This window comes from Cucumis sativus, chromosome 3 (assembly GCF_000004075.3).
Source record: "Cucumis sativus cultivar 9930 chromosome 3, Cucumber_9930_V3, whole genome shotgun sequence".
Classification (NCBI taxonomy): domain Eukaryota; kingdom Viridiplantae; phylum Streptophyta; class Magnoliopsida; order Cucurbitales; family Cucurbitaceae; genus Cucumis; species Cucumis sativus.
In genome coordinates this window covers 14837292-14900530 of record NC_026657.2, presented here as the reverse complement: position 1 = coordinate 14900530, position 63239 = coordinate 14837292, and the positions used below count along the sequence as shown (strand labels likewise).

Below are 63239 nucleotides of genomic sequence, written 5' to 3'. Positions count from 1 at the left end.
TTAAAATGTCAATTGATCTCTATCATTTTAAGTTTATTTAATTTTAATCTATGTATATTTTGAAGTTAAGAAATTTTAAATTTTCTCCCAACGTTGATATCTTTGTTTAGCGTTAATTTTCTAAAAAGATTTTATTAATTACTTACCAGCGACTTTACTTTAAAATTTGAAAATATATTCATATATTATATTTTTTTGTAAAAAAGATATAATTATTATTATTTAGTTCAAAGTTATATGAAATTAAAAGTTTAAAGTTTAAGAATGTATTGAATATAAGGTTAAGAATAAAAGAGACACAAATATAAAATATTACTACTAACATAGCAATTTATCCTTTTTTGTTTTAAAAGATAAATGTATTGTATTAATAGGTTGTAGTCATATATATATCACAAAGATTATATTCATGTTCTCTTCTCTGGCTAGTCAATATGTGAAATTTTGTCCACATTCTTCACTATTCACCCATATCGATCAAATAGTCATCTATTTGTTTATTTTTCCTTTTCTTCTTATTACATCAAGAATTTGTTCCCACTTATCTAAGCTTTGATCTAGGTTATGATGTAGTCGAGATTTCTGTTGGACGAGTACACCACACACTCAATAAACCTCAACAACATATCGGATTATTATGAGATAATCTACTATAACTCAATTATATAAAGCCTGCTGTTATTAGATTATTATCATTGCAGCTAGATCAAGGGAGTGACTAGCTTTAAAACTATTTGTTACAAAGACAAACGACATCTATTTAAAAAGTCCTTAAAAAATCATGTTTAAAAAGTTCTATCATTCAAAATCCTAACATTATTTCATGTGAGTAACTTTGATTTCAATTTATGGTAAAATTATATGAATCTATGCAACTTCACAACTTAAGTATGGCTCCAAAATTTTATGTCTCGAGAATAATTTTTCTAGAAGTTTGGATTTCAACCATTATCACATTTATGGCAACAAGAATTTAATTAACTTAACCAATACAAATGTGTACACGTTGAAGATCTTCAAATCTTCTATTACCATTTGTACTAACGAAAAAAACCATCCCATGCATGCATTTAAAGTAAAGAAGAAAAAAAAACTTGTAGATGAAACCCTTGATTGATTCATACTTATGAATGTAATTAACCCAACTTATAAGATTAAGATTGAATTAACTTAACCGATATAAACGTGAGTTATAATCGTTTATAGATTATAATAGTTTGTGATTGAAGTACATATTATTTAATCTTAAATATATATTATAATAATATTTACTTAGAAATGCATACTATTTTGGTCTACGTAAAAAATGGTAAACATTGTAACAAAGAGAGAAATAGATAACGTGATTATGAAAGAATATGGTAAACACATTAAAAAAAAGATTTGAAATTATGATATTGTAGTTAACTATAGATTACAATTATTAAAAACATTTAAAAAAAAAAGAAAAGAAAAAAACTTAACCTAAAACGAACTCTAATAACCAACTTCACACGTACTCTTAAATTAGGGCAAGACAAACGCCTAAGGAAAGAGAGGTTGTCTGTGAATCGACGTCAGTTTTGCCAATAGGAATGAAGTTGATTCTCAGATACGCTGAGAAGAAAATGGAGAAAGATTTTAGTATCACTATTTCACTACCTGTTGGCATTCTTGGTATTAGTCGAAAGACTTCTATTCTCCGAGAGGACATCATTGATCTTTGTAACATGAATGATGTCAAAACATTTACATTGGTGGCCTCTATGACGTAAGTCAATTTCATTTCTTTAGATCTAAATTTATGTATCTCGTTTATAAGTTTATAATATTTTGTAGGTACTTGTATTCATCTGTTCTTGGTTTGAAGGAAAATATACAGTACGTCTTTGTAGATCCGTTCCTCACCTCTGTCGGACACTCGCAAGAATCTCGAGTTCGAAACTTATGCAGTAGATTGATGGTCTCAAAGATTAACGAAATAGTTTTTGCTCCTTTTAATACTAGGTAAATCAAGTTATTTAATTACTTGCATTGCAAAAAACTAGTACTAATATTTTGTATAATTAGGGGTCATTGGACTCTGCTGGCCATAAATGCGTATGATGATACAGTATTCTACCTCGACTCACTAAGGATAACATCGAAGTCAACTATAAGATACGTCACCGACACGTAAGTTAATCTAGTATTTCATTTAGTGTTGATTCTTATATGCATGTACACAATATTTAAACTATTTGTTCAATCTTATCTTGTCAAAACAGAGTAATAGCGTTGTTTCAGTCACAAAATAACATTAAAAAAAGTAGAAAACAAACTTTATGGCGAACAGTAAAGGCAAGTATCAACTTTTAAAGTCATTATATTTTTGTAAACTACTAGCAATTAGGATTACTTTGCTATTCAAATTTGTTGCTTTTATATAGTGTCCACTACAAGTTGGGAGTACTGAGTGTGGTTACTACGTGATGAGGTATATGAGAGAAATTGTGACTAGGGAAAGCATTGTCATATCCGATGCGGTATGTTATATATCAAACTATTGGTTTTGTGAGTTAATTGGTTTATTTGTATAGTCAGTTAATTCATTTAATTTATTTTACATGTTTATAGATTGATACACGAAGATCATACTCACAAGTAGAACTAGACGAGGTGCGAGTTGAGTTAGCTGACTTTTTGGGTTATTACATATGATTATGACCAATATTTTGTGATTCTAAAGTAGGAAATTTTTTGTTGTGTCGCTTCTTTATGATCTGAAACATTAAGTATAGAAACTTTAGCCGATAATTCTTTTGAATTGTTCATATGGAGGAAGGGGGGAGGGGGGTTATTCGTATATACTTTTGATTATTGTTATAGCTAGCATGTTTTGTGACTTTCTAAGTTGATTTGGATTCATGACAATGTAATGCCATATGAAATCTAATGTGAAGCCTATTTCATTATGTATATGTAAAGTCTTGGAATTGAATATATATGGTGAATAGTTTTATTTATATATGTTTGAGATTTGAAACTATATTTGATGAATATCAAATATCTATGAAACTGTTGCTGGACAATTACTGGACAATTACAGGACAATCAGAATATATTTCTTTTCATTACAACATAATTCAATTACAATTTCTTTTTTTAAAAAAAAATTAAAAAATGCTTGACGGTTTTAAAATGTCATAAACAATTGCAAGCTTGACGGTTTTAAACTGTCATGAACAATTGCATTTTTGACGGTTGACAAATGTCAAGAACAATAACATTCTTGACAGTTTTAAAATGTCATGAATATTAAAACTCTTGACGGGTTTAAAATGTCATAAACCAGTTCATTCTTGACGGCTTTAAAATGTCATAAACAATACCAGTCTTGACGGTTCTAAAACGTCATGAACATAAATATATTTGACGTTTATAAAACGTCAACGTTCACTATTCTTGACGTTTAATCAACCGTCAAGAACTTTGTCTTTCTTGACGCTAGCTTCAACGACGTTTTTAAAACCGTCAAGAGAGCCGTCTCTTGACAGTTTAAAAACGTTAAGAGAGCCTGTTTTTGTAATAGTGGCGTACTCTTAAATTAGGGCAAGGCAAACGCCAAACAATAGCTTCTAGAACCCTTCAACATAAGATAGGCATAATATTGAAAGACCTTCCGTGGAAAGCTCTTAGCTTCTTCCCAGATGTTTTTGACCACATGATCTAGATTTCATTAGAGAAAAGAAGCCTCCAAAACCTTAATTCAAGGGTTTAATAATATGTATTGTTTTATATACACACACATTATAATATATATATATGATAAGTTAAAAAGAAAAAGAAAAAGGTAAAAAAGAAAAAAAGAGAGAAAAAGAATTACTTAAATAATTCCCACCCACCCAATACTTGTTAATTACTTACCTTACTTAACTTAGCCATCGACTCATGCTTTAATTTCCATTCTATATTGAAAACTATATAGTACATGGTGCTAGTCCTTATTGCACTGCTAACCATGTACACACATGTTTTAAACATTATTTTTCTTTTTTAGTCAACTCAATAGAGAGTTTTCTTTTTCATATAATAATAATAACCTACCACTATTTCGTCCATTTTTCCTTTTCACCTTTCTCATGGTATAACTTGAGATGTGACGATACACAATAATATAATGAAAATATTAAAATAAGAAAGGTTAACTAACTTAAGTTGGATTAATATTTAAAGAATTTAATATATGTATTTGGTGGTTGAAAATGAAATATATGTAATATTAAATTAAATTTTGATATTTTATTTCAGACAAAATGATAATAGTAATAATAATGTAGGGGATATTTATATTTCAATCGGTAGTAAACTGCATTAATAAAGAAAATAATAAATCTAGTAATAAAAATAATACTAATTTTATTATTTAGTTTTGGTTTTCTTCTAATTCAAAATTAGAGGCTCTTTTTTCTCATCTATGTATTCTTCTTTTTCATCATCTTCTTCTATTTTTTTCACTCATTTTCATTTTTCTTTCTTGATTTCATGCCTTGAACTTGATAGTATGAGATTCCATCTCAAAACCAATTGACAATGAGAAAGGTAACTCATTTTCAAGATAGTGGTCTCTACAACACGACGCTCCAAGATTTGGAATTAACAATGAACAACAATTCTTATATAGTTAGTATAGTTTTCTGATTCATACACTGATCTTGATGCATAAACTAGTGGCGGATATACTTGAACTTTGGTTGAAAAGGGAGTTGATAAGCATAGTTACCACTAAACTACCTATAAATATTAAACATTAATTGATTTTGTTTATACATATTATATAAAGACAATAAAGTTGAGGGGAGGCTCGTCCCTCTTAGGCTTATACTAAATCTGTCGGTGGCATAAAGTCGATTGTTTTGAGACTAAGATTAAAGAGTATGGTGAGAAGGAAAACAACTAATTAAAAAAATTATCTCCTCAACCAATCATCCAACGAACCTAACACCCTCCTTACCAAAGGGTTCTGAATGTTCTTACGCTCATTGCAGAACATATTATTAATTGATGGTGCTAGTCTTAAAAAATTTCAAATGTGTGTTTGATACCAAAATTCAAATTTAGAAAAATATACATAGGAATATTCACGTGACAACAACAGTAAATTTATAATTTTAAAAGAGATCAGAACATATGCAAACACAGAAAAAAAATAATTATGATTTCAAAGTTAAGAAAAGGAAGAACCATTGAATGAGAAAGAATTATATAAGATTAAATTATAGATAAAGTTCAAGTTATCTCATATGGAATTATAACAATGTATTTATAAAGAGAGTGACATAAGTTTATTTTATTTCCTCGGAGAATTAAGATGATGAGATGTGTTGGGATTGATGCCCTAAATCTTGTGGTTTTGTAGTTTGTAATTTTATATATTATACAAACATTTAATTTATCTAATAAAATAAAGTGTGTTATTTTATTTGACATTTAGTTGCACTAACCCACAAAACCAATAAATTAACATCTAAGGTTATCTTATGTAACCTAAACATGTATGTGGAGACATACAAGTGGATCATGATTAAATGATAAGCTAAATGGTATGTAGTAGATGGATAAGGTTGGATACCTTATTCTGGTGACACTACGAATAAGACTTGCTTTGTAGTTGTTACAATTGTTCTAAAGTACTATAAATGATTTGATCATAATCATTCATGTCGAGACATTAGAGCGGGGATATTCTATACGAATAGTTTGTATAAGATCAGACCATGAAATGAATAGTCTCTCTTATTAACACTGTTACTAGTTGAGACTACATTTCACCAAGATTACCATAGGTGACTTGACTTGAATCCTGAGTGAGTAGTGAACTTCTGCCTATGAAGGCAGTCCTTTGGTTTGCATGGGTAAGAGTGGTCTATATCGCCGACTCAATAGGCCTACCATTTTGGGGATTCGTTTGATTAGGGAGCTGAGAACACAACTACACAAGAAAGAATTCACTTCTTCTCTATAGATAGAGTAAGTAGAGAAATTGCTCTCTTAAGGGCTGATTCCAAGGCTTGAACAATGTGGCGCCACACCCTCTCTTGGCCTGAGAGGAGTTTAGTTATAGTGGGACTATAGCTATTGTTCATTAGAGGGATTGGTGGTACTTAAAAAGTTAGATGTAATTACAGGGGCAAAACGGTAATTTTTTGGCCTAGCTGTACTTATGAGCAATTTGTGAAGGGTCATTGATCTGTTTATTGGTTATATCTAATGGACACAAAAATATATCTACAGTAAGAATAGTGCAACTATTGGTTTTTAGTGGAATGACTGATAGTTAATGAATAATGATTAATTTAATTAATTAATCTCACATCATTGAAGCTTTAATCTGTAGGTTCATAAAGTCCCCTTGTTAGCTCAATAAAGATAAATGAGAATCAATTTTTTTTTTTTGTTTAATTTGAATTGTTCAAATTGATTAAAGGGAATAAATTGTATATGATACAATTAATATACTGTATTTGATACATTATAATATAAAGGTTGTATGAGAGAAGTTAATATTTGAATATGATTCAAATAATAATAATACGAATAAGATTCATAAATAAACTATAAATTAAAAATTAATATGAATTCGATACAACTATAGATCATATGAGAAAATCTAAACAATTGGTTATATTATATTAATTTGAATTTATATTATATTTATATTTATATTAATTTAAATAAAATAATAATTCTAAAAAATTCACTGTGTTTTTTTTTTATCTTGAGTTATTCTATGGGAGAGGGAGGAAGTTATTTTGATAACTTTCCTCTCCATCTCGGTGATATACAATTTCTCTAATTCTCTCTGCAAATATTTTTGTTTTTAAAACAAAACAAAAACATAGAAGCCCCACAAACTCTCTGTGTTTTTTTTTTTTTTTTTTATCTTGAGGATAATAAGAAATATTATGTGGTGTTCTACTTGTAGTGTTCCTTGAGAGGTTTTACAAATGTTGGTTTTCTTTTCTTCTTATCCACCATAGAAGCGTGTTTAGGTATTTTCTATGTGTTTCAAGTTGAATTTTTTTCATGCTTCCGCTATGAAAATTCCATTCATTCAAGATGAACATTTCCTTATCTTCCAAGGTAGAATTTGATCTAAAATTGAACCAAATAGTTAGTTGACCCATCATTTATTTGATCACTTCTATCTTAGATTTATCTTTCCTAATCTTTTCCCAACATGCACTATCAAGGTTTCCTAAGGTAAGGTTTAAATCAAATCGGGTAGGCCAACAAAAAATGTATATTAAAATGCAATTGTTTTGGCATTAATATATATATATATATATATATGATATGGTCTACCAAGCTTAATTCAACATATTATGGCTTAATTTATAATTTGTTTGTTTTTTCGAACTCTCTAACTTGATCAACAATATGAAATTTCCAAGAGGGACACTATAAAATACAAATTAATAAAAATTAGGGAACATCTAGAATCTTTTTTAACCATTATTGATTCATGGAATCATATGGACTCATCCCTCATTATATTATATTTATTAAAATTTTAAACCTACTACATACACTATGCTTTTGGCCAAAGGTAACATCACAATCACAAAACCTTGTGTTAGTCAAATTGGGTGGCCAATATATAGGTCCTACATATAATGTAAAACCTCCATTAACCAAATTAATATGAGCAATTCGCTTTTTATATAATCCCTTAGAATATATGGGAGGAAAGTTTAGTTGAGTAATAGTTTCAATTCTACATTCCAACTCTAAATTGTGTTCTTAAATAATTTATATAACTGCTAATTAGAATTGAGGTTTTAAATTTACATCATTATAAAAATTACAATAATTGTATACGTTTTAGGAATGAGTCTTTAGCATTTCATGTTAAATTTATACAATTATTGTAGAGGCTGAGGATTCAATTTTTACACCAAAAAAAAAAACTTATATTTTACTGATAACTTTTTATAACTTTTTTTCTAATGAAGTAACATGAATCATTTGGTTTTTATCTAACTCGAAACTATTTAAATATAGTTTAGTTGGTTCCAATATGTCAAAGTGAATCCTTAGGAGTCGTTAATTTGTTTCACGAGCATTCTACATTTTCATGGAATTGATTTTTTTTAATATCGTGTTTGTTTTGCGATATTATAAGATTTCATGACATCTAGAGATTCTCGTAAATCCTAAGGGCATGCTAGAATTTTGGAGGTCTTTCTAAAATATGGGTTTTTATATTCTTGAGTTAAGGGCAACAACTTTTTACTTTTTTGTCCTTACTTCAATAGAGATTTTAAATTTATAAAAAAACCAAATTATATTACAACGGTTATAAATTAATAAACAATCGTAACGGCAACTATTAGAAATATTATGTAAAATTTAAGATATTTCCGAGTAGGAATCTTATGAAACAAACACAATTATTAAATACTCTGAGATATATGCAAAAATATTCCTGTAAAACAAGCATAATAGTATAAAGATTTCAGGCATCTCGATAATTTTGAGCACAAAATTTTTTGGATTTCTATATTCCCTAAAAACAAACGACTTCTTAAAGTATGATGATATTTGCAATTATGCTCTCAAAAGCCTATGAAACGATCATTGTTTTTTCGTAAATTTCATATTTATCCTAGTTGGTTTTGAATTTCTCGAGACGAATATTGATTTAATTTCGCACATGTTCTTCATATTATTATTTCTCATTTTTCATATTCTCTCTTCGTCTTGTTCGCAATCTCTTCATCTTCTATTTTTTCTTCTTATTTTTTCAATACATAATCGTGTACCAAAATTTAAATGATCATCATCTACCCTAGATAGACAGAGATATATCACTATCACTACTAGATAGATCTAAACGGTAGTCGTTTAGATAAAGAATCGTTTACCAAGATATAAACGATCATGTACCAATATTTAAACGATCTTTAAGACTATTTTTGTTATTTCACTTTGTGGGCTTGTGAGCTTTTTCCTTTTTCAAAATTGATGCATTTTGTTCTATTTTTTGAAGAAAAAAAAAGCTCCTTAAATTATTATAATTATTTAATAACAAAGTTTGTAAACGCAAAAAAACGTCCCCCTCAACGGGAGCATTGAGAAGAAAAAAAAATCTAAAATAATTTATTGATAAAGGTTAGATTATTATTATTATAAATTTAGAATTGTTACTATTGAAATGACTATATAAGTTGTTTAAAATGATGTGAAATTTATATAAAGTGACAATATTTTATATATTCTAAAGCTTATTCTATATATGTTATGCAGCCCTCTTGTTGAGGTCTTAGTACCTCTTTTTAGAACAATGTAAACTTTTGAATTTGATGCAAATATTCTCATTCTAGTATATATTCAAACATTGTAAGTGAAGGAAGAAAAAAACCCATAGACTTATGTTGATTCTTTTACGCGAATAGTACAAGTCAAATATGCTAAAAACCATAACATATCAACTACCGTAAATATTGTTTTTTGATTTTTATGTTAGAATATCAATTCTTCGTTCAATATGTTAGTTTGCATTATAAGAAATTCAAAATAACTTAATTACAAAGTTCTTCGTTAGATTATCATAATCGATAATTAATAGATTCAAAATTATCTATTAATATTTATCATATAACTTATTTATTTGAATTCAATACGGTCTATTACAAATAAAAAAAAAGAAAAACTTGGGTGTATTTAAAAACATTTATAAAAAAAACAATTAATCTATGATTTTTAAGTATTATTTATTTATCATTATTTTCTTAAAAACATTGGTATATATTTTAGTTTGTTTTAAATAGAAATAGGGATAGAAGAAAAATATCATAATCTATTAATATATGTCAGTATCTACTAGTGATAATTTATTATATTTATATATACTTTAGTTTACTTTATTATATTTGAAAACAATCGTGTTGTCTTTATTCTAACACGGTGAAATTTACAATTTACAAGTATTTGAAGGGTATTTATACCAACATCCAACCATTTCCTTAGTTAGACTAAGAGTTTTGGATAATTATGCCTCATTTTTCAAAATAGAAAAAATGTTTTCTTCCTTTAATTGATAATTGAAACTAATTCACCTCCAGTTTTGTAGACGTTGAAACATAATATTCATCAACTCATGCATCTTGGAGCGATTTTATGTAACTTTGGTGATTTATAAGTTTTAATCAACATAAGGGATCACTGATCGTGAAAAAATTATTTTCAAGACATTAGTTTTTTTTTCAAAATTCAACGAACTTATTTGAATTTGATCGTCATATATTAATTACCACTTAGCTAAGTTGTGACATAAACAAAACTGACACATAATCAAATAATAACAACAATAACGTAACTTAAACACTATTATATGGTACAATTAATATTGAATCAACCACTCATAGAAGCTAATTTTACGTGTTCAAACAAACCACCTCATAACAGCCTTTGTCTGCCTCACATTCCCTCAAGAAATTCAAACTTATATTTTATAAGACAAGTTTTATTTTTATTGGATCAAAATTGCTTTTAGCATCAAATTGAAAAATGACGAAATAAAAATGGAGACAAAAGTGCTTTTCAATACAAGTTGAAATAAAAGCATCAAAAAATAATTTTTTTATAAATTATAAAAATTATATAAAATACGATAGCAATTACAATTATACCCGCAAACTTTCAATTTTAAGAATTTAATTCTCAAACTGATACAATGTAGAGCGGTAGAAACGAAATTTTTAAATGATAAAAATCAAACACTCAAATTCATACATACAATTGTTACAATTTGTGCCATCACTTTTTTATAATTAAATTTACGAAGAAGTCTCTTTTTTTCTCCTTCCTTTTCAACATATTGATTTGGTCCACAATTGAAACAAAAGCATGTATTTTGACCTTTGTAAAAAGGAAAAGAGGAAACATGTGGCCCTAAATGAATGGGGTTACCAATAAATGTATGGACCAATTAGCAATGCATGCTTTAATGCAAATTCATTTGGCATTTACTATAAGTGATGGGGCAACCAACAATGTTTACACCCACAAGAGTCTTTTTCAATATATTGTTCACAAGGAATAAACTTAGCTTACCCTTAGGGGTGTTTTTTTCTAAAAAAAAAAAAGAAAATTGAAATTTTTTAATTTTAGTTTCTATTTTTTGTTCATTTATTTTTAATAAATCTTAACTTTAGTCCATACTAAGGATTGATTTTTAATCTTATTTATTGTCTATTATTTTTATTATAAAACTTAGAAATATGTTCATTGTTGCAGAGAATTATTACGATTGTTTAACTAATTTTTAATAAATTACAACTTCAAGAAATTGCAAAATTGAGAGACTAAAATTTAATTTAACAAGCTTTAAAGTATAATGATCTAAATGAAAAAATATTCTCTATTTTAATTGTGTTTTATTTCATAGATGAATGAATAACATTTTTTTAAAAGACTAATAAATTTGTTTTTATCAGAATCAAAACAGATATCAGTATTACAAGAGAAAACGAAAGCCAAAGTCAAAGTAAACCACTTAGGATAAGAAAGTGAAAAGAATAGGACTTCCATGATTCTTTGTTTATCGAATAATGCCTTTTTCTCAATGATATGAGCCAAAACATTGGAGAAATAATGAGGGTGAGAGATATAAATGATCATCCCTTATCAACTTCTTTCTTTGGTTTCCTCATAAAAAATAACAGTAGAAAACAGACCTGAGAGATCCTCTCAACTTCACCATTCAATAGCTTCACAACTTCCCAAACCAAACATAATTAATAAACAATCAAGTTTGAGATGTTAGAATTGGTTAATATTATCAACAATAGTAAGAAGTACTTGTTAAAATTTATACTTGTACTCGTATGCTTGTATTATTTTAATAAAAATATAAATAAATTTTGAAATGCTAGACAAAAAGTTAAATTAAAATTGTATTATGTTTTTGTCGAAATAAAATGTCTAAATCATAAAAGTAATTATGTAAAATTCACCAAAAATAATTAGTTGATACGTCACTTTCCAATTTAGTTTCATATGTAAACACAAAATTTTATAAATAAAAAAATTATTTGACTACATTATGAGTCGTCCCATTCTAGTATAGTCCAATTAAATTCACACATGACAAACATTTTTTTAAAATTGAATCATTATTTCCTAGGATGTAAAAAGTAGGATCGAGCTAGGTGTAGCTTAGTAAATTCGTAGATGCCTTGTCAATATTGAATATTATTGCACAATAAATTACACGCATCTATTCTAATTATAAAGAGAAAATACACATAAAAAATCATTTTTCTTAAAGAAAAGTTTGTCATTTGACATGAGACACTTAAGCAGGTGCACGGAGATACGTGCAGCCCAACGATACATTTTTTTTTTCAATAAAAAGAATATGTTTAGTTTTTTCTTTAGTTATTTATCAATTAATTAAATGTTATTTTCACTATATACTTTGTATCCCATTTCATTTCAAACTATATACTTTAAATGGTGTAGTTTTAGTTATTGTACTATTTCAATTTTAAATTTATTTCATCATAAATTTAATTGATATTAAGTAAATGATAATGTAGGTCATTCACTTCATAAGTTGGTATTAAATAACTTAATTATTGAAAGAATCTTTATATTTATCGAGAAACTCTATCTTTTCATTTTTATTTACACAGAGGAAATTAATTTCACAACTTTGCACTCTAAACACAAACTTTTTAACGTTAGACACTTTATAATTCAGATTAGTGTTCTAAACAGCTTCTATGTTAATAAACTTTTGCAATTTGTAAAGAAACTACCAATGTTACTAATTTAAAGATTTATCAAAAGTATATGGACCAAAGTTGAACATTTAGGAGCATTTGAACCAAATACTTGAAGAGTAGTAATTTAGAACTATAAAGTTAATAACTCCGGGTCTTGTTTTGATACAATAAATTTGTGATCTAAATACTAAAAACATTAAGTTATATACTTTATATATAACTTCTTATTCTGGGAACGAGCAAACAACTCTCTCAAAAATACAATATGAACCAAAATATAAGTAGAAGAAATGATATGTATGTATGAGATGAAAATTGTATTTTGATGGTGGATGATTTTAATTATTTGGTGCAATATGTTTATGCAAAGGGATGTATATCCTTTGTCACACTTGTCTTCTCTCACAAGCATCTAAGATCTCTCTATATTTATTCTATAAATTATAACTTTTGAGGTTTGTCATTATAATTTAATTATAATTTGACAGAAATTACAATAATTACAATTTTAAGTTGAAAAATGAGCAAAACTTATTGATTATTATAGGAATCTTTTACCATAAATATTTATTCTTTTCCTCACTTTGGAAAAATGAAACAAAAAATTTAACATAGATTTTTCAAAAATGAAGAAAAATATATATATTAGGTTGTGAAAACGAGGTCCAATGAAAATATGGTTTTGGAGAAATAAAATATCATAATAATAAAATAAAATATATAAATAATATAAGTAAATTAATGAGAAAATTTTAAAATAATAAATTTACAAAATATTTACCAACCTAGAGCAAATTCTATAACTAATAGAATCTAAAATTTTGATCTATCTTGTAAATATTTTAATTTATTTTGTTATTTTTAAAAATGCCCCTAAAAAGGAAATTGGTAGAGAGGGAAGAAAATTAAAACTATTTATCAAATATAGAAAAAAAAACTTTTTATGGATTTTGTTATAATTTGTAAATAGATTTAATATTTTGTGATTTTAGAAAATGTCTTTTAAGAAAATTAAAGATAAGAAATTATCTCAACTAACCTAATTATCTCAATAAACTCCAATTTATTTGGAAATTTAGTTCATTTGTAGCATACAAACAAACCTATCAAAGACCTCTGGTTTGATCGAATAATAAACACTGATAGTGAGTCATATTGAGATACATAAATAACAAATGATGTAGTTAGAATTTTATATCTGATAATAAACATTAGTAATGAACATCTATTTAATACCTATATTGTAATATTTATAATAATTTTAAACATATATAAATTCAAACTAATTAATATCCTTTAGAACTAATAAAGCATGGTTTTAAATTTTAATTGAAATTTAAGAACTCAAAAAGTCATTTTTGTTGGGTTGAAAATTACTCTTACATGAGTCTTTATTGATCTAAATTACGTTAATTTCACTCCAATATTGGAGCATTTTACACTCAAATTAATTTCTTATCACTTTGTTGAATAAGAAATTTTGAGACCAATCACAAATTGTCACATCATTTATTAGGTTAATGATGAAAAGTACAAATAATTAAATTTGAGAATAATTAAAATTGACATGTGTCCCAAATTAAAGAATTGAAAAACATAAATTGGTGATTCTAATAATGTCACATGTTTTCATCTTAATCGTTGGATTAAGTTAATCATTTTGGTTCAATTAAATATTATTTACTTGGACTAAGTTCAATTAAGCCTAAAAATAAGCTTAATTGAGCTCAAAGATTAAATATAACCTCCATGTGGTTGAGCCCATGGATCTGGTCCATGGACCAACAAGACTCAAGCCCATAAAATCCACCAGTGAACTCTATAAATAGAGGAGTTCTCCTCATTTGAAGAGGTTGGAAATTTTTTACTTAAGAAGGTCCAGACAGAATTCTTTCAAGAACTAGAAGACTCCCTAACTTCTGAAGTCGACTATCCTCGAAGATTGAAGCTCCCTTGAAGATACAATATTTCTTCTTGAAGATACAATATTTCTTCCAAGACTCCAACTTCCCTCGAAGATTGAAGCTCATATGAACATACAAACTTTCTTCCAAGACTTCAACTTCAAGAACATCACGTGCTCCGCTTCCTCCAAATCAAGCATAAGTATCCAGTCCAGAGAGAATCAAATGATCAAATTCTAGAGATTGAACCGCATCGCATCAAATCAACAAAAATATAACAACTCAAGTTCAAATCCACGAATTAAATTTCTCCAAAAATCTCGTGTGAACAAACTGGCACGCCCGGTGGGACAATCTCTACCTCTCATCTCTCTCTCATAATCTAGATCTACAAGCAAATTAATGACATATAAGAAAGCTGCATCCAAATCTTCAGTTGCAAGCGACACCTACACGGGACCTATCACCCGTAGTCGTTCTAAGGGGATCGTCCAAGAGCAAGATCAAGATTACGCCATCGCGCAGAGCATCCTGAAGCAATTTATGGAATCTCCTAAAGTTGGAATTGTCATCAAGGAAAATACTCTATATAATGATTATGATTTTGCCTCTAGTAGGTCACAGAAAGAAGCACACTCTGATGTGATGTCTGTCATGATGGTTGATGTAACAGTTGAGGCTGCCATGGCGGAGATGGAGAGAAAAATTAATCTCCTGATGAAGGTTGTTGACGAACGAGACCATGAAATTGCAGCTTTAAAAGAGCAGATGCAAACTCGTGAAACTGCTGAATTGAGTCAAACTCCTGTTGTTAAAGCTGGTGACAAAGGGAAGAACGTGGTGTAAGAAAATCAACCACAACAACAATCAACTTCTATGGCTTCTCTCTCAGTTCAACAATTACAAGATATATCACAAACTCCATCAGAGCGCAGTATGGAGGCTCATCTCAAACTTCTTTCATACTCTACGCCGTACACCAAAAGAATTGACAACTTGAGAATGCCGCTTGGATACCAGCCTCCAAAATTTCAGCAATTCGACAGAAAGGGCAATCCAAAGCAACACATTGCTCACTTTGTTGAAACATGTGAGAACGCAGGATCAAGAGGAGACCAACTAGTCAGGCAGTTCGTTCGAAGCTTAAAAGGAAATGTCATTGACAGTTGGGAACAACTGGAAAAGGAATTCCTCAATCGTTTCTACAGCATCAAACGCACTGTAAGCATGATGGAGGTTACAAACACGAGACAACGAAAGGGAGAGTCATTCATTGACTACATAAACCGATTGAGAGCTCTAAACTTGGATTGCAACGATAAGCTCACAAAACTATCTGTAGTGGAGATGTGCATTCAGGGCATGCACTGGGAACTTCTCTATATTTTCTAGGGAATAAAACCCCGTATATTTGAAGAATTAGCAACTCGTGCCCACGACATGGAATTGAGCATTGCTAATAGGGGAACTAAAGATTTCTTAATCTCTTAAGTAAAAAAGGGGAATAATGAAATCAACGACACTACAAAAATCACAAATAGTGTCATTAGTGAGTCTATGGTTGTTCATGAGTCTCCATTGAAATCTTTCTCCAAAAGAAAAGAAACAAAAATTGAAAGAAAGCATGATGGTGAAGAGAAGCATTGGCCAACACTTAAAGAAATGCATAAAAAAGTTTATCCAGTTCCCGACTCTGATGTTGCAGACATGTTAGAGCAACTGCTAGACAAACAACTTATTCAGCTGCCAGAATGGAAACGACCGAAACAAGCAGGAAAAGTAGATGATCCTAACTACTGTAAGTACCATCAGGTCATTAGTCACTCTGTTGAAAAATGTTTCGTGTTGAAGGAGCTTATTCTAAAGTTGGCTCGTGAAAAGAAAACCGAGTTAGATATGGATGAAGTAGCTCAGACAAATCATGTTGTAGTTGAGACGACTTCAAGTGCTTTGCCATCAACACTGCCTTATGATCAATGGAAAAACTTGATTCAGTTTGGGACTCTCGAACCTATACTTGTTTGATTCCAACAAAAGATCGTGACGACAGACTCTCAAAACAAAGAAAAGTCTGTTGAAGATGATTGCGAATGATGGATAGTCGTGACTCGTAAAAGAGGGAGACAACTAAATTTCATTCAAACGAAGTCGCACTTCCATCATAAGCATGGAAAAGGAAGCAGCTCTCATAAAAAGGAAAAAAGAAACAAGAAGATGTGGAAGTCTAAGCTTATCAAAGGAAAAGATGAGAACTTCTTTCGACCTCGACGGTCGATAACTTTGACAGAATTCATCCCAAGAAGTTTCCTTGATGATCGTCCAAAGAAAGTATTAGAAGTTGCTACATGTCACGTTGTCAGCATAGAAGAAGTCGACAACAATTATGCATCTTTTGAAGAAATCGACAATTTAAAAGAAATTAAGCAAAGAACTTTTGTCTTTGATCGTATCAAGCCTTCAACTACTCAATCTTCAGTATTTCAAAGATTGAGTATGGTCACGAAAGAAGAAGAAAACTAATGTCCAACGACTACTTCCACTCGAACTTCAGCTTTCGAAAGCTAAGTATCTTCACATCAAAGAAAGATCGACCTTCAACATCTGCTTTTGATTGTCTAAAGATTTCAAACGATCAACACGAAAGAGAGATGAAAACTTTGAAGGCAAAACCATTTCATGAAGAAAACAAGAACAATGAGATTCACAGTCGTGTCCCATCACGCATGAAGAGATGGTTGTCTGTTGACATAAATACAGAAGGTTCCTTGACAGTGAAGCCAAAAGTTATTATATTCACCAATTCTACAAATAAAGAAGGTGAACAAATCCTTGATGGAAATATGAGTAGCTAAATATGTGAAGCTCCTTATCGCAAGAGCCTAAACTGCATGGTGCTCCTAGCCCACAAGAGCTTAAAAGGTGAATAAAAAAAAAAACTTGAACTACGTTATGACTTGATCCCTCTATTATAAAGGGGTACGTAGGCAGTTTAAAGGAAACTTTTTAAGTTCAGTCCAACAAAAAAAAAAAACTTGAACTACGTTATGACTTGATCCTCCTATGATCCTCCTATTAGAAAGGGGTATGTAGGCAGCTTAAAGGAAAATTTAAGTTCAGTCCAACAAAAAAAAAAAAATTGAACTACGTCATGGCTTGATTCTTTTCTTCAAAGGATGTTCATCTCTACTATGAAATCATAACAAATTGGGGGCAAATCCCTAAATTCAAGATGTTCATCCCTAGTAAAGATGTGATGCAATAAACTGAAGATGTACACAATTTGTGCAAAGACTATATACAAGTTGAGTGCATGTAAAAAAAAAAAAGAGTCTTAAATTCAAGCTCAAAGGCTTCATTGATGATCCCTCACATTCAAGCTTGAAGGTTTCATTGATGATTCCTCATATTTAAGCTCAAAGACTTCATCAATGATTCCTTATATTCAAGCTTGAAGGCTTCATCGACGCTGCAGCTCCACCTCTTCGAGAGGACGACGATGATATAACTCTAGGAGGAAGAAGATCGGACAACTCCAAGAGGATGACGATTGTGCAACTTCGAGAGGACAATGATCATGCAGCTCTTCCTTCACGTCTCCAAGATGACGACAATGGTATAACACTACTTCTGCCTCTCTAAGAAGATGTATACAATGCTAAAGCTTCAACCTCTGCTTCATCTTAAATGTGTTGCAACCGAGAGGATTCATCTTCATCTTTTTCCAGGAGCCGCAACCAAGAGTATTCATCTTCATCTTCTACCAAGTGCTGCAACCGAAGGGGATTCATCTTCATCTTCTCCTAAGAGCCGCAACCGAGAAGAATCATCTTTATCTTCTCCCATGTGTTGCAACCGAAGAGGATTTATCTTCATCTTCTCAATGTTGCAACCGAAGAGGATTCATCTTCATCTTCTCCCAAGAGCCGTAACCGAGAAGATTTATCTTCATTTTCTCCCAAGTGCTGCAACCGAAGAGAATTCATCTCCATCTTCTCCTAAAAGTCACAGCCGAGAGGATTCATCTTCATCTTGATTCATCTTCATCTTCTCCTAGGTGTCGCAGTTGAAGAGGATTTATCTTCATATTCTCCTAAGTGCTACAATCGAAGAGGATTTATCTTCATCTTCTCCCAAGTGCTGCAACTGAAGAGGATTCATCTTCATCTTCTTCCTATGTTGTAGTCGAAATGATTCATCTTCATCTTCTCTCATGTGCCACAGCTAAAAAGTATTCATCTTCATCTTCCTCCATGTACTGCAGTCGAGAGGATTCATCTTCATTTTCTCCCATGTGCCACAGCCGAGAGGATTCATCATCATCTTCTCCCATGTGCCACAGCTAAGAGGATTCATCTTCATCTTCTCCCATGTGTTGCAACCGAAGATGATTCATCTTCTTCCTATGCTGCAGTCAAGAAGATTCATTTTTGTCTTCCCCCTATATGTCACAGAAGAGAGGATTCATCTTCATATTCTTCTATATACCACAACCAAAAAAAAAGAAGAAGAAAGAAGCAAAGAAAAAAAAGAAGAAAGAAGAAAGAAGAAGGAAGAAGGAAGAAGGAAGAAAGAATAAGAAAGAAAAAGATGAAAGAATAAGAAAGAAAAAGAAAAAGAAGAAGAAAAGAGAAAGAAAAGAGAAAGAAGAAAGAGAAAATGAGAAAGAAGAAAAAGAAAATTAAGAGAAGAAGAAGAAGAAAAACGAAAGGAAAGAAGAAGAAGAAGAAAAAAAACAAGAAGAAAGAAGAAGAAAAACAAGAAGTAGAAGAAGAGGAAGAAGAAAAAAACAAAAAGAAAGAAGCAGCTCAATTGTTGACGATGAAGCAGAACGAAGAAGCCCGATCGCTTCTACTAAGGCGGTAGATCTGATGGTAAAAGCCCGATCGTTCCTAGAAGAAGCTCGACAACGAAGAAGTCCGACGATGAAGAATTTTGATCGCTTCTACTAGGACGATAAATCTGACGGCAAAAGTCTGATTGTCCCTAGAAGAAGCCCGATGACGAAGAAGCCCGACGATGAAGAAGTCTGATCGCTCATACTAGGGCGGTAGATCTGACGGCAAAAACTCAATTGTCCCTAGAAGAAGCTCGACTAAATCATCCCTGTAAACAAACAAAAATAAAAACAAAAACATAAAAAACAGAAAAAACAAAAAAACAAAAAACAAAAAAACAAAAAAAAAAAAGAGAAAAGAGAAAGGGAGAGGAAAAGTTTTTTTTTATTTTTATACCTTTCTGTTGTTGGATGAAGAATAAGTGAGGAATGTACGAGTCTATTTATAAGGCCAACAACTCCAATTCCTAAAAAAAGTTAAAGGTTGATATTTAATCATTTTTTAAAAAATAAATCCAATTCTTAAAAGGAATACGAATTATTTTTTTTAAAAAAAATGTATATGAAGAAAAGATAATCCAATTATCTTATTTTATTTTAAATTATTTCATTTTTGGATAAATCTCAAGTTTAATTTTTATTGAGATATTTAATATATTTAAAAATTTCAACGTTTAAAAAAATATATAAATAAATATTCTCAATTTTAAAAATTAAAATTTGGGTTCAAAATTTAAGTCAAATTAACTTGAAAATTTAAGTAAAAAATATATAAATAAATATTCTAAATTTTTATTGGATTCATTTTTTTAAATATGACCTACTTTTTATCATAAATTTAAATCGGAGCCACAAATCAAACTTTACCTCAAGATTGAGGACCTGATTTTTTTTATCTCAAATTAAAATTAGTCATTCCAAATTCTTATGCATTCTCAAGATAAATTAAGGTACGGTAGAAACCTTATCCTTATTTCAAAATTTTGGTTATATTCCAAATTTTACTTAAAAAAAATCATCATATTAATTTTTTTCCTCAAATAAAATTAAATTGCGGATAAAACTTTGAACATTTTAAGGTTTGGCCATATTCCAACCCTTATTTTAAATTTAAATCGAACTCATGTACTAAATTCATAGTTTGATTAATTTGATATGTGAATTGAGCAAAAAAAAAAAAAAAAAAACTCCTACTTTGACTTCAAATTTATCTTTTTTAAGATTCATTCACGCATATACGTGCATAAATCTAAAAAGTAGGGCATTTGTTGAATAAGAAATTTTGAAACCAATCACAAATTGCCACGTTATTTATTAAGTTAATGATGAAAATTACAAATAATTAAATTTGAGACTAATTAAAATTGACATGTGCCCCAAATTAAAGAATTGAAAAACATAAATTGGCCATTCTAATAATGCTACATGTTTTCATCTTAATCGTTCAATTAAGTTAATCATTTTGGTTCAATTAAATATTATTTACTTGGACTAAGTTCAATTAAACCCAAAAATAAGCCTAATTGAGCTCAAAGATTAAATATAACCTAAGTTCATATGGTTGAGCCCATGGATCTGGTCCATGGACCAACCAGACTCAAGCCCATAAAGTCCACCAGTGAACTCTATAAATAGAGGAGAAACTCTCTATCCCCTGAAGTCGACCATCCTCAAAGATTGAAACTCATTTGAAGATATAAGATTTCTTCCAACAGTCCATTTTAGGTTGAAGTTCATTTGAAGATACAAACTTTCTTCCAAGACGAAAATCAAAGAATCAAATTCTAGAGATTGAACCGCATCGCATCAAATGATCCAAATTCACGAATTCAATTTCTTCGAAAATCTCGTGTGAGCACACTTCAACTTTAAAATAATTGTGACAAACAATGATATTAATTTCAAATAGTTTGAAATCCTACCAAACCAAAGAGCATCCAAACAAAAACATCTAAATTTCACTCATTCAAAATTTGGCAAATTATTTTCTCATCCCCCCCCCCCCCCCCCCCCCCCCCCCAAAGATTCTGATACCTTGCATTTATTATTTCCCTATGTATTAATTAATTTATTTTTGTACCGAAAAGAAAAGCTAATTTTAATTAATTAATAATGAATAAAAAATTAGAGAAATTAACATCGAGGTCCGGGCGATTTGTTATTGATGGGCCCAAATTTTCGGGAATGATATATTGGGCTTATTTTGGATGGTAGTGGGCCGATTCATTTTACACTTCAAATCGTCGAGAGAAGTATCCAATAATAAAGAGCCACGTTGCCAAATATGACACGGCAACCGGAAACGACGAAAATACCCTGAAATAATATGAAAATGACGACAATACCTTTGACTGACCATGCGGTTTTTCCTTCCACTGCGGAGTCTTCACCATCGTCGCCGAGCTTGAGAGGCTCACTTTGGAAACTTCATACTCTCGGCAACCTTCGGTCTCCGATTCATCACCCAGTTTCTTTCGAGCCCATCAATGGTGAAGGCTCTGTATTTCAACAATTGAAGTTAAGATCGTGATTGGTTTTGATTTTGTAATGGGGACGAGCTGTTTTAGATCTGGGTGTCGACCTCTGATCGTTGTATTGTTGTTGGCAATCTATGGAGGTAATGGAATTTTTGCTGAGATTCGAAAACCCAAGAACGTGCAGGTAGCGGTTCAAGCCAAGTGGTCCGGCACTTCAGTTCTCCTAGAAGCTGGGTACTTCTGCTTGCATTTTCCCTTTCTTGTTTTATAATCGTTTATTTGAAGATAATGTATTGGAATTTTAATGAGAAATTCTTTTTGAAGAAGACTGATTATATGAATGAAGTCAAGCTTCATTTGTTGTTCTTGTTTTGGAGACATTGGGAGAGGTGGTTTATTATTTGGTAGCGGCAACTTTAGTTTTAACCATTTTTCGGATTTTTTTTAGTGAGATTCAATTTTCTCATTCAGGGTCGTGAAAATAATTGTCAGTGAGAGCAATGCTTGTGTATGAGTATATATTTTTCATTTCGTTGGTGGCATTTGTTTGTTTTCAAAGAGAACATGTTGTGGTCTTGTCTGAAAGATGAGTTGTTGTATCTTACGTTATATTTAAGGCATTGAAGAATAAATGCTCAAAAGTTTCACTGATTATTTGGAATCAAATAATTATTACAATATTCATCGTAAATGTGAATGGAGTTTTTGGTTTTACACAATGTAGTGATTTCTATATTCTTATTGACTACAGCGAATTACTTGCTAAAGAACAAAAAGACCTTTACTGGGAGTTCATTGAGGTCTGGCTTCGTGAGGAAGGAAACGATGCTGATGCTGATGCTGATGCTCCTACGGCTAAAGCTTGTTTGAAGAAAATTTTAAAGCATGGACGTTCTCTTCTAAATGAACCTCTGGCCTCATTATATGAGTTTTCTCTTGTTCTAAGATCAGCATCACCTAGATTGGTTCTTTACCAACAGTTAGCCGATGAATCACTTTCCTCCTTTCCTCTGCCTGAAGAAAATAATTCCAACATTGTTGGTGAAGGAAATGAAAGCATTGAAAGAAGAATTTCAGATACTTCAGTTGTTGGACTCAAGCCAAAAACTCCCGACGGAAAATGTTGTTGGGTGGATACTGGTGGTTCTCTGTTTTTTGATGTTCCAGAATTGCTAACTTGGCTTCAGAATCCTGCTGAAAGGTTAGTAATATTAACCAACCCAACCCTATAATGAACCCAATATTGGAATTCAACTGGAACAAACCATTTCAAGGACAAATTAGCCAACACCACATGACCCATAAACTAAGCTGGCAAGTTTGACTTGATGCAGATTTATATGTAAGCAGTATATTTGTTTGTTTGATTGATTTGAATAAAACTGATAACACCATTTGAGAAAATAAATCGAATACATACATCCAATGATCCAATACTCACAGCCTGTTTCCTAATTAGTAATGGATTCTATAATTGTGGCTTTGTGCTACATTATATGGAAAAGATCAAGTTGAAACAACCCTTTTGTTATCTACTTAAGAAAAGTCCACGAAGAAGTTTGGAAGTACATAGGAAATGTTTTCACCTAATCAAAGTCCCTAACTGGAAGGTCAGTTTATCATTGTGATTTTCATGAAGGAATTAGTTTAATTGGAATATTGGTGGCTGGGACAGGTGAATTTAATTTTAGATTCGTAATCTGGATAGTTGTTTCATTTTCATTTGTTACCTCCTTCTATATGGGAAACATATTTAAATTACTTTATTATTTTCAATATTAGCTTTTTCTTAATATGTTTCTTTAAAATTCATTTTTTTTTCTGTCAGTGTTGGAGATTCAATACAGCCACCTGATTTGTATGACTTTGACCACGTTCACTTTGGTTCATCTTCTGGAAGTAGATTAGCCATCCTTTATGGAGCCCTTGGAACTTATTGCTTTAAGCAATTTCATGACACCCTTGTCAATGCCGCCAAAGAGGTTCATCGCCTGTGTTCTGATCTTTTGTTTTATGTTTATCAGTTTTTTTTTTTTTGTTCATTAATTTTTTTATTATAAGAAACATGAATTTGTCATTTAATCATTTGTGCCAAAGGAATTACATGTATGAAATTACAAACAATAAGTCTTCATTCCACTGAAAGTAAAAGTATATGCTCATTATTCTCATTTTCTGAGGGCCGTGTAAGTAATAATGGGCTTAGAGAAAGCGACTTTAGCTTTCAAGCCATGGTAGCGACCTACTTATGATTTAATAGTTTATGATTTACCTTGGCAACTAAATGTAGTGGGCCACAGGATTATTTTGTGAGAATAGTTGGAGTGCACGCAAACTAGTTTAGACACTTGCATAGATTCATAAAAAAAATCTCATTGCATTTTTTTTGAAACGGAAACAAGACTTTTTCATTGAAATAATGAAATGAGTCTAATGCTCAAATGACATAATATAAGACAAAACAAAACGAATTTCATTGTATTGAGTAAAATTAGAGTTATATTTTGGTATTGAAACTATGAGGGTAGATTGACAAAACAAAATGAATTTCATTATATTGAGTAAAATTAGAGTTATATTTTGGTAATGAAACTATGAGGGTAGATCTCAATATGATTCTAGAACTACTGCGTGTTTATTTGAAACCTAGTTTATTTGTGAAACGTTGTTAACTCTATTGATGATATAGCTAATTGTGACCGCACTATTTGCTACAATTTGCTTTTGTCTAATATCTAACAGTTCGTGCTGTTTGACTAAATTTCCAGGGAAAAGTTAAGTATGTTGTTCGACCTGTAATTCCTTCCGGCTGTGAATTAAAAATAAATTCCTGTGGAGCTGTTGGTGCAAGAGGTTCCTTGAATTTGGGTGGTTATGGGGTAGAATTGGCTCTCAAGAACATGGAATATAAGGCTATGGATGATAGTGCCATAAAGAAAGGTCAGTTCATTCAGAGTTTATTCTGAGTTATTTAACATAATGAGGCAGCCATGTGCAGAAGTTTATTCCAGCTTCACTAAAGATGGGAAATAATATCTTTTTTTCTTTTAATGAAAAGTTTGACTTTCATTGAGAAAAAAAAAAAGGAGAGAATACTCGGGCATTTAAAACCCAAGCCCAAAAAAATGAGGGACTCCCGTTACACTGGCAACTTTGAATTATGTTATTTTCACATGGTTTGACTTATAATGAATCAGAACTCCTAACTAACTATGAATAAACGACAGCATGAAGGCTTGGAGTCTCAGTCTATTGATACTTATTTTCTATATTACATTTCATGTGTTATCTATGAAAGCATGGATACGTTGTGGAAGGGATAGAATTCGTATCAGATACGTATCTGATATAGATTCGTTTAGATACGCCTTGAATTTTTTTTTTTTTTGAATTTCGGATGTTTGTTTCGTGAAAAGCTAAATTGAGGGACACATACTTGTTTTTTTTTTTAAATGAAGACAAATTTCTTTATTAATAACAAACTCAAAGTACAAGAGAATTAATAAAATGAGAGTACTAGAGAAGCCTAGAAAGGGAGAGAAAAGAAAGGATCAGTAGGCACACCCGAACATCTCAACTAGGTTGATATCCCCTTAGCACCATCATCATATCCTAAAACGAAAAACAAAGGTCATTTAAAGACCGAAAATATCATAACAAACTAGCCAAACCAAAGAAAATTCAAACTGAAGAAGAAACATATAACAAAAGAAACAAAACAAAATCGAATACACTGGAAATCAGAAATCTGTATCCTCCCTTAAGCTGAATGGTGGATGAATGCAGTCCAATTGAGAAAAATATCCTGAATTGAATAATCTTTGAACTCAGCACTCAAGAAGCACCATGATGCTGTGTTCCTTTTTGACGTGTCCAAGATGTCAAACCAACCCCTTTCTTTATCAAAATGCGCTGATTGCGCTCAAATCAAATCTCAGCCAACAACGCTTTAACCATATTAACCCAAATTAGAGACGGTTTCTTTGATAACAAAACACATTGGAGCTTAGGGATCCATAAAAAACCCATACTACTTTGAACAAAGAAAAAAAATGCTATACCAGCATTTAGGAGGAGAAGGAGCATATGTGTATTAAATCGTCATTGTCCTTAAAACAAAGAGGACACACTGATTGCAGCAAGCACTTATTGGGAAGTTTCCTTTGCATAATCTTGGAGCAATTAAGAAGGGCGACCACCATAATTCAAACTAGGATATTTATTCGCCTTGGGCTGCTGGTTTTCCAAAGAGCTTTATAGCAAGCTTTTTCCATAGGGGAAGATGGAGAGAGATGAGTAAAAAGGGATTTGACGAAGAAGTGACCCGATGCATCTAAGGACCAAATCCTCCCATCTTCCAATTCTGTCAATCTCCTTGAGGATAGAAAGAGTAATAAAGATTGGAAATCTTGGATTTCTTCATCTTTAAGCAATCTTTGAAACACTATAGACCAAGAATTTGTGTCACTATCCCAACGGGCAGCACCTGAGCTGGTAGGTAGCAAGGCTATTTTGAAAAGCTTCGGGTATTGAGATTTTAGAGAGATTTCTCCAGCCCATGAATCTGCCCAGAATGCCACTCTTCTTCCATTACCAAGCTTGAAGGGTGCCAATATTTCCACCATTTTCCATTCTCTTGAGATGCTGACCCAAAGGCTTCTTAAACTATTTCCTCATTTGCTTTGAGTATTGCAATCAAATGTTTTTCTGCCATGAATGCTTTTCATCACTTGCCTTCACAGTGCGGTATCTTCCTTCATGTACCGCCATACCATTTAGCAAGGAGAGCCATATTTTTATTTCTGATACCTTTCAAGCCCAGCCTCTCCCATCCAAAAGGGAAGATGTGACCTTTTTCCAAGATACCAAGTTGTATATTTTGCTGTCAGAGTTCCCTTCCCAAAAGAAATTTTGCATTAAGTTTTTGAGAGCAGAAGCTACATTTTGTGGAATGGCAAAGGTAGACAAGTAGTAGGTCGAAGGATTGGCCAAGACTGAGTTGCATAAGGTTTGCCTTTCAACTCTTGAAATATTGAACCTTTTCCATCTATCCAATTTTTGTGTACTCTTATCAATCATGGGCTGCCAAAAAATTTTATGCCTCGGATAACCTCCCAATGGAAGACCTAGGTACAGAAATGGGAGCTTTTCCACTTTACAACATAATTTTTCAGCCATATGAAGTAGCTCATCATCCCCATATTAACTACACTAAGCGCTGACTTGTCCCAGTTCACTTTCTGACCCAAGCGCCATTCAAACAAAATGATAGTCTCCTTTAACTTGAGCAACATCGCTTCATCATCTTTACAAAACAGGATAGTATCATCGCCGTACCGAAGAATGAGGATGTGCACTCTATCTTTACCAACCATGAAACCCATAAAATGGCCACTATCATGCAGCTTGTTAATGATGGCTCCTAGAACTTCGCTGACGAGCAGAAAAAGGAAAGGAGAAAGTGGATCTCCTTGTCGAATGTCTCTAGAAGCCACTATTCTTCCTCTTGGCTTTTCGTTTATGAATATAGAAAATCTAGGATTTTTAAGGCAATCCAACATCCATGAAGACCATTTAGCACTAAACTTTTTACAAATGCAATACCTTTTCGAGGAAACCCCAATCTACTCGTAGTTGAGTTGTCTGGGTGCACCTTTTGATCCTCTCTCTCTCCCCCGTTTCTTGGCTTCCCTATTATTCTCATTGTCTAGCTCTCTTGTACTTTGAGTTTATTAATAATAAACAAGCTTGTCAACTTTTCAAAAAAGATACTCTATCGAAGGCTTTTTCAAGATCTAATTTCAATATCCAACCTCTTTTCTTTTTGGTGTGGTAGTCTTCAGCAGCCTCATTAGCTATTAGAATCAGGTCTAAAATTTGCCTATCATTGATGAAAGCACTTTGGAATGGGCTGATTATTGAATCTATAACCAATTTGAGCCGATCCACTAGCACCTTTTGTAAGTAAGGGTTGTGAGGCTAGTGGATCTAAAGTTCTTTGCTTGAACTGCATCTTCCTTCTTTTGAATTAGACAATTGAAATTTTCTTGGTCGCAAGTGTTAAGCTTTCCATTTCTATGAAAATCATCATACAGTTTTTTGAAGCTTCCTTTAAGTTTCGGCCAATGCCTCGCTAGAAACTCCGTGGTGAAGCCGTTCGGACCAGGAGCTTTATTTCCCCTGATTGTCTTGATTGCCTTGAAGAAATCCCCCTTAGAAAATCTGGTGACAACTGATATAAGGTATGCATCTGACCTCAGGAGTTCTTTTCACACATGTGTTTAAATAAAAGGAAAAAAATCAGTAAACCAAAAAACGAAAAAGAAACATAACAAAAACTAAGAAATACAGTGCCTATCATATTCGATGTGTTACTCGGAAAAGAAGATTTGTGAAGGTTGGTGACAATGTGGTGATGGAAGTTCTTGCAGGGTGGCCTTTTGGAAATGTGCTACTCACTCTCTCCTTTGGTGACTATGGAATGAAAGAAACAGTAGAATTTTTGAAGCTAAGTGTGCTTCCTTGAATTTTTTTTGGATTGCTGTGCAACATACAACCTCTTAGTGGAGTACAACTTACACCAAATTCTTTTGTAATTATGGTCTTTCCATGATTTTTAACAGTTGGAAGGCTCTTATTCAGTAGTTTTTTTTTGGGGGTTCTTCTCAACCCCTTACCTCTAGTCTGTTCACTCTTGTTTTTGGTTGGAATCTACACATCTGTTTCTATGAAAAAATCCAGTCAGAATTACCCCTGGGATTCTTTGGAAGAACAGAAATTCTATAATTTTTTCATATAAATAGTCTCTTTTATGATTCTGTATAGCTTACTGCCTCTACTTGGAGTGCTGGACATAGTTTCTTTTGTAATTAATCCATAGACTCCATTACTTTATATTGGAAGGTCTTTTTGTAATGTAACCCTTCTCTTGGAGAAAGTGATGCCTCTTCCCTTGTCCCCTATGTTGTTTTTCTTGTCTCCAGTTTTTGAGTAAATAAACCAATTGCATTCTATCTTGTTAATGTGAGGTTTCGTATTAGTTGGCAAAAAGAGATATAGGTTGATCATGTAGGCTTTACTGTGATTCAGTTGGGTGGGACCAAACATTCTACTTCGTTCCTTCACTGGCTAATTTTTTTAATAAGATTTTTCTGGAATAAGATGCCTTGAAATGGCCTTATGGATTGCAGGTGTCACTTTGGAAGATCCTCGGACTGAAGATCTCAGCCAAGAAGTTAGAGGCTTCATATTTTCCAAGATTTTGGTGTGTTTTCCATCTAGCTACTAGTATTTTGGTTAAAAAATTATATAAAAAAGTCTTTTTTTATTTTTTTAAGATTGTTATTTTATATTATACCATGCAATGGTTTTGATGGTTTGGAATTTAGTTCACTGGTCATTAAAATTTACTTCACTGGTCGTTAAACTTATATCTTCTTTAGTGGTCACATTTTTTTGTTCCTTTTTTTTTTTTTGACAAGATTCAATATTTTTAATCGATGAAATGAAAAGAAACTAATGCTTGAGTGATATTAATCAAAGATAAAGGCAACCCAATTTTAGTTTATATCTCAAAGGGAGAATCTTTTTCCTCATTCTTAATCTAGTAGTGTTGTTAGAATATTCATGGTTCATTTTAGCCAAGTAGACCTGATGGCTTATGCAACTAAGGTTAAAAAGATTTATATGGTCAATGTAGGAACGGAAACCAGAGCTAACATCTGAGGTCATGGCTTTTAGAGATTATCTATTGTCATCAACTGTTTCAGACACGCTTAATGTGTGGGAACTAAAGGGTAATTGGACTTTGAAGTTTACTGTTTGATATCCTTTTGGTGTTTGTGGTTCAAAGCCTAGTTGCTTTCTTTTTGGCAGATTTGGGACATCAAACTGCACAGAGAATAGTACAGGCCTCTGATCCTCTGCAGTCAATGCAGGAAATAAGCCAAAATTTTCCTAGTATTGTTTCTTCATTATCCCGGATGAAGGTAAAGGATCTCATAACGTACCCCTACATGAAGTAACCTTATGGCGTCAAATATCTTTCCCATAAACATTACTGGTTTTTTATGTTGCTTGTCTTGCAGCTCAACGATTCAGTTAAAGATGAAATCACTGCTAATCAACGCATGATTCCTCCTGGCAAGTCCTTAATGGCTCTGAATGGTGCTTTAATCAATATTGAAGATGTTGACCTCTATCTGTAATGTTTATGCTCCCCTTGATATTTCTCTCACTTATAGACATTCTAGACTATGCAATGCCATTTTTGGTTTGCCTGCAGTTCCAGATTCTTACAATTTGAATGTCGCCCATTATTTTAAATTTAATAGGATTTACATTTTACACACAAATACCATTATCCTGTCCTGTTCTTATCATTAGTTAGGATCCATCCTTTGTTCACCAATATTTTTTTGTTCTTAGTTTATACTGTTGGGATCTCTTATAACTGCTGCCACTCTTTTATAGGTTGATTGACATGATCCATCAGGACCTGTTGTTGGCAGATCAATTTACAAAATTGAAGGTATAGAATTTAGTTCTCTGTGATTAAAGGAACCGGAAATTTTCACTTAAACAATGAAAAACTTAATGTTGTCTGTGTGTGTATACATATACATTTGAAGAAAGAGTATGTAATTAGAAACAAAGTTGATTACAGAGCAAGTTCAAAGAATTGACTTGGCCGGATAGACAGAAGAGAAGAAAGAGTGAAAATTGCCCCTATAGAAATTTTATAGAGATTCTAGATTCGAAAGCTTTTGCTTTAATATCTCCCTCTTAATCAGTTTTTAGGATTGAAAAATTATTTATAAATATAAAAGTTAGAAACTTAAATTATCCCTGAAAATATATGGCCCCACCACTATTGAAAGACACTTCTACATTAACATGATTATCAGAAGTATCGTTTAGCTGAGTTCTCTTATTGATTCTTGTCTCTTTGTGATATGCACTCTCCAATCCCTCTATTTTCCTCACTTGACGGTTTAGAGAAGGTTAATTTTTTTTTGGGAAAAATATAATTTACACCCCTAAACTTGGGGTTGTATGAATTTAAACTTTGAACTAATAATTTTATTAATTTAAACTTTGAACTTTTATACGTGCATCAATTTACACTCTCATTCATTGTATTAAATACACATTGTGTTAGACTTTAATTTTATCAATTAAACCCCTAAACTTTCATAGGCAAATGAATTTAGACTCTTAATTAAGTTTTTCTTTAAAAATTGTTTATCCATCGATTCAGATTATTCATTTATTAATCTGACATTTGAAGAAGTCTACACAAATATAAGAATTGAATATATGAACAATTTTTAAATATAATCTTAATAAAGGTTCTAAATTGGTTCACTTATAAGAATTTAGAAGTTTAATTGAAATAGTTATATATTTTACACGATTTTTTTTAATGAAGTTTTAAGAAGGGTGCTAACTGTCTGTTTATTGAGAAATGATAGGAGTTGGTTCACTATTTTCTTTTCTCAAATGAAAAGATCCTTTTTTAATCAATGATTCTTTTATTTTTAAAATTTCCTGATTGAACAGTGATGTATTTGTAAGTATGTTTCCATTAGTAAAGCTTGCACTGAAACACCTACAAAAGTGTTTTTATTTAGCTGAAGTCCCATTTTGTTTGCTAATAAATTGGCGTTTCCAACAATCAGATTCCTCATCATACTATTCGGAAGCTTCTGTCAAGTCTACCTCCAGCTGATTCCGACTTGCTCCGTGTGGACTTTCGTTCTTCTCATGTGCATTTCCTCAACAACTTGGAAGAAGATGCTATGTATAAGCGATGGAGGAGCAACATCAACGAGGTGATTTAATTTCATATCACATTTTCATCTTCAATGGTTTGATGGACAGTTAGTTTTATTTCATTTTTCAATCTCTAAGTACAGATTTTAATTCCTGTAGATTTTGATGCCAGTCTTCCCTGGACAACTTCGTTACATTCGCAAAAACCTGTTTCATGCTGTTTATGTTCTCGATCCCGCAACAGTTTGCGGTCTACAGGTCTTTGTTTTTCCTGAAACATTTCTTTGTTTAAAAAGATGTTGCTGCTAATCATTTACGCCTCTTCCATTATGAAATCCAAACATGCAGACGATTGACACGATCCTGTCATTTTACGAGAACAATTTTCCTATTAGATTTGGGGTATTACTGTTCTCTTCCAAATTTATCAAGCAAACTGAAAGCAAGGATGGTGAATTAAATAAATCCGAGGCAGATACATCCAGTTTGGTAACTATTTTTATTTTATTCTATCTTCAATATTTCTAGATTTCTCTTGACCAATAATCACAATGTCCGTGATAGTGTTTATTATGATGGATATATGTTTTTGCAGATGATACAGCTGTTCATTTATTTAAAGGAGAACCAAGGAATTCAGACAGCCTTTCAGTTTTTGAGCAATGTATGTTCTGCAGTTTTTTCTGATTGTTTTGCATTGTTGGTTAGCTTCTCCTTAATTAGCTAACTAAACACTCTTTTTCTCTTTTTTTTTTTTTGGGTGGGGGGGGGGGGGGGGGGGGATACTCAATCCAATTGCAGAGATTTTTTTGTTTTACATAATGATATGTTTTTGTTTATCTAAAAATCTCACTGCATTTAATCAATGCGTGGCAGTACCTTCTTTCAAGGGCTATTTGCAAGGGGAAACTTATCTCCCTTGGATAGACCTTTCATCTCTAGGAAGTCTGAAGTCAGACTAGTTGCTACTTTGCTTTCTTTGGAAATTTGTCCAATTTTCTAGCCTGGACCCACATGGCACTATATACTCTCATAGTTTACCTTAGAAGTCTTCAGTCAGGCTAGAATTTCAATTTCATAATGTAGATTCCTTGGTATGAAGTTCATTTTCCCTGTAGAATCCTTGATAAATGTAGATTTACTAGTGTGAGAAGTATATGCATGCACATTTCAAAACACTTTTGAATTTTCAAACGTAACACTTGACACATGTCAAAACTTTCTCAGTTGTTCCACCTTAACACCGCTCATTATTAGATAGGTGGACTTGTTAAATTCGATAGTATGAGGTTTCATCTCAAAACCAATTGGCAATGAGAGGAGTAGCCCATCTATCTTATATGGAGTATGAGTCTCCTTGGTTTTTCCAATGTGGGACTCTCAACTTCTCCAACATGCCCCCTGAAGATGGTGCCTTTTTGGGTTCACTTATCTTGGACTGAATACCCGTTTAAGCGTACTGAGGCTCTGATACCATGTTAAATTTCATAGTATGGGGTTCCATCTCAAAACCAATTGGCAATGAGAGGAGTGAGCCATTTATCTTATATGGAGTATGAGTTCCCTTGGTTTTCCCAATGTGGGACTCTCAACTTCTCCAACAGGCTAACAATCTTTTTTGGTTCCATGATGGGTAGAGGTAATATAGGATACTTTCCTTGCATAAAGATTCCTAAAACTCTCTCCCTGGCCCTTCATATGAGATTTCTCTGTCAAATAAGCTCACTTTGTTTGAAATGACTGCTTCAATTCTTCTCTGTGAATACCCTTTGGTTTCCTCTCAAGCCACACTTTTCCAAAGGAGACCATTATACTTGTGCAAGCTTGTTTTTGTACTATTTTGTGGGGAGTGTGGCTCAATGATGCAAATGCTTCAAGATTATTAAATAGAAATTCTTTTATTGATCCAAAAAGAGAGGGCAAGAAGCCTATTTATACACAGAAGGGTTGGAAAGGCAAACTAACTGTTAACTAAAAGTAATAACCAACTGTTAACTAACTGAAATAACCAACTGTTAACTAACTGATATAACTAACTGTTAACTAACGTAAATAACAACCTGGGCAGCCGTACTAACAGCCACACAATTAAAATAAGCAGTTAAAAAACATTGACTTAAAGAGTTTGTTCCTACACAAATACTCTGTTAGATACCTAGACTAGTAAAGGGCTGGGGTATAAGGGTAGTTAGTCATGTAGGCAGTTAGATGGTTATAAATAGGAAGTTGGTGAGGGAAGAAAGGGGAGATCAGTTTGTGGGTAGTTTCTGCACTCTTCCTTGAGAGAGAGGATACGCAGAGAGGGTATTATTTTACTTGTTCTTAGTGGTTTTCCGCATTTTCATCTCAGAATTGATACTCGTCAATTCTTCTTTGTAATAGTGAGGTTTATATCAATTGAATAAGAACACATCTTATTGGTGTTCTATCATACTCCTACATCATTCAAGAGGCATAGTGGAATTTTGGAGGGTTGAGGAAGCTCGGGAGGTGAGGAGGTTCAATGCGCCTTTATGGCTTATGGTTGAACTTTTTTTACTTTTCAAACTGATGTAGTTCCTTTGGATTAGAGCCATTCTTGTAGCTAGTTTACTTCTTTTAGGGCTTCTTTTTTTTTCTTCTTATCCTTGTATATCTTTTTTTTTGAAACGGAGACAAGCTTCTTTATTGATAATAAACTCAAAGTACAAGAGATTTATCTAATAGAGAAGCCTAGAAATGGTAGAGAGAGAGAGAGAGAGAGGATTAATAGGTGCACCCGGACATCTCAACTAGGGAACTTCTTACCCTTGTATATTGTTTCATTTTTCTTTAGTAAGTCTGTTTTCTTGAATATATATATGTTGTCTTCGATTAATATAAGTTCCTTGCTAATAAGTGTGGGAGACTAGTTATCGTAGCCTGACTTCCTTACTTCCGATGATTTGGTATATTTTCTCTATACTGGATTACATACTGTTTCGAAGGCTTCAGACAGGTTATTTTGCTGAATTTATTGAACTAAATCAGGTAAACAAATTACGGCTTGAAGCAGATGGTTTATCTGATGATGCTCCTGAAATGCATCATGTTGAAGGAGCTTTTGTGGAAACACTTCTGTAAGTTCACTTAATAGGTTGAATTCCATTAATGGATGTTAAAAGCCAATATCACATATTGTAATTTTTTTCTTATGGTTACTAGTGTCAAAATCTATATATTACCAATAATAAAGAATAATAAACTTTTACTGTTTTCATAGACCTAAGTCAAAATCTCCTCCTCAAGATGTGCTACTAAAGCTGGAGAAGGAGCAAACCTTTAAAGATCTGGCTGAGGAAAGCTCCATGTTTACGTTTTCTCTTGGTTTATCTAAATCAGAGTGTTCCCTTTTGATGAATGGACTTGTATTTGATTCTAGTGAGGTAATTATAAGAACTTTAAATATATTTTCCCTTGTACATCGAATATTTTGACCATATATTGTTGGTATTGTTTTATTTGGCATTGCTGTTTTCTTTCAGTCTTTTAGTGTTTGTCGAACATTTTATGATCATCTCATTGTACTGCATGTTGACAAATCCATAACCGTCACCTTCTGCAAGTTGGTTAACTTTATTTGTTTCTAGATGAAATGATCTGATTCAGCGAATACTTTTTGGCTTTATTTGCCAACTATTTCCTTTCACCTCTTTACATAATGTTTTGGCATCTATGTTGATCAGGAGTCTCTGATAAATGCCATGAACGAAGAGCTTCCTCGAATACAGGAACAAGTTTACTATGGGCATATATCTTCTCGCACTAACGTGCTTGAAAAATTATTATCCGACAGTGGCCTTAGTCGCTATAATCCACAGGTAAGCTATTGAGAAAATGTTGTATAATTATCAAATCTTTTTCTTATGTGCCGATTGATTGAGAAGCTTTTATGCAATTTCATACATCAACTAAATTATTTCTTTTTTCAAACAAAAAATGGAAAAAAAAAAAGCTTGTGTTTAACATATTTCATTGACCTTATTGCATCATTATACCCAATTTTTTATGTAGATCATTGCTGAGGGAAAACCACGTATTGTTTCTTTGTTTCCATCCACTCATGGAGCGGAGTCTTTATTGAATGACTTAAACTATTTGCATTCTCCTGGAAGTAAGAATTATGTCATCTTTTTTCTATTCAACAAATCTTGTTTCTTATAAACGAAGCATACTCTAAAATTTTAGAATGTTTAGCTTTCTGAGGTACCAGTTCATTAGATTCCATTTGTATTTACTAGCTATGGATGACTTGAAGCCCGTGACCCATCTCTTGATCATTGACGCTGCTTCAAAGAAAGGAATAAAGTTGCTGAAAGAAGGCCTACTCTATCTGGTTATTGCATTCGTTACCTGCGTGATGAATTTTCTTTAACTTTAGTTTATTGTCACAAATTTTATCAATTGGAAAATTTATTCTTTATTAAAATTTTAATATTGGGATGTAGATGAGAGGATCTAAAAATGCTCGTGTTGGGTTGCTTTTTACTACTAGCAACCATACCAGTGAATCCAGCTTACTTTTAGCCAAGGTGTTTCAGATTAGCGCATCATTGCATAGGTTGGTTCAGTTTTCTGTTGTGATGGTTCATTTTTCCTATTTCTTGGATGGTGGCTGGGGCTATTTAGAGTTAGAGCACATACTTGTGTTAGCTGCCTTACACTCGTTATTTTTACTTTTGCCCATTCTTGCAGCCACAAAATGAAAGTGTTAAATTTTCTAGATCAGTTGTGCTCAGTATATAGTCAAAAGTTCATCCATGAATCTTCAGTAGCAGTTGATAGCCCTCAAGAATTTATTGAGAAAGCCTGCGAGCTTGCTGAAGCTAATGAGTTACCACCTAAAGCATACAGAATAGCTCTCTCCGATTCCTTTTTTGATGAATTGAAAAAGCATTTCAGCCAGGTATTCTACCTTTTGTTAAATTGTGTGGTTAGTTCCTGAATCAAAGTTATTCTTAAAAGAATATTCCTTAATCAAATTGCGAAAGTGTTTGAGCCAGCCAGCCTGGTATATCAATTTTTGTTTAATTGTGTGGTTAGTTTGCGAATCAAAGTTTTCTTCTTAAAAGAATATTCTTGAGTCAAACTGAGAATGTATTTGAATCGGATATACCAACTTTTCGTGAATTATTTGTTTAGCTCCTGAATCAAAGTTTTTTTTTAAAAAATTTTTTGACTCAAATCGATACCCCTCTCTTGCTGTCTCAAAACAAAACAAAACAAAACTTTTGCAGTTAGAGCTTTTTGATAAAATAAATAAACTATTTTTCCTAAAAAGTGCTGTTTCTCTTGACAAAGTGTTCATTCCAGACACGTTGGACACAAATACATCCAAACACTCTGCCTATGTGATGTCAAGGAATAATCTTCAAAGAACCAATCTGACAACTGAAACTTGTGAATCTTTTATTAGAATGATCCTGTGCCTCATACAAAAGGGGAAAACTCATGTTTATAGAGTTTGTTGTCAGAGAGGGTAAAATGAGAATTAACGTAGAGTAACTCTAATCTTCCTACCTCATTCTACCCCTCCAAAAAGAAAACTTGTCCTCAAGTTTAGAAGAAAAATGAAGAAAACAAGGAATAAAATAAACTCATTCAATGACATATGACCAATCCAACATTTGGAACAAAAATATTTTGACTGAAGAGGAAAACCCAGGATAGAAAATTTCCATCAAGTTCATGAAAGCCATAGGTGGCAGATGACCAATTGCCAAAAATTTTCTGGCTGAGGAGAACCTCTCAAGATAAAGTGTAGAAAAGAACTTGGGCCATGTGAAATTGTTTAGAAACAAAGGTTCGGACATGTGGGTTGAGCAAAATAGGTTGGGTCAAAATATGGGCCATTGAAAAGGCGAGATTCTCAAAATAAGGTGCACAGCTTTTGTGATGCCTCGAGGCTCAAAGCTCTGTGCCTTGGGTTTTTTTTAATCATTTTAGAAAAATAATAGTAATTAGGGGGTTTCTCCCTTAACTCTTTATTGGCAAAAAAAAAAATCTAAATGCCAAATTTCTTGTGTTTATGGTTTTTTTTTTTTTTCATATTTCCATTATGCTTTCTCTTCTTAATGTAGTACTTTTATACAAAGTTCTATCCTTTTTTCTAGAAATTGGTGCATTGCTATGTCCGTGTAATGTCCCATGTTCATGTCTATGCTTCTTAGCTTGTGGGTTTAATCTATGTGTTTCCTATCAATTTATTTGGTCCATCTAAAAATCTTCACCCTGTTCTATAGAATTATGTTATATGCTGCATGCATTATGGTTTTCAGGTGGAACATCTTTTGTCGGGGCAGCTTGGCCTTGAATCTATTTTTAATGCTGTTATCACCAATGGAAGAGTGAGTCTTTTCACTGTTCACTTTGGATTTGAGTTCTGTTAAATTTGACTATGATTTTCCAGAAACATATGGGCATATTGAGGAACATTTTTAATCTTACATTTTATTCATATATAGGTTACACTTGTTACTGATGCGATCTCATTTTTGAGTCACGATTTACATCTACTAGAAGCAATAGAGTTTAAGCGGAGAATAAAACACATTGTGGAAATTGTTGAAGAAGTGAAATGGGATGACTTCGATCCAGACAGATTAACAAGGTTTACTTCCTACTTCCCTAGTGCTTGCCCCTTAATTATTATTTATTGTAAAAAAAAGTCATGAATTCAGGCCATATGCCTTTGTTTTTAAGGTATAGGCTTAAGTACCTTTTGGTTTTAAGTGTTTCATCATGGGTTAAATCCCAAAGGATGGTTAAAGAGATTTTACAAAGGTCAGGTTCTCTTCCTTCTCTCCTCTCTCCTCTTTCCCCTCCGGCAGCCAACCCCTCCGGCCTCCACCAGCTCTCTCAGAATGGAGGTCTTCAGCTGGAAGATCAACCATTCTCATTACTGCATTTGGAAGGAAAATGATTGCTGCATCATTGAAGACGTGCAAGTCCACATGATTCTATCCTTTCCGATGACCAAATTCGATGGCTTCAGGAAGCCATTGTCGAACTCCTCAACTTTCCAGCTGACCTTTTCTTTAAAAAGCATGTAGACTTTGACAAAGGCCAGCTAAAAGTCTCTAAGTTCCAAGCGAACTTCGGATGAATTCTCAGCCGTGATTTTGGCCATATTTAGGAGGGCATTCCAACATTAGAGTTTGTTCGGGTGAAAATTTGCAAGGATGGTGGTCCTTTTGTAATATGTTGATTAAATTTGTAGAAACGGTTAATTACATCAGCTGGTTTTCAGGTAATGTCTCAAAGTCCTTCTTACAGCTTCCGGCGAACAGACCTACCTATGTAGAGATGGTCAAGTCTATATGGAGTATGAGTATTCCATCTATCTTATATGGAGTATGAGTCCCCTTGGTTTTTCCAATGTGGGACTCTCAACTTCTCCGATATGTCCCCTCAAGATGATGTCTCCAATATGTCTCCCAAATTTCCAACGTCTCACTTATGTCTCCGTTTAAAAAAAAAACATTTATTTGGTGGAAGCTCATTTTCCTTTTTCTTCGAGTTTAGTCGCTCTTGGATTGATATAGAAGCAACAAATGTTAGCTCTCTTTTGGGGGGAGGGGGAGGGTGGAATGGATTTGTGTATTTGAGAGATCCCAACCATCCTATATCTGTTAAAATCTGAACTGTATTTAAATATTTATAAATACCAAGTATATGCTCAGGAGTTAATATCGAGCAAATTTCAATCTCTAACCTTTTCATATTTTCTTTACTACAAGATGGTGATGGACCTGTTTAGTGGTTACTCTGTTTTCATCAGAGTTTCGATAAAAGCCATTCCCTGACATGTGATGATATCTGAACAAGTTGCTTAACATAAGTGAGACGTCCATGTGCTAATGTTCATACAAGCCGCTTTAATGGGCTTAGTTTTTTGTATTTCCTTGTTTTATTTCATTTTATTTTTCTAACTGAAAGTGGTTTATTTCATATAAAGAAAATAAAAAAGGCCCAGTAAAATGTAGGATTTCATATTGTTCCATATACAATGCACTGGTCAATTTTTATTACTTGTATTTAGTGTGGACACAACTGGAAGGTAAAAGATTTACTGCTTGTATTAACTGTTCATGATATCCCAAACTACTGCAGCAACTTCCTCAGTGATGTTATTATGTTTGTTTCATCCTCAATGGCTCAGCGGGAGCGAAGTTCTGAAAGTGCACGCTTTGAGGTTTTGAATGCAGAATATAGGTAAGGATATCAATCTAATCTATAAATTATTCTTTTCCTTTGAAGTTCATCAGTAAAAATATAGAACAACAATCATTGCAAAATTTTATTGAAAATTTCAGCATTGTGATTATCTTTCATCAGTGGCTATGCAGTACACTTCAAAATTCCAATTCTTTGGCCTCCCTCACCCTTCTCTTTGTTTTTACTTTGTACAGTGCCATTGTAGTAGATAATGAAAATGCTAGCATCCATATTGATGCTGTTATTGATCCACTAAGTCCATCTGGCCAGAAGCTATCATCAATTCTTCGTGTTTTGTCAAAATACATACAGCCTAACATGAGGATCATATTAAATCCGCTGGTGAGATGTTCTAGACCTCGTACATTAGCATCTCGAGAGTGTTAAGCATGCCTATTTTATCAAATTCAAATGATAATTCTTTGATAATCATTAATTTCTGGAGAAATTAACCTTGTCATGTCTTCTCCATGGCAGAGTTCACTTGTTGATTTGCCTTTGAAGAATTACTACCGCTATGTTCTGCCTTCAGTGGTAATTATTAATGAAGGCGTTTGGTTTATAATAAAATAAAAATTTCGCCATTATTTGTGTCTGAGTTGTTCATGACAATTCAGGATGATTTCAGCAGTACAGATGCAACCATAAATGGCCCTAAAGCATTCTTTGCAAATATGCCTTTGTCCAAGACATTAACGATGAATCTTGATGTTCCAGAGCCATGGCTTGTTGAGCCTGTTATTGCTGTGTATGTTTATCCACTACTAATTATATAAGTTTGAATGGTTTTTTTCGTTTGAACAATGCCATGTTCCGCTTGATTTCAACTTTGTATCTTGTTTCTTGCATCACGTTATAAATTTCAGTCATGACTTGGATAATATTTTACTTGAGAATATTGGGGACACAAGGACGTTACAAGCGGTGTTTGAACTTGAAGCTCTTGTTCTTACTGGTAAGCAGTACATCAAATTTATGTATGAGGTGAAACATAGATGTAACTAAATCTAAGAAAAACAAGGTTCGGTGACTTTATTATGACATGGACAACTTTTTCATTTTCAGGCCATTGTTCAGAGAAAAATCAAGAACCTCCCCGCGGACTCCAGTTAATTCTTGGTACAAAGAGCACACCACATTTGGTTGATACTCTTGTAATGGCAAATTTGGGTTATTGGCAAATGAAAGTTTCTCCTGGAGTCTGGTACCTGCAACTTGCTCCTGGTAGAAGTTCTGAACTTTATCTTCTGAAGCAAGGTGGGGGTAAAAGTCAAGATACATTGTCAAAACGTATCATTATTGATGATTTGCGGGGTAAAGTTGTTCACATGGAGGTGGAGAAGAAAAAAGGAAAAGAGAACGAAAAGTTGTTGGTTCCTGATGGTGGTGACGACTTGCTGGAGAATAAGAAAGTGGGTGATTGTCATTAGGAATTAATCTTGTCTTTTATTGGTTAATTCACAAGTCTAGTCCTTGAACATGTAGGTTTTTTGTCTATTTTGTTATTGAACTTTAAAAAGTATCCAGTAGATCTTTCAAATTTCATATTCATCTTTCACCCAAAAAAAAAAAAAAAAAATTCTTTAAACTTTCAATTTTGCATTCAATAGGTCTCTAAACTTTTAAAAAATGGGTAATAGGTCTCGTAACTCTCAATTTTGTGGCCAATGAGTTTTTGAGTTTTGTGTTTAATAGATCATTTGACTTGTTTAGGATCTTTTAAAACTCAACAACTTCTACTGGACCCAAAATTTAAAATTTAGGGTCCTATTAGATATTAAGTTTTGATTTTTTCCTTAAATTTTTTTATAAAAATTGAATTTCTCATCAACCTATTAAACATAAAATTGAATTGACAAGGACTTGGTAGACATTTTCTAGGGTTAAGAAACTATTAAACAAATTGAATCTATTAGACACAAGCTTAAAGCTCCATCTAGTTTAACGTTTTTTGTTCCAGTGTTGGTGAATGACATTCCAGGTGCATAATTGATTCATTAGTGGAACTGTGACACTTTTTCTCTTTAATTAATCAATTATTTATTTTCCTTGCCTTTTGTTTTTCCTTTTTGCAGGAAAGCCACAACAGTTGGAACTCTAATTTTTTGAAATGGGCCACTGGTTTCATTGGAAGCAATGATAAATCAAAAAATACTAAAAGCACGTCTGTGGTGAGTTCTCAACTTTTATCTTTGCCATCTTCTTGTAGTGACGTAAATTATCATTCGGACTTTGGCTGTACATTTTAATTTTACCTTCGGCAGTACAGTTTTAGAGGAACCTTTCTTTTCATTTCAAAGGAGACAAACTTCTTTACTGATAGAATCTCAAAGTAAAAGAAAATTATACAATGAGAATAATAGAGAAGCCTAGAGAGGCGCTCCTAGACATCTCAACTAGGTTGACACCCCATAGCACCATTATCATATCTCATTAAAAAGCAAAGACCATATAAATACCCGATACAACAGTACAAACCAGCCAAACTAGACAAAATTTAAACTGAAGGAAAGCAATACAAGAAAAGAAACAAAACAGAGAAGACTAGTCTTCAAAAAAGCCATAGCCTCCATTAAGGTGAATGCTGAATGAAGGCAGCCCTGTTGTGACAAATATCCCGAATTGAGTAGTCTTTGCATTTAGCGTTCAAGGAGCACTAGGTTGCTGCATTCCTTTTTGACTTGTCCATGGTGTCAAACCAACTCCTCTCCTTGTCATGAAAAATACGTTGATTGGTGCTCAAACCATTTCTCGGCAGCACTTTTGCCATATTTACCCAAATTAGATTTGGTTTCTTTGTGCAACCGACTTTTTCCTCCAAGAATCACCTACAACTACAAAATTTGGCGAAAATCACCATTGATAATCAACTTCGACAATCACCTTCAACTTTGGGCTCCAATAACTACCTCTATGGTAAATTTCAATGAAAATCACCTTTGATGATCAACTTTAATGAAAACCACTTCTAACGATCACATTTGGCAGCTAACTATGAGATCATCTTGAGCAACTAACTTCAACCACGAACTTTATTGTTTATCTCCAATGACTAACTTTATCCACCTTGCCCAATAATATACTATAAAAAAACTTGTTGAGAAAAAGTGCTTTAAAAATTGAAATTATTGGTTTATAATGTTTAATAGTTGTCTTTTATTGTAATTCGATATTGAGAAGTTGTCTAAGGATGATCGGGTCATCCTTATAGACCTACTTGTCACAAACATCTACAAAGCGAATTGCTTCTTAACAACCTCACCATAATCAAGGAAGATGTATTATTTGTGCTTACTTGGTAGGACTAACTTAGCCATTTTAAAGAACAATAATCTTTTTTGTTATGCATGAAATTTGGTTTTTTTTGCCATGATTATATGTATATCTCCATATATAGAGTTTAGGGCTTACCAATTCAATTATTTTTATTTAATTGATTTCACATTTCAAACAATTGTTAAGAATTTGGAAAAGTATGTATGCAGTTGAATGCTGGAATAAAAAACAAAACAAAAATAACAAATAACAAAAAAGATACACATAAAATGGAAAATTTCATTTTTTAAATACTTTGTAGCAAAAATTAGTGGAAATAGATATATGTTCTTTGATGATTCTCTAAATTTGGAGAAATTGAATGCAGAATTGTTAAAGAAATGTGGTGGCTAAGATAAGATGATGGGAGAGATGCCCTCAACCAATTTTCTTCATCTTCTCTCAATCTTCTTCACGCCAATTTCACTTCCTAAGATGATGGGGGAGATTCAATTAAAAGAAATCATGATAGTGCCAAAAATGCAAAGCAACAATAAGAGAAAGAAAATGATGATGAAATTCATGGAGAAAATTAGGAATTTTTAAATCACCAATTCAACCCAAAAACGTAAGTTTTGCTTTATGGATATGATGAGGGCGCTAAGGGGGTGTCAACCTAGTTGAGATGTCTGGGTGCGCCTGTTGATCCTCCCTCATTGCTCATTGTATAAACCTCTTGTACATTGAGCTTTTGTCTCTCTATTTTTCAATATTAATGATAGTGAGACTCGTTTCGTTTTAAAAGAAAAACCCAAAAACTTAAGTTGATAGGTGAAGACAAATTTAATATAATATCTAACGCTCCTCCTTACTTGTGGTATTGAAATATGAAGAAAAACCCAAAAAGTGAAAGTAATATTTATTGTGGAAGAAACAACAATACAAGGGCTTGAACATAGGACCTTCCTGGACCACATGCTTTGGTACTATCTTAAATCACTAACTCAATCCAAAAGCTTAAGCTAATGGGTGAAGAAAGTTTTAATATAATTGTTAGAATTTGTTGGCTCGGCCCTTAGGGTTTTTATGGAAAGTTTACCATGAATCTTTCTTTTCCTTTTTTTCTTATGGCCTTGTGTATTCTTGGAAAGTTTACCATGAATCTTTCTTTTCCTATTTTTCTTATGCCCTTGTGTATTCTTGGAAAGTTTACCATGAATCTTTCTTTTCCTTTTTTTGTTATGCCCTTGTGTATTCTAGTTAATCCGCATTGTACCTTTGTAAATCATCATAAAAGAATAAAATAACAATATCGTAGTTTTTCTCTTGGTACATGGGTTTCCACGTAAGCCTAGTTTTTTCGTGTTTATTGCTTTCAGCTGGAATCAAAACATTTTATTTCTCTTTTATTTTACATTTTATTTATCTATGTTAGTACAAAAAAAATGTAGGGGTTAATAACGTTCATTGCTAAAAAGAAAGAAAGAAAAACAGTAAAAAAAAACCAAAAGAAAAAAACTGCAATACATATTTTATTTAAACAAAGAAAGGGAGTATTATTGAATAAAAAGTTTAAAAAGAAAAATAGTTATTAAAAAACAAATTATTTAGATTTAAAAATTTGCACCAGATACCCTTGATATATGAACTCAACTTTGCACTCCAAACACAAACATAGGAACTCATACAAAACAACTGCGCACACCAAACACAAACATATAAACTCATGAGACATCCCATCTCAACTTAGCGCCCCAAGCACCCCCTTAATGCTTTATTTGATCTAGTTATTTAGATGTTCTTTAGTTCTAATCTCTTGACTCACTCTCTGTAGGATCAAGGAAAAGGAGGACGCTATGGAAAGGCGATAAACATTTTCTCCATTGCTTCCGGACACCTGTAAGTGTAATGTTAGTAGAGATATGATCAGTTTCTTTTGTTAGTGCAAGTTACATTTCTGTAGTGGTCTCTACCCAAGTACCCAACATTGACTTCTTATACAATGACCAGTATTGATAAAATATGTAGTTATAACATAGAACTGTAGTATAATTTTCTTCTTTTTGGTTTTAGGCATTTGTAACATTTGTTGAATTGACTCATGAGCTAACTGTGAATTTCACTTGAGGGAATTACCTCAGAATTGTATGATTTGGTTCTTGATGTGCTTATTCTTGATTTGGAGCCAGTTAAAATAGAAGTTGAGAAAAAAAACCTTCGATGCACGAAAGATACACACACTCAAGATGTGGATGATAATGAGAATCTATACTTTCCTTAAGTTAAACGAAATATTATTAACAGACAATACAGAAGGAAAGAGCTCAGCACAAAAGGAACTTAGACATACTCATCATCCCGTGCTCACTTCAAGCTTTCTTAAAGACTTTTTTTTTTTGAAACGGATACAAAACATGAAATGAAAATAGACTATCGCTGGAGACACAATGGGACAAAGAAAGCAGAGAATACCTAGAAATCTAGGGGTGAGTAGGTGCACTCAGATATCTCACAACAAGGGTTATTGAATACCTCCAACATAGATGAACTGCCATGATTTTCATGTGACCTGACCCAATCACATAGTTTATCTCCATTCACTTTGAATCCTAACTAATAGTTTCTTTCTAGTGCTTTGTGTTAGTGATGTCGGAAAAACTCAGCAGGACAATTCAACATGGAAATTGGTAATAATTAAGTAGTTATGGAACTTTAAAGCATAGATGCCTGAAATGGCATGAATATATGAGGTGGCTATTATAATTATCTTAGAAAAATATATCAGTTCTTTAGGGCAGAGAAACTATATCAATGGTTATTACTTTATGTAGTCAATGAATGTGTAAAATGGTCCACTTTCTGATGAAATTTTTTTGGCAGATATGAACGTTTTCTCAAAATCATGATCTTGAGTGTTCTAAAGAATACACACCGGCCTGTGAAATTCTGGTTTATAAAGAATTATCTATCCCCTCAGTTTAAGGTTAACATTGCTACTCATTGCTCTTTTTCTTTCCTCCTTTTTCTTTTCGTTTTTTTCATTCTTTTGAAGAATATTTTGTTTTGGTACCTAAGACCTGTGCTCTCTGGTGACTTAAGCAGGATGTAATTCCACTCATGGCTGAAGAATATGGTTTTGATTTTGAACTTATTACTTACAAATGGCCGACTTGGTTGCATAAGCAGAAAGAAAAGCAGAGGATTATTTGGGCATATAAGATTCTATTTCTTGATGTTATCTTCCCTCTTTCCTTGGAGAAGGTACCATGTCTTCGATAGGCTCCAAACTTTCATGATTTCTTGTAGCCTATTTTTAAAAAGAAACGAATGTCAAAATGTTGGTGTAAGTTATTCATAACTTGATCATCTGTTGCATGCTTATTTACTCATCTAAGAAAAATATTGTTGGTTTGTTACCTGCAGGTCATTTTTGTTGATGCTGATCAGATTGTCCGGACAGACATGGGGGAACTCTATGACATGGATATCAAGGGAAAACCACTAGCATATACGCCCTTTTGTGACAATAATAAGGATATGGATGGATATAGGTTTTGGAGACAAGTACATCTCAATCTCCTTTCATATTATCAATAAATATTTTTCAATATCACCCTGTCCTCACTATTTTCTTTCATGGATAGGGCTTCTGGAAAGAACATCTACGTGGAAAACCATACCATATAAGGTAGAGTCTTCTGTAGTGTGTTGATTGAACAAGCTATTGAGATGCATGCTCATTCATTAATTCCACTGATATCTCAAATTACAACCACATAATGAATCGTAAAGTTCTCATTCCTCTGAGAAAAATGCCATCAAGAAAATCTTATATTGTGGCTCTTACATTTCACTGGTGGTTCAGTAGAATCAAATAGAATTCCTTGCATCCGTAAATTGACTATGAAAAAGGTCTCCTTGTTTCTTAAAAAACGAATAAGTAAAAAGTATGTGGATGTAGTCTCTTACTATGTAAAAAGTCAAATTTTCATATGTTTTAACACTTCTTTTGATAGACATTTGATCATTTGAAGTTCTATCTCAAAATAAATTGGCAATGAAAGTAGCCCATATATCTTATAAAGACTTTGAAATCCCTTGGTTTTTCTAACGTGGGATTCTCAACATGCCCCCTCAAGATGGTGTCTCTTTTTGGTTCACTGCTCTTGATCAGATCCAATTTTATTTTTATTAGACCAAATATCCGTTTGAGTTTTATAGGCTCCGATACTATATTTGATAGTACGAGATTCCATCTCAATACCACTTGACAATGAGAGTAGTAATCCGTTTATCTCAAAACTTTGAGACCCCTTGGTTTTCCAGTATTCTTAACAAGTTTTACTTTTTAAATTTTGTAAATTGCCAAATAGCTTGCAGTAACTAATAATGCGATACATTAATTTAATATTTTTCTTTCTGTTTCCTTCAGTGCATTATATGTCGTTGATTTAAAGAAATTCCGAGAAACAGCAGCTGGAGATAATCTAAGAGTTTTCTATGAATCTCTAAGCAAGGATCCAAATAGTTTATCCAATTTGGATCAGGTATGTAAATTTTACATCATATAGTGTCTTTTTGGCAATAAAATATCAAGTGATACTTCATTAGTATTGAGATAATGTTTGTCAAGTAAAATTTACATCACCTGATATCTTATTTTGTTCTCATTCTATGGTGCACTGCTCTTCCACATGGTAAATACCATGTAGATAATGTTCATGGTATTAACCATCATGAGTTGGCTTAGTGGTAAAAATGTTATAACTAACTAAGAGGTAATGTAATGAGTTCGATCCATGGTGGCTACCTACCTAGGAATTAATTTCCTACGAGTTTCCTTGACATTCAAATGTTGTAGGGTCGGGTGTGTTGTCCCGTGAGATTAGTTGTGAGGTGCGCGTAAGCTGGCCCAAACACTCACAGATATTGAAAAAAAGAATGTTCATGGTATTTATTTCTTGTTATATTTTGATTTCTTTTTCAGGATCTTCCTAACTACGCGCAGCACACTGTGCCCATTTTCTCTCTACCACAAGAATGGCTCTGGTGTGAGTCATGGTGTGGCAACGTCACAAAATCCAAGGCAAAAACCATTGATCTCTGTAACAATCCCATGACCAAAGAACCGAAGCTTCAGGTCTGACTGTTGTTTCTTCATTTCATTCTGTATCTTTAGAAGCATAATCACACAATATATTTGTTTCTTTGTTTGTTTCTTTTTTTTTTTGCCATTTTTTCCTATGCTCTTTTATCTTCACCATTAATTGAAATTAGTTGCATTTATCAGGGTGCTAGAAGAATTGTTCCCGAATGGCCAGATCTTGATTTGGAGGCCAGAACATTCACAGCTAAAATATTAGGTGATATAAACCCTCAAACACCTGCCTTATCAACAGATCAAGATGACGGTTCTGCAAATAAGAAGCCTATCGATGAAGATGTAGAATCAAAGGCAGAGTTATAATGACATTGTCTAAGTTCTACTAAATTAGACTGATGGGAGGATTCTGCTTTTTTCAATTCAATATCTCCTACTACTCCCATAAGTTAGCCCTCTTAGAATTTAACTCGGAAGCCAGATGGACCCAAGCCTCTGTAGGCTGATACTATGCAGTGAAGACATACCTCTCCCACCAATTTTTATGGAAGAGTTATTTAATCCATTTCCCCCCTCTTTAGTATTGTTAATCTTAACTTACTGAAAAAAGTTGCCAATTTTGATAAAGACATGTACAGTAACAGTTGGTTTTGTAATTTTAGTAATGAAGTTTGCAAAAATTTCTTTCCATTGTTCCCATTTGCATATTGCCTCCATATTTCATATTACCAAATGTAATAGAAATTATGGAAATTTTCTGTTTTGTTAGAAGTGCACTTGCATATTGTACCTTTTCTGATCATTACATCAATCAAGAAGCTATTCCAAGTCAACACAAGTCAAGTGAAACACCCTCTTCATAAACTATAAACCAAGTGCTTATATTTTGTAATTCTTTATATTTTAGGTTGATGATTTGGATCTCAAGTAAGGAACAAGTTTTCTTGCCTTTAAGATATTAGATTAACAATTTAATCAAATTGTAAGTTGATTCCATATCTGCTATGGAGGTTTTAAGTTTGAGATTTGAAGGTGCTGTTCAATAACATTGCTCAAATTTCTTATTTGGAAGAAATGCGTGATTTTGAACAGAAAGATTGATGGTGCATATTGATGAAAGTCGCAATATTCTTTTTGCTTTCCTTGATGGAGCATCATTCTTTGCTGGCGCACCAAAATTAATGGTAGTTCATACAAAATTCAAAGGACTAAGAACACCTCACTTAAAGGTAAAGTCTACCATTACCAAAAGACAATAAAAGAAAAAGAAAGAAAGAAAGAAAAGAAAAGAAAATGAAGAGAGAAAAATCAAAGAAAAACGAACCATTAATTTGATATCTCAAATGAAGGAGCAGCAGAGAACCTTTGGTAAAAATAACATTTGAAAAGTTGATCTTTTAAGTCTTCCAAGGTCGTCACTAAAACTTTTAAGCAGCCCAACTTCAAATAGCTACAATGTTTTATTGGAAAAATGAATATAAATGAAGATGAAGAAAAAGAAAAAAAAAAAAAAAAAAAAGGCTATTTTGATCATTAGTATTTTTAATTTGGTTCATTTTAGTACCAATACTTTTAAAATGTCTATTTTAATCTTTGTATTTTCAAGTTTGGTTCATTTTTGTTTTGAACATTTTAATCTTTGTATTTTCAAGTTTGGTTCATTTTCGTTTTGTACTTTCAAAATGTTTATTTTGGTCTTGAAACTTTTAAAGGTTTATAAATTCTATTTTGGTCACTGAACTTAAAAAACTTATGTTTTAATTCCTAAATTTTTTTTATAAAAAAAGTTACTTTGATTTTTCTTATAGAATTTTGTTAATTCTTTAACTGTAAGAGAATGATGTTGTGGCTTCTATATTTAGATGATTAGGTTCTATATTCATCGTATCAATTAAATTGATAAATGACTGAGAAATCTTTCTAGTTTATTCTATAAACTTTTTACGTGAAACATAATCAATACACTTGAATCAAATAAATCTAAAATCTAATTTTTTTTTTAAAAAAAACTCAAATCTCTCCCATCCCACCCTTTATTTATTTATATTTCCAAATTGAAATCTTAAAAGAACATCGAGTAGAATAAACAATAAAATATTCTACTCAATAAAATAGAATTGACATCCCATGCTAAGATAAAATAAACCAGAAAAATGAAATAAACATAACATGCGTATAAAATAAACTTTACGAAATTATAGATAAATATTCCCACAATGAATCACAAAAAGAGAGAAAAAAAAGAATTGGGAGAAAGAGAAAACAAAGCTCTAAATGAATCACAAAATATCCCAAACTTGAGGCACTCAATTTTTTTGTATTTATAAAATTGCATTAAACATATGAGTTGAGAAAATGAAAAGAAATCTTAATGCGAAGTGATTTTGAGTTATCCGATAAAACATCAATTTACCATCTAGTCTTTAATTAAAAAATAAAATCTTAAATTTTTAAGAGTAATTATTTTATTTGACAGTTTAGTCATCAAAATATAAAAGTCACCTCATTATTCAATTAAAGATTTAATGAAATCCTTAAGGACAAGGACTAAAATATGCTCTTTTTAAAAGAGACTAAAATATACGTCTTTAAAAGCTCAACGACCAAAATAGAATAAGATACAAGATTTAAAGACCACAGTAGAATTTAAAGTAACTTTTAAAAAGTGATTATTTTGGTCTCTTTTATTTCCACTTGGCTAATCTATACAAAATGCCCCTAAATTTTGAATCTTTTTTTTTTTGTCAAAATTCCCATAAACCTTCCAAAGATGCAAAAATACCCTTCAACTTTAAAATACAAAAGAAATAAAACTCTTATCATTAGTTTTGGAAACTATTAATGTCTTAGTTAAAAGATATCCTTCAACTTCCAAAAAGTTTCAAAAATACCCTCCAAGGATATTTGGCATATATTGTCCAGAGAGTCTAAATTAAAGGGTATTTTTTTTTTTTTTTTTGTAGAATTTAGCATTTTCACTTTTACTTCAATTTTAAGGAATCGAAATTGTCATTTTTTTAAAGTTCAAAGTGGAGGATAAAAAATGAACATCTTAAAAGTAAAATGAATAAAATAAACCAAAGTTAAAATTGGAATATCAAAATAAAAATTTTAAAAAATACACGAACTAAAGTGAGAAATATGGTAGCATTAAGAAAAAAAAGTGTGAACAAATCAAGAATCAGGCACTAACAACTACGAAGAGGGCTCCAAATAGACAGACGACGAGAATCATTAAAATCTCACCAAACTTCCTCTAGGGAGACCACCTATCACCTCACATGTTGAATTGATCTTCAGTTTCTGTTTAGAGTGAAGAAGCTACGGCAAGGTTCCATTAAATTTCCATCATAGTTCCCTTGAAACTTGCACATTCCCACAAGGATAGTGGGGTGGGAATTTATATATCATGATGAAGACCTCAGACCTCAGACATCCAAATTTCCTATTACCATTGCAAAAGGATGGCGAAGTTTGTTTCCCTTGACATTAATTTATTTGTAAAATGAAGCTTTGTTTCTTGTTCAACAAAACGGATGGAAAAGTATATATAAAAGAGAAAAGAGATGGACAAGAAAAATGTACATTTTTATACTTTATATGAATCAATAAGATGTAAGAACTAAAGCTATACCTGATGGCATCTTTACAAACTCAAGTACAATGTACACTGCAAGAGAGAATTTTAAATCCAAAGCATCTGTTATTCCTAACTATTCCAGTTCTAAATGTTTGATTAACTGATTATGGAGGTAGGAGCTTTTTATTATCTCACCAGTTTCAACTTCTCAGATTCTTCAGTCTCTAAGATTTCCTTTTCTGTAGTAGATATCATTTCATTACAGGATCGGAAATGTTGTCTGACTGCATTTGAATAATCCCAAATGGCGGCCTTCATTTGAGTTGCTACATGAGAAATATAACAAACTCTTGACGCATTTTCGCCTAATTGAAAACTCAAGATATCTTTTAAGTTTGATGTTGTATGTGATTGGTCGTTCTTGTTCATCTGAGCATATCACCGTTATGCAATTGATGTCCACTTAATGTCGGTGATATACTGAAGTTGCTGCCATCACCAACGAATGAAGGATGCCCATAAGGCACCGGCCGATCAGAAATTTGGGGAACTTCAATGTCACCTTCCAACATTTTCAAAGCTTCCATAATGGTGGGTCTCAAAGCCACCATCACATGAGAACATAAAATTCCAACTGCAATGAATCTCTCCATAATGGCTCTAGGATTTGAGTTAGAAGAGTCTCCATCTTTCAGTAGAGAAGGATCTACAGTATCTCCTATCTTTCCAGCTTTCACCAAGGACCAAGCCCAATCTGTGATCAGGAACGCACGTGGTGATGACGACAAAGAGAAATCAAGAGCTTTTCTCCCACACATTATCTCCAAAACAACTACTCCAAAGCTATAAACATCACTCTTCTCAGTTAGTTGTCCATAAAGTGCGTATTCAGGGGCTAAATAACCATGAGTTCCTGCAACTCGAGTTGTTAGATGAGACTGTCCTTCCCTGCTCTGTTTGGCAAGCCCGAAATCCGCCACTCTTGCTCTCATATCTGCATCTAGCAATATGTTTGTCGCCTTGATATCTCTGTGATATATGGCAGGTTTCACTCCATAATGCAGATAAGCTAAGCCTTTTGCTACATCCAAAATAATATTCTTCCTTTGAGGCCACGTCAATGATTTTTTAACAGTTCCAACTTGATCAAATGGTATAGGGAACAAATAATCATCAAGATTTCCATTCGGCATGTAATCATAAACAAGGTATCTCTCACTGACTCTCTCATCATAACCGTCATCCCCATCGATGACACAACAACCTCTAAGTGGAACAAGATTTCTATGCTTCAAATGACTGATTATTTCAACCTCATTGCAAAACTCTGCATTGCCTTGAAAATCTGATTCAATTACTTTCTTGACTGCCACCATACTTCCATCAGGTAATGTCCCTTTGTAAACTAAACCAAACCCACCTCTCCCGATGAAGTTTTTTGAAGAAAAGTTATCAGTTGCCTTCTCAAGCTCCTGAATCTTAAACCAAATTGATCCGGTGTTTGGCCTAGCATGTGGCCTAGATCCTTGTTCATCCAACTCCACATCACACTCTAAACTAGACTTCTCAGCCAGTTTTTTCCATTTGAAAAACCAAAATCCTATTCCCATCAGAACAAAAACAACCAAAATTCCAATAGCAGCAGCAGTAAGACCATAAACTAGAGCAGAGTGTTTACTTTTTGAATCCTTTTCAATATTCAGTGGCAAATTAAATATGCAATCTAATGCAGGGTCGCCCTCAGGGCCAGACTCATTAACAATGCCAGCAGCATAAAGAACAGCAAAGTAAAAGCAATCCATAGAATGAGATTTATTACCATCAATTCCAGTCAAAATAGTCTGAACTTTCAAACCAGCGGCGAGACAAGCATCACAACCAGGACCAACCAGTTCTGACTTACACCCAGAATCAAGCGGCGAGTTCTGACCAAGTTTCGAAACCCAATCTTGAGTAGTTTGAATCCCAGCACAGACATTAGCAGATATCACAAATTGCAAAGGATCAAAGCAATGGGATACAAGGTCATCGGGAAGGGAAAGCGAGGAGAGCTTCGATTGGTAATCGCGAAGGCAGGAATTGGATGTAGGGAGGTCTGGGAGATTGAAAAGAGAAGTCTCTTTGAGGTGTTGGGCCAAAGCAATTCCAAACAACGACAAAAGGGTTTGACAACAAGGGATTTTGGAGGTATCATTCATGGCGGATTGGGCAGTTGTCTGAAAGAAGGGGTTTTGGCAATCAGTCGCATTCCAAGGGATTCTGAGGATATAGTTAAGGTCCATTGGGCATATGGGGTTTGCGATTGGAGTGGCTGCTGAGGTTGAAGTTATAGAGAGTAAACAAAGAAGAAGGAAGGTACTCAAAATCTTGATCATTTGTTGCCGTCTTTGCATCGAATTCTTTAATGGATACACTGCTTGAGATGGGTTCCAAAGGAAAATCTGAAGAAAAGAGTATTAGAAGAGAAAAATGGAAAAGAAGAAGTCCGGTTGTTGTTTTTTGAAGTGTTGAGAGAAATTTCCACCATTTTTCTGGGTTTTTTTGGTCTCTCTCTCCTGTATTTGGTGGTAATGGTGGCTGTAAAGGTGGCTTTTTCGTCGTCTTCCTCCATTTTCATGGTCCTTCGTGGAAAGTGAAAAGTGGAAGAAGTTTTTGGTAACTTCGTAATGGTATTCATAACGATATATATTAGTGGAAAAATTGGACTTCCATTCATTGGAAAATTAGAATATGAAATGTTATTTTGCACGGCTATCACTCATATTTCATATTTAACTTTAGATTTAGATTTTTAATCATTTTTATTTGATATTTGTCCTAAACAATCAATTCATCTAAATTAAGATTACACGACATAAGTGACATGATCGAATGTACAACGGTCATAGAAGTTAAGTGATAAGGAGGTGTCCTTTTGTAAGTGTTCTTTCTTATCTTCAAGTACATATAGTCGACAGTTGAGTTGAATTCATGTTATCTGCAAATGTCCGATTTAATATATAAGAATTACATTTAAAAGTATAAATAAATTTTAAATGATAAGATAGTTGTTTTAAAGTAAGGTTGGATATGTCAAAAATTATTTTTCACATTTTAAACTTTCAATAGGTAATTTATCTTAGTTATTTGTGTTAAAGTCATTTTAGAAGTTGTATTAAAGGTACTCAAAATTTCTTTGCATAATTTTTATTTGTAGTACAACAACTTTCATTCAATATTTAGTCCTTCATATGATAACATATTATTTTAATCTATAGATATCATCAAACTTTTAAATATTTTTATATGTCAATGAAGGGTGGTGATATGAAAATTGAATGAGAGCTTATTTCAATTTAATACAAATTTGACTTTATTTAATGTAACTCAAGTTGTTTGTAATGAAGGTGATGTCCATTTAACGAAATTATCTTCACATAAACTCTAGTGGTCAATCTTCTTTAACTTTAATCTTTAATTAGATTGTAACATCTATACCAAATATCCATAATTCTTTGAGAAAAAAATAATATTTTGGACGTAAAAATTTTCAAAAAATTTATAAATATAGCAAAATATCACAATTTATATATAATAGACTAAAATATACTACTATATGTGTTTATCATTATCACACAAATAGTAGTCTATCTTGGTTTGTAAACGGTCATATTTTAGATTTTATAAATATTTTGATTTTTCGTCTTTTATTTCAAAAAAAACTAACCGTGAATATAAAAAATTATATAAACTTTATACTTGACAGTTGGGAAAGCATTTCAAATTTAACATGTATAATTATTACAATTTTCACCTTATGATACTTTTGTTCCAAGGATCATTAGAAAAAAAGAAAAAAATCTCATTTTGGTTTTATGGGCTCTTTTTTATTTAATGGAAATAAATAGATCAACGTTAAAGTTCACTTTCAATATTTACCGTTGATTTTTATGTATAGATAAGAATTGGCAAATTTTTCATTTTCATCCAACTATGAATATTTTTTAAAAATATATTTCAAGTTAGTTTATAGTTGCTGGAGGTAATTTTAGACCAAATGGTATAAATTGACATACAAGAAAAGACAAACATAATACAAATAGAAAATTATAACAATTAAAAATCAAAATGGACCAAGGAAAAAAGGTTTGGACCCAACCTCAACCCCAGCCTAGGACGAGACTGATCATTGCCAAGTGCCCAACGACGCATGCCTCGAGGTAAATAAGTACTATATGCCCTAGATATATCCAAGAAAGACGCTTAACCTTGACCTTGTATGAGGTCGACCTTAGCCAAATTGAAATTGAGCACACCCCTTTGGTCTGATTGGTTTTCAATTGTCTAAAGGTGACTCGAAAATCCTAGAGAACAAGTAAACTTTTTCTATAAATATATAATTTTAACTTCATATGAGGTTACTTAGTCTTACACTCAAACTCTTCAGTTTCCACATTTCTCCACTATTTGATTTAAGCATTAGAATGTGTGTGGTAAGCACTACACACCGATGTGCTGATTCTCTTTTACAAGCCACATTAATCTCATTGTAAACAAATTCACTATTGGTGTCATGTGAATATTAGGTATATTTCCCCTATCTAGAATTTGGCATCAATAATTGGCATCATCTGTGAGAAAGAAAGTATTCTATTAATAATTTGCATATGTTAAACAAAGCATGAGTGAGAGGGACAAGAACAAAACTTGGACAAAGACAACTCAGAAGAGGCTCAAAAGGTCAAGTTAAGTGACAAGGCAAGGTTGAGACGAACAATGCCGAGGAGACAAAGCTGGAATATAGAGCCAAGACTGAGGAGACCAAGTTGAAGCGAGGAGACAAGGCCAATATGACCAATGTCAAGGTGACTAAGTGAGAGCAAAAAGCAAAGGCCAAAGTGTTCAAGGGTGAGGAGACCGAGTTGAAGCAAAGAACCCATGTCAAGACTTAAGCTCAAAATTGTTAGTGGAAGTGAATTTGCAGTCAAATTTTTATAAGCAATTAACAATGATAACCCTCAATGAATCAAGGTAAAATATTTTCACCATCTGTATGCATCCAAGTATCATGCATGCTATGAAAACTTGTTGTGGCTGAAATTCAATCTTATTGATGAAAAGCAAAGTTGATCATTAAGAGGCAAACACAATTCTTAACTACATATTCACATTAAGGTGCTCAAGAAGCTAAAAATAATGAAGCTTTATCATTTATAATTGATTCAACGTTGAGATTGAGGTTGAGGAGCACCACTAGAGACTAATGATCGATTGCCTAAAAGATAAAGAGACAATGGAAAATAGACATGTAAAACCTAAACAAATAGAACCCATCACTAAGGTTGACCAGCCTAGGCCAAGATCGAGGTTGACCTACCAAGGTCAAGGCCATGCCAACTTCCCATGGTCCAGGTCTGCCCTAAAGAGGGCTATGCAAGGATATGCTTCCCTTTTTTTAAAAAAAATATATGCTTCCCTTTAAAAAAAAAATTATATGCTTCCCTATCAAACAAAAAACAACTTTTTGAGAGGATATGTTTTCCATCAAAAAAAAAAAAAAAAAAAACTTTGCAAAGGATATACTTCCCTGTTAAACAAAAAATAGGTAGAGGGAATGTACTTCCTTATCCCTGCCAAGGTCTAGAAATGACAATTTGTTGGTCACTTCAACTCTTAGTAATCAATGTTCATCTTTTTCAAGGTCTCAAGCTCCAAAAAATTGTCATATTTTGACTGCTTCATGGTTGTCTTTTTGTTTATTACAATATCAATTCGTGAATATGTTCTCGTTAGGCTCTAAGTATGCGACTAGAGTTGGCGACTAGGCTAGAGTCATGCGATAAAAATAACATAATCCTACCTATGCGTTACTAACTACATTGATTCATCATGTTGAGTAAGTTTTCCTCACTCTTATCCAAGTGTAAATGAGAGAGAAGTTTCTTGGGTAAGTCAGGGTTGAACACAGGGAATTAGTGATCCTACTAAGGTGAATCGTGAATTTTAAAGTCATGTGGTGTCTAATACATTATAAATTTACCCTATATAATTACACTAAGTGCGATGAAGTAGCAAAATGGAGATGATGATTAAATGAAATATGAAACTAATATATTTGGCAATGATGTGAAAGAAGTTCTAACTAATTAAGTGTAAATCAAGAATAACTAATGCCTCAAGGGCGACACAAAACATTTGTTAGCTTTAGATTTAAGGTGAGCAACCTCTCGGTTCGCCATATTTGCACGCCTTTCGGGATCCAAATACTTAAAGTTAAAAGATAATTTGTATCTAATATTTTTGAATTAGTTATATGCAACCCATTCTATATTAATGTGAGAAACTTCTCGGTGCCTTTGTCACACAATCGCATTTTTGATATGTATCCTAAGGATAAGTTCAGCAATAGGACTATATTGCTACAACATTTTACCTAAATACAGGTCATCACACGTCAAGTGATAACAGTTAACATTTTGCATTTAACTGAACAAGACAAATAACACACAGGCATTTAGAGTCCCTAACATTAACTATTCCTTAAACTATTTGTCCATAAGTACTTAGATGTAAATTTGAACGATAAAAAAATGGGAGAATGGAAGTATAAATATTTTGCATTCATAACTAAAGTTTTAGGTATGACGATCATGGAGTTTACATCACAAATACAAACAAAAAAATTATAAATGAAGATAAAGGGAAAAGAGGCAAGTTGCACAGTGTGATTTCTCATACTCATTCTTTTTTATTTTTTCCTATACACTGAGGGGAAGCGGGAAAGGAAATCTCTCATCTTTGTTCTAAGCTCTCACCTAAAACAAAGAAGGAAAATAGAGGTTGAAAGAGCTTGCTCTATGATGTTTTTTTTTCTCACCCTTGTTCTTGAAAAAGTAACCTTCTATTTATAGGTGAGGGTTGAAAAGACAAGACAGAATCTTGGCTTCATTAACTCTCCGAAAAAGTTGTTGTACGCCACAAATGTTATATTTGTCCTTTTTTTTTACAATCGCACCAATTATTTTTGTTTGCCAATGGTACAAAACGCCTAGCTTTATACTTTTGATCTTCTCATTGGTTGCGTTGTCTCCTTGCCTGGCGTTTTGTCCCTTGGCTACTCTTTTCTTTTCGCCTAACAATATGCACAAAGACACGAAAAACACAATAAACAGGCATAAAACTCTTTTGTAGTTCATAACGCGCAACTAAGTTATGTTATCTACTTTACTACGTGTTTTCTTCCTCCTCCATGCGTTTATGTTTCATTATTCTACCCAAATGACTACAATAACTTATATTTCTTATAAATTATCATTTCACCTCTGAGAATCAAAGTTATCTATTTGGAGAAGATGTTTATAATCATAAGAAAATTGATTTTCATCTCTTTCTAATAAGATTTGGTATGATGTTAGTCCCTAGAAAAAGGGATTAGCCTCAAAATTATGAAACTGGGAGGAACTTATTGATAGAGTATCATGGGCCATACCTAAATAATCTAGAAACCACTCTGAAACACTCCAAGGTGATGGAATTACGAGCATGACAGCAAAAGAGAATCGTAACGAAACACTCTAATTTCATTTAAATAACATGAAATTGAAAATTAAGCAAAAATATAATTTCAAGAACACTAATGTAACACCTCAAAAATTAAGATAATTTTTTGAGTTAATTATCTTAATTTTTTTAAAAAAATTATGTTTAATTTATTGGGCGTATATTTTGAAGATTATTTGGTTTTGTAGAAATTGGAATTAATTAAATAATGTGGGTGTTATTTAATTAAATTAAAAAATGAAAATTTTGTTGAAGATTTGATAATTATATGTATATATATATAATTACGGAAAATGAAAAGATAATTATATTTGTTAAAATATAATTATTTAAGATAAAAATATTGTATTTTGTAGAGAAGACAAAAATAAATTATTTGTGGGAGTATAATTATTTGAAGAGAGGATATTTGTTAAGAAAATAATAATTATTTGTAAAAGTATAATTATTTTGGTAAAAAAATAAAGTTGATTAGATTTGATGAGATTTAATGAAGAGACCAGATATTTTATTTTTGGAAAAGATAATTATTTTGTAAACATAAAAGTTGATTTGATGGAGGAAAAATATGATGAATTTTATTTAGTTGAAAAAGTAAGGTTAATTATATGATGTAATATAATTATAATTATTGAAAAATAAGATAATTAATTAGAAGAGAGCTGGTTGATTTGATTGGACCCAAAAAGATGATGAATTTAATTAAGAGAATAATAGTTTAAATAAATATACATGTTTATTATATATTTTGGTGAGAGAAGAATATAATAATAAAAAAGTATTATTATTATTATTTATGATTATAAATGCTTAAGATTTTATGCATTCAAGGAATTTATTGAGAAAAGATAATGAAAATAAAAATATATGTATATATTGATATTATATATATATATATATATCCTAAAAGGAAAAATAAATAATGATGATAAATACTGTTATTTGGGTCTATATATAACGTTGAAATGCTTAAATTGAAGAGATAAGGAAAAAGAAGTTCATCTTCTTCACCATCACCCTATGTTGCATGATAAAAAATTTTCCATAAAAATGGTTGAATTGATTTCAATTTCAATTTTGGGTAAGTTAATATGAGAGAACTTTTGGATGAAAGTCAATTGTTAATTTAATTAATTAAGATACTGAAATTTCTTTTTATGATTAGGATTGAATTAGTTGGAGAATTTTTAATGTAAGCAAAGAGATTTCATTATGCATTGATGTAGCTAAGATGCATAACATGATTGATATGGATGACTGAGATGTTATGATCGATATGTTATGACTGATATGACTATGTTATGATGCATGAAATATTAATCAAATTATAAAGACGTTATGATTGATATCCATGTCATGTTAAGATGTTTATGATATATTACATGCTATGGATGAGTGTTCTATTAACTTTGTCTATTAAAGTCGTACTCATATGAGTGTTTCTCAGGATCACCACATATTTATGCTTGTGTGGTTAACTTTTATGAGTGATTTGAAGGGATCACTTACAACCCGATTCTGTTAAGCATTCCATTGGGTTCATTGAAGACATTCCTTTGGGTTCACCGAGAGTCCAGATGTGACTTTGTCTATTAAAGTCGTACTCATATGGGTGTTTCTCACGATCACCGCATATTTATGCTTGTGTGGTTAACTTTTATGAGTGATTCGAAGGGATCACTTACAACCCAATTCTGTTAGGCATTCCATTGGGTTGATTGAAGACATTCCTTTGGGTTCACCGAGAGTCTAGATGTGTCTATACAAGATCATTGGATAGCGTGTGTGTTAGGGATCACGATAATTTTGGGGTACTTCCAAACCTAATGGAAAGTTAATATACACCTAATGAGACTAGCAGTGGGTCCCTCACTAAGTATATGTTTATACTCATCATTTTCTATGTTTAATATTTCAGGCAAAGTAAATATAGAGGAAACCTGACGAGCGATAGGAAGGATCTGTGACATGTCATATGAGAACACAGTTTTGCTTCCGCTTTTCATCGTTTGTTTTCAATGTTTTGAGCTTAAATATTTTTATCATCTTTAAAGTTGTAAAACTTGCTACGACATATTTTCATGTTATTTGAATGAAAATTTAATTTTTCTCTTTTCAAGAAATTGTCAAAATTGTTATTAATCTTTAAGATAATGATCTCAGTTTAGTATAAAGACTTGGATCGTTACAACTAATCTTTGAATTTGAAATTTTTCTTCAGTTCTTGATCACTTTTGTTAATTCCAAGCAGTAGACGACCATAAGAGTCTTCTCTACTATTCTTTGGCTTTATAACACAATTGTGGAATCCAATTGGTGATCGATTTTATGTGTTTTTTTTAGAGTAACTAAAATGATGAACTCTTCATAATTTCTTTTTTAATTCTCCAACTCTTCTCTACCGGTTGGTCAATTAAATGAGTCTAATATATATACTCCATCAACATGCAAAACTAATTTTGCAAGAAATTGACACTTGGTGGGAGAGGTTTGGAAAATGTTCACTTTTGAGGATTGAAATTCAAATGATTTGATTTTTAAAATTGATTTTCTAAAAGTCAATTTTCTAATCATTTTATTATTTAATTATTTAGTATTAATTAATCTAATAAATAAATAATAATAACAACAACATTAAATCCAACATGAGAGTGGAGACTAAAATTATGGATGATTTTGAACCAAATGGTATACATGACGTTTAGATCAGACAAATTCAAAAAGCATGATATTCCCTGAAAGTAGCAAATAAAGATCGAAATGGACCTAGGAAAAGGAGGTTGGTTTAAGCTCGAAACCTCTGCCTCTGCTAACATTGAGACCGACCAACCCTTATCGCAAGTGCCTAATATGGCATGTTTTATGCATGCCCTGGCTCAAAGTAATACTTTATGCCCTAGGTATAACCTAAGGAAGACACTTAGCCTCAACCAAGGTTGAGATCAGCCTGGCCAAACACAAAACCAAACACATCCCCTTTAATCCGATTGGTTATTTAATTGTCCATAAACGAGTCAAAATTTCAGAGATATTCTCTAGTAAATTTTCTATATAAATACATTATTATAGCTTCATATGAGGTACCTAGAGTCCTCCTCCCAAACTCCTTCACTCTTTACCTTAAGCATCATAGTGTGAGGCAAACACCACAATGTACGAATTTTATATTTTACAGGTTACATTCTTTTGTTCTTCAAACAAATTCACTATTAGTGTCAGGTTAGGTGTGTTTCCTCAATCTAAAATTTGACATTAGCAATTGTTAAAACTAATGGATACAATTAGGACAATCGGAGAAAATGTAGAATTGCAACATTTGGAAGTCTACTCTTAAACTAAGCCGCGGTTATTATCCAAAATATAAATGACAAAGACACTTTCTTGAAAAAGAAAAATATTAAATTCTTAATAAAATGATATCAAATAATTGTTCAAAATATATAAAATTATCAAAAGCATTAAAAAAAATACTATGAAAACATGACCCCTTGATTCCAAAATTTTTAAAGAAAATAAAGATAAATATATAAGGTAAAAATTTAAATAAAATGTGTAAAAATAAAATTGATGAAAAACTAATGAAGAAATGGGTATGAGTCCCCGTAAGGCATGTCCAAAAGGGAACCAGTCCCATATGCCATGTCACAAGCCCTTCTTGTCCCTCGCCAACTTTCTAGCTCCTCTACTTTTACCTGAAATATTAAACATAAAAAAAATGGTGAGTATATAGAAATATACTCAACAAGGGATCCACTACTAGTCCCATTAGGTGATCTCTTAACTTCCTG

At 32.3% G+C, this 63239-nt stretch overlaps 2 protein-coding genes across 2 annotated transcripts; one reads left to right on the top strand and one right to left on the bottom strand.

Annotated features, from left to right (window-relative positions):
* The first annotated feature begins 21862 nt into the window (after nt 1–21862).
* LOC101212004 (UDP-glucose:glycoprotein glucosyltransferase) lies at nt 21863–49095 on the top strand. The gene is made up of 37 exons (XM_011652977.2): nt 21863–22201; nt 22719–23168; nt 23796–23949; nt 24736–24907; nt 29158–29231; nt 29667–29763; nt 29843–29955; nt 30055–30170; nt 30440–30497; nt 31648–31800; nt 31901–31999; nt 32090–32230; nt 32337–32405; nt 34751–34839; nt 34983–35145; nt 35446–35580; nt 35774–35873; nt 36001–36095; nt 36208–36320; nt 36455–36665; nt 38038–38106; nt 38224–38369; nt 39872–39973; nt 40171–40318; nt 40454–40510; nt 40594–40724; nt 40843–40931; nt 41042–41388; nt 42052–42147; nt 45066–45130; nt 46112–46214; nt 46334–46492; nt 46655–46795; nt 46876–46919; nt 47664–47778; nt 48219–48371; nt 48522–49095. The coding sequence occupies exons 1-37, from the start codon at nt 22038–22040 to the stop codon at nt 48696–48698; spliced, it is 4908 nt and encodes a 1635-aa protein (XP_011651279.1). The 5' UTR covers nt 21863–22037; the 3' UTR covers nt 48699–49095.
* A 2702-nt stretch (nt 49096–51797) lies between these two features.
* LOC101212244 (probable receptor-like protein kinase At1g11050) lies at nt 51798–54623 on the bottom strand. Its single transcript, XM_011652976.2, has one exon. It carries the CDS (start codon nt 54303–54305, stop codon nt 52338–52340), a length of 1968 nt encoding a protein of 655 aa, XP_011651278.1. The 5' UTR covers nt 54306–54623; the 3' UTR covers nt 51798–52337.
* Nucleotides 54624–63239: the final 8616 nt, after the last annotated feature.

Excerpts from the sequence above, each read along its gene's own strand:
- LOC101212004 (XM_011652977.2), top strand. The coding sequence starts at position 22,038 with ATGGGGACGAGCTGTTTTAGATCTGGGTGTCGACCTCTGATCGTTGTA. Across the intron at positions 35,874-36,000 it reads CTATTTGCATTCTCCTGGAA|CTATGGATGACTTGAAGCCC; the intron begins GTAAGAATTATG and ends TGTATTTACTAG. Across the intron at positions 36,666-38,037 it reads TGAAAAAGCATTTCAGCCAG|GTGGAACATCTTTTGTCGGG; the intron begins GTATTCTACCTT and ends TATGGTTTTCAG.
- LOC101212244 (XM_011652976.2), bottom strand. The coding sequence starts at position 54,305 with ATGCAAAGACGGCAACAAATGATCAAGATTTTGAGTACCTTCCTTCTT.